This window comes from Oreochromis aureus, linkage group 12 (genome assembly GCF_013358895.1).
Source record: "Oreochromis aureus strain Israel breed Guangdong linkage group 12, ZZ_aureus, whole genome shotgun sequence".
In the NCBI taxonomy this organism is placed as follows: Eukaryota; Metazoa; Chordata; class Actinopteri; order Cichliformes; family Cichlidae; genus Oreochromis; species Oreochromis aureus.
The window spans coordinates 6,868,342-6,940,430 of NC_052953.1; the positions used below are offsets into that span (position 1 = coordinate 6,868,342).

The 72,089-nt window shown below is 39.5% G+C and overlaps 1 protein-coding gene across 1 annotated transcript; it reads right to left on the minus strand.

The window, feature by feature from the left end:
* Nucleotides 1-9,861: 9,861 nt before the first annotated feature.
* ddr2l (discoidin domain receptor family, member 2, like) lies at nucleotides 9,862-47,442 on the minus strand. The gene is made up of 19 exons (XM_031731330.2): nucleotides 47,135-47,442; nucleotides 26,840-26,938; nucleotides 26,559-26,661; nucleotides 26,264-26,333; nucleotides 24,947-25,099; nucleotides 22,528-22,675; nucleotides 22,048-22,153; nucleotides 21,788-21,968; nucleotides 20,511-20,751; nucleotides 20,350-20,427; nucleotides 19,959-20,101; nucleotides 19,069-19,180; nucleotides 18,787-18,903; nucleotides 17,491-17,735; nucleotides 17,279-17,406; nucleotides 16,558-16,755; nucleotides 16,197-16,431; nucleotides 14,373-14,522; nucleotides 9,862-14,105 (listed from the first exon to the last, which is right to left on the minus strand). The coding sequence occupies exons 2-19, from the start codon at nucleotides 26,898-26,900 to the stop codon at nucleotides 13,971-13,973; spliced, it is 2,604 nt and encodes an 867-aa protein (XP_031587190.1). The 5' UTR covers nucleotides 26,901-26,938; nucleotides 47,135-47,442; the 3' UTR covers nucleotides 9,862-13,970.
* Nucleotides 47,443-72,089: the final 24,647 nt, after the last annotated feature.

Here is a 72,089-nt window from a genome sequence, read left to right on the forward strand (position 1 = left end):
CATAGCAGTCCTGTCTCAGTCTAATTATGTCTGTGGCCAGAGCTGCTCAACTTTACTCAGAGATCTTAAGATACTGATTTCTGACTCACTATTGCTTTAGTGTGTCCACCCTTCATTTAAAAAAAAAAAAAAAAGACCTGTCAGGGTAAAAAAGGAGTCCAGTATGCTCCAGTTTTCCAATTATTTGTGGCCCAGTGCTAGAGGCTTATATTTTGTGGGTATTTATGGTATTAAAAATACATATATCATATATATATATATTTTTTTTTTACATATTTTTAATCATAATAAGCTGTGCTCCAGTGACTCGACACCTACAGGTTTTGTTTGGCTTTATTGGAAAATAATAAGCTCCTCTCATGCTGAGCGCTCAGGATGCTTTAAAAAAAAAGCTGAAATTGAAGCACTTACCAACTGAGAAGTTTCCTCCTCTGAGTGCACAGTAAAACACAACCTGCCACCCACAGAGCCACAGCTCCTTCCCTTTAAACCAATCCAGATAAATCACTTCAAATGCTTTAGGTTACTATACATTTTCTGTTTAACATGTCAGTGACTTATGTTTCCAACCGGAGATAGCGGTCTTTCACGGTAACACTAAGGAGAACCTAACCTGTACCCTTACCTTGGTCTTTGTATATTTCCTCTAATGAGATGGTAAAAAATCTGCTTGCTGTCTTGTTTGAGACCTTGAAAATGTTGTTTACAGTTTGTTGTCCTTGATTTCATGTTGCTTAATGTGCAAAGTACTTATTTTGGTATCCGTTCGATAATGAACCTGTTCATTGTTCCCTGGAGGAACAGTGTAGCATCTGCAAACTATCAGCTGCTTCATCTACTGTGATGACAGGAGCCTCACCAGCTCTGCAGTCATTGTTTGGAAGAAGCTCAGAGAAGGAAAACAGATTTTAATTATATTGGTACCCAGAAACTGTCTCAAGACTAATCGGTGCTCAAAATATTAAATATATTTCTTTCTCAGTTCTCTAATTTATTCCCTTTAACTGATTAATTCCTGTTAATACTGATACCTGAAACTGGCCAATCAACATGTTTGTTTGTGAAGAAAACCCTGTTCAGCAATGTTAATTCAGGGGTTCAGATGGTAAAGCTTGGGGATTTGCCATATGCATTTAAATGAATAAGCAATGAAATGATGATCCATTTATAAAGAAATAAATGGGGGGAAGACACAAAGACCGCTGGACTGGAGCTGACAAAAATAAAAACATTGGTTGAAATCATTATGTAATGTGTGACAAAGAGGAGGCTGCATGGTAGAAGAAGTGGAGTAAAGTAAAGAAAGCTCATTATCAAGTACTATGAATTTCACATCGTTGATGGGGTTGATGGGGTCATCTACTTCTACAAAGGTTTGCTCCAAGCCCTGCCCATATTGTAGGGCAGGTACTTTTTGTTCATTACCTCAGGACATGTATAAAGTTGCAGGCAGTACAAATGCAGACTCCAAGCTTGTGCGACTAAAATCAACACATTCAGCTCTTGTGGTTGCCACTTTTTTCTTTCTGGCTTCAAATATCAGACACAGTAGACTAGAAGGTGAAAACATAACTTTATGACTATCTGCTGCCTGTAGGTTTCCATATTGATTTTACAGTTCTTTTACTTCTCAGTAAAATGCTTCATGGCCTTGCAGCAGCCTACTTGTCTGACTTGCTTCCTCCAGGACTTGGAGCAGTCGTAGACTTTGTTTGATTTATCTGTGGTTTGTAACAGAAATATGATGCAATGTAAATACTGCCGTTATATTGTTGTAATTATGTATTTTTGGCTACATGTGATGTGTTCTTGTCTTGTCTGCTGCAGAGTTTATCTGCACAGGAAAAAAAATACTTAGAATATTTCTCTAAGAATTCACCAATCTACACCAGATATGCATGAAGATAATACTGATTCCTTTTGTCTTAAATTCAAAGAACCACACCAGGTTGCCTGTGGGTTTTGTGTTGGAGCAGAAATGCTTTTGCATGGTGTTTTGGTGAGTAGCTGCAGGTAGCCGCTTCAGCCGCAAACACGTGTACAAACTTTAACTGATTCCTTCACTGCTAAAGGAAAAAGTAAACTGCCTGAACAAGAGCCGCTTTTTACAACATTTGTGTGAAGATCAAAGGTAGGCAGATTTTATCGCACCGCACTGCACTTCCCTTTCAGCAATACAAGGCTGTTCCCAATGAGAAGCAGGTGTCGGCCTGATCTGAGCACTTTAAACAGCTTCATAATGAGGGCTGGCTACCTGGAGGGTGCCTACTGCACACGGGACACATAACAAGCCATGGAAACCAGGCACAATAGCAGTACCTTCATCATTAGAAACATCATCATCACCTTTGGTATGTGTAGAAGACAGTGGATGAAACAAGAGATCCATAACAAAGCCACGAAATTGAAGAAAACATATGAGTGAATGTGTTGTTATGTAACAGCTCCTGGTCTTAAACCGTGTTTAAGGTTTGATGTTAGTCACTGGCACACCTGCATTCAACAACTTAGACACATGAGGCACGTGACAGCACTTCATTCTAACCATGTGTTAAACTACAGTAGGGGGTCTCAAATGTATTTTGGCACACACTTCAGAAGTAAGGTCACGCCTAGCACCCCATGGTAGATTTCTTTAAACAATCAATTTAACATGAAGTACAAAAGCATTAGCAATCCCTCGTTTGTGTATTTTTTCTTATAGAAACCATATTCATGAGACTTTGGGTGGCAGTAAACTGCACTGTGCATGGCTGAATGGGTTAAAAGCATTCTTATTTACCAGGTCAGTACAAAGCTGCAGTTACATCCCTCCATCAATTTAGTGTGAAAACACTGATTATATTACACCAGATACATTCACAAGCTTGTGTATCACAGTTTAACATGTGATATTTAAACAACCAAAAGAGACCCTGTTTTCTGAAAAATCTCTCTTAATCATCAGAATAAAATTTTAAAAAATTATTATAATGAATCATTAAAAGAAAAAGTTGTTTTTTTACCCTGAAAGGAAGGCTTGAACTGCTAATGTGTTAGTATGACTTTCTGCGAGTTGAGCTGGTTGAGTCAGTGGCTTTTGGCGCCGTTTAAAAAGTTTGTCATCAAATAATTGGTGACAAATTAAACTTAGATGAATCTTAAAATATAAATGTGATTGTCTAATTGCAGCTTTGTGGGTTTTATTCCCAGCCCCAGCACATGCCATCCATCCATGGGTCAAGAAACCAAACTGCAAGTTTCTCCTGGTGTGTGTGTGTGTGTGTGTGTGTGTGTGTGTGTGTGTGTGTGTGTGTGTGTGTGTGTGTGTGTGTGTGTGTGTGTGTGTGTGTGTGTGTATGTGTGTACTTACTACAGTTAAAAGGCAACAAGTCAATAGGTGAAGCTGTAAATCAGTCAGGCTTTCAGACACTCTTTCACTGTGATCTTTATTGTATTTGTCTGTAGTTGTTTCTATCTTTGTCCTCTAAATTTAATTTAATTTAAACTAATCCATACAAATTTTGAGAGGAAATAATGGAAATTTGAAAAAGCTACCATGCTACCAAAACCAAAAACATGCAAAAAATGTTATATAGAAGGTGAAAAAATTGGAATCAAAATATAGGCAGTTAAGTAGTCTTCCCATCCATCCATCCATCCATCCATCCATCCATCCATCCATCCATCCATCCATCCATCCATCCATCCAGAGCATTGCTTTCACTTCACTGCTGCTGATCTCCTTGTAAAATTGCCGAGAAGCTCATGGAAAACACATCAACCAGCTGGCCCCTTCCTCTAACCCTGAGGTCAAACAGCTGGGGGACAGATGAACGCAGCACCCATAAACAGCAGAGCGTGGGGGTTGTCATTTCTGTGCTGCTACTTTGACGAAAGAACCTGTCAATCAACCTGTATGGGCAGGGCTGCACGTTGTTGGCACTGGTACTTTCATCTGATGGTCTCTGCTCCAGTCATTGGCATGTACAGTTCAGTATCTGCCACCTGCTCGCTTGTAGTAATCTGATTGTTACACTCAAACAGTGACCTCAGGAAAAGCTCCAATTTACATTTGACTGATGTAAAACATTGACAAGTAAAACAAAACAAAACAAAGCAAAAGGCTTTTGTAAAATTCCTCAGAGCAGTTCTAGAGGTGGAAATATCAATTAACACTGCCAAAGTGACAAACATTTAAATTCACTAGCTGGGCCCACGTCCTCACTTTAGGTTTGAAAGCGTTTTAGTATGTAAAGGTGAATGCTTTGACATGAACTGAGCTGCGGTTTGGGGAAGGCCTCGAAGGGGACTGGCAGATCCCCATGCACTAAATAGAAATGAAGAAGTTAGAAAATTGAGAACAAGGAGGCAGGGAGGGTGGGGCACGTAAACAAGAATGATCAGCTTGCAGAACTGGGGGAATATAGATGACAACCGGAAGGAGCGTGTTTGGAGGCGTGGTACCGCTCCTGATATTCCGATACATAATCTCCAAAATATAAATCATTCTAAAATGTAATTTACTTTCACAAAGAGAAAGGAAATAAAATGTTTTGTTCATGGTCATCCATACATTTCAGCACCTAAGGTAATCAATTTTAAATAATATAATTTCATTCTTTGAAATGATGGTAGAGAAAAATAACACCAAGACCTTAATCTTGTGCGTGATTTGGCCCATTTAGGACCAATTTGCTGGTTCCTTCTTTCCATCCTTTTTATTCTGTGGTCTTTCCTATTATAACTCCTGCAGGGACCCAGTTTCCTGACATGGACCATTAAATCTTTAATCGACACAAACTAATGAGGCTTTATTCAGCCAGATGTTTGAACTCAAAAACAATTATTATTTTCCGGATTCTTAGGGTCTCAAGATATATTTTTGGCAAAATAAGAATTAAAACCGAGTTCTTAAAATGGCACATGGGTACTTACCTGCATCAAAATACAACAGTGGCATTATTTAATGAATGACCCAAATCCTTTTTCTGTGCACACAAGGCTTAAAATCCCTTTGTTTAGCATATTTTATTCAGTTACAGATTAAAGATTGTGCCGTTGCTTCAATTCATTCATGACTGGATCATAGCATCCTGCTGTTTGCCCCGTAGGAGCTGTGAAGATTTACACAGACATCCAGATTCTTCCATGAGTGAACATAATGCAAAAACCAGTAGAAGAGTTCTGGTTTTATAACTATTTATGTTTAACTGATGTAGATTACATCAATTTACCTGCAAATTTCAATATAAAGGTTTTTGGATGGGACTGATGGCTGGCATTAAATATGAAAGGATCTATTTATTTAGAAGCAAATCAAAATTTGGGAGCCAGAAAAACGGAAAACTCAGAAACAGAAGGGAGATTAAATGATAACCTAACAAAGGCTGAGGGTTCAGTGGAATAGCTCGAAAATTACTCCCTACAACATTTTCCTTGTTACCTTTTCTTCACCACAGTAGAAAACTTTATGAGGGGAAGAAAAGGTGGGAAGAAGCAAGAGACTCCATAGTGTAGTGGTTTACACATTCACCTTAAAACTGTAAGGTTTGGTTTGGTCTGATTATAGATGGAGACCCAAATCCCATTTGGGGTTTTGTCAGGAAGGATATCTGGTGTAAATCTGTGCCGAGGTGCCTGCTGTGTGAGCTCTTGGGAATAAGGGAGCAGCTGAAAGTAGCAGAGTCATGGAAATGCACAGGTAACGTGAGATCCAGTCATACAGGCGTAGAGACCATCTGGTAACCACAGATCGCTATGGAAAAATGTGGATTTCTCAGCCAGTCTGCAAAACGTTGGTGGCAGTCTCAAGGTGAAATGGGTATACAAAATAGGTACACAGTGCTGCACCTGTCAAGGTGTGTAGTGTGGCAGGATATGGACCCAATCGCAGGACTCGTACATGGAATGAAACTTAAAGCGGCAGCTTTTATTGCTGGGAGGACTTTTCATAGAAATAAACTTCACAAAAAACATATCAAAACCTTGAACATGAAAACTAGACACTAAACTGGACACTAGAAAATAAGAAAAACAAACTAGGAAAACAAAGCAGGGACTGAAAACACAGGGCTTAAATACACCAGGGAGTGACGAGGGAATGGAAAACAGGCGGGAAGCACAGCTGGGGCTAATCTGACATAATGAGACAAGGAAACAAAGCAGAATACACTGATAATAGGACAATGACTGTCAAAGTAAAACAGGAAGCACAAAGCATTCATAAAGACAGAGATGTGGAAACATGACAGACTCTGGAACAGAAGGAACATGAATCAACAAGACGTGGGACACATGGAACACATAGAGACAGAAAAGAATGAACATCCAACATACAGAGAAAAGAATTAAACCTTCACCAAGAACACATATGAGGCACAGAAACAGAACAGAAATTAGAAACCAGGAACTATAAATATAATACAAACAGAAAACCACAATTTAAAGAGTATAACTTAACCAAAAACACAAACACTGGGTCAGAGTGTTCGGTGTTCGGAGCCGTGACAGCACCGAAAATTGTTTTGATTGTTCTGGTCACTGGCAGATTGCTGCGGTTGCCCATAGTTTGTATCAAATACTAGCATGGTTCGCTAACATGGTTTGCCTTTTACACTTAGACAGGTGGAACATATGGAAAAGGTATATACAAGAATGAAGGATGACAACCATAAATCATGAATAAATACAACTACTTCAAACGCTGTTGCGTTTAAATATTTCTTTAAATTCAACCAGGTTAATAATTATGTTTACTGTGCAGAGTCTTGTTGACACGTTTTGTGTTGTGTTTTTTATTTCTATGGTTACGAGAAGACACAACACATGTTCACACAGTGCTTTATTTTACTCCATTTTCTATTCTACCTAATCTATTCATTTTAAAATTTTTATCTACAACTCATATTCATTAACCCATATTTTCTTCACAACTGCAAAAGTGAATCAAATTTGGGTTCAAGTGAGAAAATGTAGCATTTTAAATTTTGGGGCAGCAAAACATCTCAAAAAGTTGGATGTAGGTTGACAAAATGCTGGAAAAGTGAATGATACGTAAGTTTTTCTTTTCAGCAGAATCTAGAATTTAGAACTAAGTTAATAAAAGAAAACTTTGTGGAGAGCCACTAAATTATCTTTACAGCTTAGATAGAGATTATTAATGTTGCACAGTTAGGCTTTACGTCTTGATTGGGCAAAAACAGACATTGTTCATGGATTTGATCGGTTGATTGTTTTTTGTTAATGAAGACAAATTCTTAAGCAGCCTTTAAACTAAGTCAAAACACGGCCATAGTCATTCAGCAGTATCGACTGTGGTTATAATTTTGCTCTAACTTCCTTTGTAAACCTTTTCTGAATGTTCGTGTACTCAATTTGCTGATTGTCAGTCTGTCACTGACGGCCTTTAAAGTGAAAGGAAAGGAAATGTTCAAAAATGAAATGGCTGAAGCTATTCTCAGTCCTTCATGAAGCTTTTGGTGTACGTGACAGCTCTCACACTAAAGAGATAAAAATAGTCCCTACTGTGACCGGACCTACTCGCACATTTGGAAGGACAGCAGGGAGCAGAGCAGCACCAACAATTACAGCCAGGTTGGGTTTGGCTGGATCTACTCTAGCATCATACCACTTTTATAAAAGCTGTTGTCACCTTGCCCAGTGTTGTGTAAACCTTCACACGTGTGGAAAGTTTTTGGTGCTTTCTCAAACTCACAGCACATTTTTAGACTGTCAATTTATCAACCAAGAGACATTTACACTTCATACCTACACAGAGCCTTGGCAACTTTAAACAAGCTTCTATCAAAGTAAAACCTGCGCCTTGCCTTTTGGCCGTGAACCACCGTTATGAAATCTGCCGGCACTGAGCCCACACATGCAGGCAAACCTCTGCCTTTGGCTTCTTTGCCAAATTTAGGACAGTTACAAAATCTGTGATTGTCAGGATTCCTGCAGAGTTCATGAGCAACCTGCAAAGGTTTTATAACACTTCTCTTTCATTATTCAATTCGTGCAGTTACTACAGAAACTAACTGGTGGATTATGATGCATGATAAATGCTAGATACAAAAAAAACCCATCTCAAACTAAAAGAGACCAAAACTCAATTCCAGAAAAGTTGTGATGTTGAGTAAAGTGGAAATAAAAACACAATGAGATGACTTGCAAATCTCATAAACCCACATTTTATTCACAATTGAACATGGAAAACATATAAAATGTTTCAAATGAGAAAACTTTAATTAAAAAAGTTATTTTAGATTTGATGGCAGGAATCCCTTTAAAAAAAAAGTCAAATGGGGCACCAGAAGGCTAGAAAAGGAAAAAAAAGATCATCTTTAGCATCATTTCTCAGAAGTAAAGATAAGCAGAGGTTCACCAATCTGTAAAAGCATCTACAATCAACAGCATCTACTTAGTCTGTGCAACAATTTCAGAATATTGTTCCCAAGTGTAAAATTGATTTTGAATATCTAATATCTACAGTACATAATATCATCAAGAGATTAAGAGAATCTGGAGAAATCTCTGTGCGCTAGAGACAAGGCCAAAAATCGGTATTGGATGTTTGTAATCTTTATAACTGCAGGGGGCAATGTATTGAATACAGGGATGGGTCTGTCATGGAAATCACTGCATGCTCAGGAAAACTTCCACAAATCATCGTCTGTGAACACAATTCCCTGTTCCAGTCCTGAAATCCAGGTTTAAGTGCTATCATGCAAAGAAGAAGCAATATCTGAAAACAGAAATGCTGGTGTCTTCTTTGGGCTAAAGCTCATTAAAATGGACTGAGGCAAAGTGGAAAAGCTGTTCTGTAGTCAGAGAAATCCAAATGGGAAAGCTCTTTGATTTCTGGTGGTATGGGGGTGCATTAGTGCCTATACTGGTGGTTTGCACACCTTAAAAGGCATCATCAATGCTGAAAGGTATATACAAGATTTAGAGCAACATATGTTTCCATCCAGATGACGTCTTATTCCAGGGAAGTCCTTGCATTTTTAAACATGACAATACTAAACCGCACAAAGTAGTAGAAGAATCCAGGTACTGAACTGGCCTGCCTGCAGTCCAAACCATTTGCCAACTGAAAGCCTTTAACACTTTATGAGAGAAGGTGTTTGTCTCCTGCATCCAAACTGAGAGTTAGTGTCACAAATGAGAGGCATGAAAGCTCCCATTCTACTTTTAAATATCCCAGTAAGCAATGTAGTACTTAAAGTCTTTAAGATAAGATGAGGCCTGATTATTCAAGAATGGATTTTAATTCAATTCTAGATTGAACAGGGAGCCAATGATGCAACCATTTTGGCCTAATAATGTAACCCATGTATAAGGCTGTAGCAGCAGCTTTACAGTTTTTCCAGGTGCAACAGCCAGCTGTTTGGTAAACCCACGGTTACTCTAGACATATTTTCCCGAGGAGGCTGAGACCAAAGTAGAGCTTAAAGAGACTGAAATGTGTCATTTTTAGTCATTGGCTGTTACGTTTTATTATCAGAACGCAGAACATTCAAACCTGAAACGAAAGGCATAAAATGTGCAGAAATCAGGCCTTCAGTGTTCCTTCAGAACAACAAAGCTTCTCTAGGACTCATTTCCACATATAGGCTGTCCTGTGTGTATGTGTGTGTGTGTGTGTGTGTGTGCGTGTATGTGTGTTTTAAATCTCTCTGCTGCCCCCTGCTGTACAGAACATCGATGTGGTCTAGACTGAAAACTGTAGCGTCAACTGTTGAAAAAAAACCCTCATGTGCTTTTACCTTCAAATAAGCTGATTATGAAAAAAAAGCTTAGATTTCAATTTGCAGTGTTTTTCTACTCATGAAAAAAACTCAAACAAACAAATAAACAAAGACAAAAGAAAAAAAAAACATCTTTGACACATTTACTGTTTATTATAGGAAAACAAACCAAAGTGAGATAGAGTCCAGAGTGAAAACCAGTTGGGACCAGAGAAGAAGTTTCCTCCTCCCAATATATTAATATAAACAGCTACTAGCCTATGTACAATATGTGTCTGAAACATACTGAAGATGGGACAAAGATTAAACAGTGTGGATGAGAAATTACTGTGAACACAACAGGAAAACAAAACAGAACATTTTGTTCAGAAAAATATCCATAAATGCTGAAATCCTGTGTAAAAAAAGGGGGAAACAAACACAAATAGCTATAAATTCAGATAGACAATTAATTACTAATAAAAATTACCACACCTAATCTGCATTCACACACTGAGATATTATAGACCAATTATACTGTACACTATCAAACTAAAAGATTTCTCTAATGGAACCAAAACAAAATACACAGGCTCACTGTAGCAAAGGACTCTGGGAGATTGAGTTTAGTGGTTTCCTTCTGTCCATCTTTTCCTCTTGCCTTGAAAACAACAACAACAACAAAAAAACCCAACTCCCTCTTTTGCTCAGTTAACATAATTTGGCACAACCGAGCAAATCCAGTTAACCACTTTAACCTCAACTAGCTCCCAGTGCTCAAGGGAATGTTGAAAAGACTCACTCGGTATCTCACTTTCTCTTAAACACTCGCACAAACACACTGAAAGAAATGTAAGATACAGTACAGATAACAAAACACTACTGTAACAACAACAAAACACAGAAAAATGTACTCAAAAATCTACATGTTTGGTCTTTCTCCGTTTGCGCCATTTTTCATTTTATACGATTTGTTCTCAGGGAGGATTTAAAATACTGCAAATGTGTACTGCATACAAATAATACACACTGACATTAACTGAGTGACCTAAACAGTAAAAAAACAGACATTAAATTATGATTTACCACCTTTATACATTAGACAAGAACTCTGAAAAAGACACATCAGAAGTTTATTGAGTCATGTTAAAATGGATGGTGCAGGAAGCATGGGGACAGAGCGGCTCTTGCTACTACTAACATGATAGCCACTATCAGCGTCACTTGAGTTAGTTAGTCAAAAGGCTGCACTGTTCGCTGCCATCCACAGACTGTAGAAAAGACAGAAAGAGTCTCTGTGTCTGAAAAATGAGGCACAGAACACAGAAGTACCTCAAACCTCCCATTTCTCTAATCGCCAGCCAGAGGAAACTCCACTGGTGGCAAAAAGAGTCTGATTGTACAGAAGTCTATGGGAATCTCTCTTCAGCTAACTTCATTTGTGAAGTAAAGACTTTCCTAGGTAGTTTATAGTCTTATTCAATAGTTTCTAGTCTGACCTAATTCAGCACAAATTTTATTTTGTAAACTACGGTTCATTTAGAGTTAACTGGACTTAAAGCAGGGTATGCTTTGCCTATGCAAATGAGCCTTCCTTATGACCATCCCTCAGTTTTATAGTCAAATCCATCCCTCCCTTGTCAGGTTGTGCAAATTACTCACTTTAGGGTGGCTATGGTCACCTATCTCTATGAATCTGTATGGTTTATATCTGTAACTGTTCGCTTAAATCGTTGCACTGTCAACATGAACTTCCTTATCAGTTATAAATTTTTAATCTTGCAAGAAGGAAGGTGAGGACTGATACTTAATTAAAGTTAATGCCAACACTTTGAAGATGAGACAGAGAATCATGAAAATCCAACGCTCGTATCGTTTGTCAGTTTTGGCTGAAGCTGAAATCATCATGAAACATTTGGACATGAAACATTTATTGTTTTGTTTTGGGATTTTTTTGTTGAAAGTTTATTACTCCTAAGACATCCTGACAGAAGAACAATAAATCCAGTCTACAGTCTGCATCGATCCAGCATTAGTTCTGTAAACGAGACTCATCTGAATGCTATGCAAAACAAAGTCAGAATGAATTAACTGCTTTTTAAACATAAAAATCTTTATGGTTGTTTCAGTAAAGGTGCAGCAGTGATTGGATGACTAATGCAGTGACTTCTCTGATGCATTAACCTGTCAAGTGGCCCCCATGTAAAACATACACTGATATCTAACACTGATCTCCCGACCAGCGCTCCTCTGAATATGAACCATGTAACCAGATCCTCTGAGCCGAAACATTAATCTTTACACCTACATTTGATTAAATATAACTTCAGGAACAGGCTCCGCTTACGGACAAACTAAACTAAAATGGTACAATCTGCCACAGGGTTATTCCACTACACAGGGTCAGAAAATGAACTATTATTGCAGGGAACTCTTTGGTTAAATACCTGCTCAGTGTTGGAAGCACTTAAGACATTTTTTAGCTAAAACCAGTGGTGACAGACAAATGGCTTTTTCCCAGTTTCCTGCTTTGCCTAGTTGGAAATCCAGCCTTGGTGTAAGGCCTCCATTTGCCCACAGTCTATCAGCTTTCACTGATCAGTGAACCTTGTTCTAACGCAGTAGTTTGGGAACTCACAGCCCCAAATGTAGATGGTACATTAAGTCAAGACAAAATGCCTTGTCTTGACTTACTCAACTCCTGTCTTGATATGGACTGATAGGCTACTGTACCGGAGTTCAAATCCTAGCAAATTCAGACTACAGAAGACTAGACATATCATATGGTGAGACATCTACATGCGCAGCAATGCAGTAAGTATTACTGTAGTTTATTTCTGTGATTAAAACTGACTAAATGAAGGCAGAGCAGAGCTTAACACCTTCAGCTTTGTGAGTTCAAATAAGGAGATACGCAAGGTGCATTCATAAAGTTCCACAATGCCCATCAAAAATCAAAAAGGATACCTGTTTTAAATCTCAGGTGGTCTGCCTAAGCAGGGCTCCCAACTATCAGATTTGCATTTGTGTGTCACTGACGTGTGTGACCAATGAACCTGAATTCCATTTTGAGAGGACAAACCAAGTGCTGAGTGAAAATCCTGCTTTTTTAATGTTTTGCATGCTGGTGTGCACTAAACTCCGACCACGCTCCTGGTGGTGCCCACGTTTAAATCAGGTATGCTTTTTGATTTTTTTATCCACAAAATGTATATTTTGCAGGTCCCCAAAGACAAACACCGACAGGTTAAGCAACACCTTGGTATTCGATACTTGGTTAATCTCCCTGTGACCAGCATCTGAGGTTCAGGCGTCCCTAACCTTTCCCTCTGGCACCGATTTTGCTACATATGCAAGGCACTTTTAATAAAAGGATCATAAATTTTGACCGTCATGCCCATCTTCACAAAGACGTTCACAATTCTTTTTTTATTTTAAAATTGCATTTCAACACTTTTTTGTCTCTTTGGGAACAAAAGTGGCATGATTCAGTTTTTTCTCATGTGGCTTGAATGTGCTTTAAGTTCTTTTTTTTTCAAAATTTCCCACAGATACCCACCGACTGATTTTCAGTCTGTGAACCACACAGGTTTCTTCAGCTTCTTGGCACCGCGACGTGAACCTCAGCTGACCAACATTCATATCCACAAAAAAAAGACCAACAATTGTGAAACTCCACAAAACAACAAAATTATAAAATAGAATAAAAATCTAAAAAATAAAATCCTACACTAAAATCTGACCCTATAGCCCTAGCTCCAGTGTGGATTAATATATGAACACGAATAACTGAGAGACACAGACACAGTGCTTTACAATAATAATAATAATAATAATAATAATAATAATGATAAAAACCCACAGGGAAAGGAGGAACTACCAGGACTATCCAGTTTTTTGTCATCTCTAAAAGTCAAAGAGAAGGAAACAAATGGTTTAAGGCAACTTTTGGCACAAACAAGTCAAAAGGCTTGGGGTAAAGCAGCTGTAAAAAAACAGAAGAAGCTATGAAACTGCCAATGGTTTGTTCACTATGGACCAAAAGGTCTGAAGCTTGTGATATTTTCTCCTCTGAGCTGACTAGTCATGTCTCCCTCCATCATCACCTGGTCTTTCAGAGAAGGGAGTCGCTAGTGCCGTGAAGCAAACCAATAATCCCTCTGCACTGTAATTCCAGTCCTCTGTGCTCTTGTGTCAGTCTGTCTTCTTATAAGAGTCCCACCGCCACAGAAATCCCAACTGGCAGATCCCAGCGGCCTTGACTCACTGGTTGACGTGGGGCTTCAGGGCTTGGTAAAGTCCCTCGAAGGTGGGTCGGTCAGGGATATCGCGACTCCAGCAACGCATCATCAGCTCAAAGAGAGAAGGTGGGCAGAGTGGAGGAGCATAGAGGAAGATCTAGTGAGGGACACAGGAGAATTAGAATGATGAGAGATTCGAGTGATTTGTTAAAAAAGACAAATGTTGAGTCAGGTTTAGTAGCCCCTCAAATTTATCCTGCAGGCACTTACGAGGGTCCTGATTTCCAGGTTTGTAAAGACTGCTATGAGCTGCCTTGGATCCAGTTGCAATTAAAATAAATGTTTGCAGTTTTAGTCTCAGGTGGGCAAAATGATTTGACCCAGTGACAGAAGGTCAATAATCTCTGACTGTGTTTCGTCTCACCTGTCTGCCCTGGTTCCTGAAGAACTCGCCAGTGTTCTCTATGACCTGTTCATCAGACAGCAGGCTGTAGGGCTGCTCCTTACACAGAGTGAAGATCTCCCACAGGGTGACTCCAAAGGCCCACACGTCACTGGCGGTGGTGAACTTCCCCTGAGGAGAATAATTACATCTGAAAGTTTAATACTCCAACTTTAAAATACTTTTTCTTATTTTCATTAACTCTCTGAAGACAGCTGCTGATGAAATGTTGACTCTGATGCTTTGTGAGACTTACAAAAAAATATGATACGATAAAAACGTATGATAAAAAGCTTCTGCTTTAGACCTGGTTTGGGTCAGCTTGGATCCATTGTTTTTTCGCTTAACTTTACAGCTGCAAAAGACATTAAACTTATGCAACCACATTCATAATGCAGAACAGGAAAGTTATTCAAAGAAAACACTGCAGCAAAAAAGATGTTTCATTGTTTTAGGGTGCAAACCGCTACTGGTGCTTCCCCTGGAGGGCAGGAAGCTTTTGAAGAACTTTGTTCCCTTAGCTAAACTTCCTTTAGTGAAACACTGAGCAGATTTTTTTTCCTGGTTTTTTTGGGGGTGGGGGGGTGTATGCCAGTCACGGGTGCAGCAGGCTAAGCAGAGAAGCCCAGACCTCCCTCTCCCCAGCCACCTCCTCCAGCTTATTCAGGGGAACACCAAGGTTTCCCAGCCCAGCCAAGAGATATAATGTCTCCAGCATGTCCTGGGTCTGCCCCGGGGCCTCCTCCTGGTGGGATGTGCCCGGAACGCCTCACCCAGGAGACATCCTTGTCAGATGCCCGAACCACCTCAACTGGCTCCTTTCGATGTGGAGGAGTAGCGGGTATGTCCATTTTTGAAAAAGGAGACATGTGAGGGGAACCTACATGTTTTTGATAAGTCACTGAACTGATGTAGGCAAATTTCCCAGGGTTTGAATACAATTTTAAGCCTATATACACTTCTGAACATTAACTCTCTGAACTTTTAGTTCTTCTTCTTTTGAATATTAAAGACTCTAACATTTATTGACTACCAGTCATTTGAAAAAAATTATTTATAGGACTGCATAGAGTCTTATTGGGGGTTAAGGGGGCTAGGTAGCATAATCAGCAAATCTGACCACCTATTTACCAGCAGATGTTTTGCCAGTTTGGAAAAGAAAAAACCCCTAGGAAATAGAACAGTGGGCTAAAATTCCTCCACAATTATATTAGACTAATAAAGTCATAAAGCAAAAGATTACCTTCAGTTATTTCTGCTAAAGATGGTTCTTCAAGCTACTGAATCATGATTAGTGCTTCGTTTTTCACAGACAGAATCCTGTGAAAACGTATCAACTTATCTCATATGACAGCAGCTCTCAGTGGCACGTTTGGAGCCAAGTGAAGAATTTGTAAATTTGTTGTTGCAAAAGACAAAAGCTTCAACTTGGAACCACATTCAGGTCATGTATAATCCCCCCAAAATACATTTTTTTAGATTATTTTCACAACATTATTGAAACTACAATATACACCCACACTCATTTTTACAAGACAGAATTAATGTACAAATAAGTTTCAAGTTTAAAGGTACAAAAAGGAACTTTTCAAGGAATATCGGCTCTTATGTCTGCCTGCAGTGGAACTATTGTTTGCACAACGTAATAAAGAGGAAAGTATAATAATAAGCATCTGAAGATTTTTAATGTAGCAGCAGAATAACTGCAGAACTTCCATCAAAAGTAACCATTGACAGAGGTGTACAGTCTAAAAGGAGCAAAATAAAGATCCTATCCTAAATCAGCTCCCTTCCTCCAAACCTTACCAGCAAGATGCTCTCCCAGGCCATCCATCGTATAGGCAGCACCGCCCGGCCCTGGATACGGTAGTAGTCGCTGCTGTACAGGTTTCGGCTCATACCGAAGTCGGCAATCTTGATGGTGAGGCGGCGGTCCAGCAGGCAGTTTCTTGTGGCCAGGTCACGGTGCACAAAGTTCAGAGATGCCAAGTACTTCATCCCTGATGAGATCTGCACCGCCATATGGAGGAGGTCAGACAGGCTGACGTGGAGAAGCAGGAAGAGATTAAAAGTGGTGAGAATCAAAAGTGCACTAACAAGATAGTTTAGAAACCTGACGGTCGATTGTTTTCATGTATGACCTGTGTAAACTGTGTGCATGGTTAACCTGACTGAAGGGATGTTGTTGGCATGTGTTAGAGTGCTCTCGATCTCCCGCTGCGACAGGAACATGTTGAGGTCTCCGTTCTCCATGTACTCAGTAACCATGCACAGTGGGTCGGACGACACACACACACACAGCAGTCGGATGATGTTGGGGTCATTCAGACGAGACATAATCTTTATTTCCTTCAGGAAGTCGTTCCTGATCGACGGACAGATAAAGGAGACAAAGCATTTTCAGATCTGTTCATCAACTCAGAGGAACCAACTACAAGTATCTCTTCCTCAGTGTTACAGTGAAGCCTGATGCACAGATCTTATTTGTTCCTGCACATCCCTTGAAGCTCTTACACCAGTTTATCCTAATACATTCTCATCTACGGAGTCAAGTACTGCTCTCACTTCAAATAACAGTCTTTTAAAGAGAAATGTGGTCTGCATTTGTGTGTAGGAGGGCTTTCTGTGCAAAAATTAGTCAACCAGGAAATGCAGTTTGGAGCTTTCTGTCCTGCACGTTATTCATTTGACTAGTTATGGACTATATTTTAGTTTTTAGTATATAAATAGTGAAAAATTCTCATCATATGAACACATTAAAGTAATGAATACACTGATTTTAACCAATATATGCTCTCCAGGGGATGAACCTTTGACCACCTCAGCTCCAGATTGATATAGTTTGACGTAATCGCTCTCTGTTTCATTTACACACTCATAAAGAGTACCTGGCTTGGCTGGTAGCGTCGGCCCTCAGCTGTTTAACAGCCACAAGCACAGAGTGACCGTCTCGGTCAGGGAGGGGCGAGCCTTCCCCAAGAAATTCTGGGAGTCCCTCCGCCTCACACAGGTGGACCTGCCAAGGAAGAAGATGAAATAGGGATGAAATAAGATTTTTCCAGGATAACTTTGCAGCCCACGAAACCTCCCACAATCTCACCTCGCCAAACTGCCCCTCCCCCAGCTTCTCCCTGAAGATCAGCTGTTGCCGAGGAAACTCGGCAGCGGAGATGTCCTTCCTGGTGAGAGAGTCCACGGTGAGGGCGGGGACGGCATACATGTTGCTGCCAGTGACGCCCTGCAGCCGCACGATGTCCGTCTCAGCGTAGTGTGGCGCATTGCTATGGAAACACTGGTGTGGCGTGCACTGGGTGATGTCTGGCTCAGCGTAGCCACCTCCACATGCTGTTGGAAAGACAAGTGCTTGTTTAATTAATGTCTAATAAAAAAAACTGAAGTGAAGCTTACTGAAAAGTACCAACAGCACAACATTATAGTACAAAAGTTAAATTACTGGCAATTTCTAGTTTTCTATCCAAAGTAAAAGCAGTACTTCTTTATCATTTTACTAGTACCATTATTCTACTTGCTGACTGAAGTTTTACTAGTTTGAAATTGTTTTTTACAGAAGTTTTTTCAATCCAGGATATCCCAACCTCTCAGGGTTAGGTCCCCTCCAGTAGGTCATGAGAGGTCATAAGATGATTCATAGAAGGGAAAAGAATTGAAAAATAAAAATAAAATAAAATGCAGTTTCCAATCTTCACTTGATTTCACTTAAGTATATGTGATCTGATTAACTGCATGAAGTCACACCTTTCAACTCTTACCACGAAGCCATCCTGATGTCATATGACAGGAAGTCAGCAGAAGGAGGTCATAGAGAGGATTACCAAGGAGGAGAGCTGGAAGAAGAGGAAACTTGGAAAAGAGGCGCAGAGAGCCGAGAGAAAAAGGAGAGAAGCACTGCAGAATAAGTATGAATGAGCATGCATGTTCAACTTCATCAGGGAAACTTAAATAGAGAGAAAAAGGAGAAAAACGAGCTTATTTAACATGTTCTGAAGTAAATGGAGAGAAACAGGTTGAGGAGCTGTTAATGAGTGACAGAAGATCAGAACTTTGATGGATGCTTGAAGTTTGTAGAGTTTGTTTGAAACTACAGACATCGCCACCAGGAGGCAGCAGTCTCTCTTATTGAAAGGCTTTCGACCTTTTTCATCTACAGCTGTGATTAATCATGTCATAATGGATAGATCTGGAACATCTCTGAGGCATCAATGATTCTTAACACAAATTCCTACTACAAACCTAAACACACGGTTATGAAGCGGTCACTCAAATACAAACATCATGACGCAGCATTCAAAGGACTTTCTGCTATTTGTCAACTTGTGTCTTTTTCACTAATTCTTAAATGAACGCCTGCATCGACTTCATCGTTGAAGGTGTTTACCAGATGCTTCTGCGCTCTGTGACAACTCTGGAAGCTTGTTTCTCAGCACCGCTGGGTTCTGGTACTGAGGGTCCAACAGGAAAATTCTCTCGTAGTGAGGGTCAGCGTTCACGGGACCTGAGGAAAACAGCAGGAATCAGTCAAGAATAAATAATGCTAAAGGTGTATGTAGAGAGATTTTCTTTAAAATATCTCCCCTACAAATTTCACCTAATCTTTTCTGCATGAATAATAATGGCAATCAAAGGCATGTTTTAAATGATACAAGTAAAAGAAGAGTACCAGTCAGGGCGCGTCCAGAGCGCGGGGGCACAGGTGGAGTCTGTAATATGATGGTGTCACTGCAGGACGACAGCCGGACCGTCACCTCCTCATCAAGAATCCGACGTGGACCCTAGATTAAGATGGAAGAAAGAAAAAAAATAGTTTGAATCAAAGAAACAAAGATACCTGTAAAGAGTCAGTCAGTTCATTCTCATTTGTTCTTTAATCAGATTTAATGCTTAATAGTCCTGATTCAGCCACATACATAAACAATAATCTTATTTCCTAAAAAGAAAAATAAATATCTCCCACTTGAGTTTGTAAACTGCAGCTTTTAACCTCTTTTTGAAAATCAAAATAAATTTGTGAGGTGATGTAAAGACCCTAAAATGGAACCAGGGACCTCCTGCTGGACATCTATTATGGCCTGTATTTGTATAGCACTTTACATAGTCCCTATGGACTAAGTCCTTTACACTATATACAGTCATCCACCCACTGGTGATGGCAAGCCAACATTGTAGCCACAGCTGCCCTGGGGCACATTGACAGAGGCGAGGCTGCCGGACACTGGCGCCACCGGGCTCTCTGACCACCACCAGTAGGCAACGGGTGAAGTGTCTTGCCCAAGGACACAACGACCGAGACTGTCGGAGCCGGGGCTCGAACCGGCAACCTTCCGATTACAAGTCGAACTGCCAACTCTTGAGCCACGATCGCCCCGTAGGAAATGGTTTGCATTGCAGCTGTTTACAGGAACATTTTTTAAAACCTAAAGCGATTACGTGATTACAGCATCTTTAACACCAACGGACATGACAGGAAGATAACAAAATAAAGGCACTTTATTAAGAAACCCTCACTTCCACTCAAAAAAACAAATGTTTATCATTTATTTGTATCCTCACCTTCTCTAATACCTTGCAAACGTACTGACACCATAGGATGAGGAAGATGATGATGACCAACAAAAGGATGATGGTTACCAGGCAGCCGATAAGGATGGGTGTTTTCCCATCATCTGGTGTGACACTAGCTGATGGAGCAGCGGCTGAGAAGAAAGATTAGAATACCATATACCAAAGATGTTATCATTTGTTTCTGCAAATCCATTTGTTAGTGGGCTCCACTAAGTATGACAGAAATGCTAAAAAAGATATATGTCCTCAAAAATTAAGAAGAAGGCAAAAAAATTGACCTGAGCACAAACTGACAAAACAGCGCCCTCTATCTGTCGCAGTTTTGAAGTGGCGACTTTAAAACTGTCTGTCTTTAAAGTGAAACAATTAATTGTCACACCTATCTTCTGTGCAGGTGTTGTGATGGTGTCCTGAGTGGGTAGAGGAGATGTCATCTGAGTCAGGAATATCGTGTCCACTGAAAAACAAAAACCAGGAAGTTACTTATTTTTCCTTTTTTACTGTTCTGCACTTTCGTTTGCACGTGCGTGTGTTTGTTACCTGACTGAAAGGAAATCTCACTGAACATCATCCAGACGTCAGCAAAGTAAAAGCGGCAGCGGAGGGATTTAGCAGTGCGGTGGTTCAGATCCACGGTGACGTAGCGAGCACTCGGATTCCGGTCATCCAGCACCGTCCTGAACTCCACAGGCTCCGCCTCCCATACAAAGTGGGGCTTAAACCAACAGGAGACCGAGGAGAAGATCTTCACATCGCGGGAGAACATGTTGTTACTATGGACCTGGATGGAGAATGAAAATAAGAGTAAGTAGCAGAACATCTGCTATTGTTTGTAAAGCGTGAGGGAGTCCCACAGGGATCTAAAGCTCATTTATAATGGACTCAGACAAAGTGGCAACGATGGCACAGTAGGAGGAGATGCTAGCAGCTGCTGATGCATGACTTAAAAGTAAACACATGACTCCACTGAGCATTGCTGGAGCACTTGCTGGCTGCACTCCATATTACAGGAAAAGCAAATGCTGGATGGAAAGTACGTTTGCAGTTACATCAGTTGCACAGTGATGAAGGAGAGCTGCAAGCAACTGGTTAAAAAGCTTGACCAGATATACAGGTAGGCAGAAAATACTTTTCAGTCTCTTTTATTACATGACAATACTGTGCATGCTCCTTAAGACGTACAAAATTAAGTTACTTTTGTTAGGAAGAAGTTAAAACACGACCTAAGCTCCCACTTGGGTTTGCACTAATAAATGCTGCTGCCTGGAAGCTTCGATCACTTATAACACATTGTTCAATATTTTTACACACACATACACACACACACACACACACTCGTTTTCATGTCTTAGTGAGGACATCTCATTGACATAATGCTTTCCCTAGCCACTTACCCTAAGCCTAACCATCAAAAATGAATGCCTAACCCTAACCCTCAGCCTAAACCTAACCATAACCTAATTGTAATCCTGACACTAAAACCACATTCTGAATCTCAAAAGTGCCTTCAAACTTGTGGGGACGGGCATTTTGTCCCCATAAGTGACTGCTGGCCCCCACAAGTACAGTAGCATGCAATTTTCTGTCCTCACAAAGATGTTTAAACATGTCCATTGCCATCAGCCTAGGCTGACGCTGACATGGTGCCGAGCAAACTAGAGAAACCTGACACTGGATCTGAAAGGCAACTTTTAGACTCTGAGTAAGTCTGGTAATTGCAAAAGCAAATGTAAAAGTGCTGTCAACCACTACTGCTATGACAAAGTTTGTGGTGAGTTCATAGTACTGATGAGGTAGAGGAAGCAAAAATGAAAAACCTTCATCGAGGTGAAGTTTCTCTGCCTGTCGAACATAAACTCCATCTCCACGTGTTCCAGCGAGTCGTTCTTCCAGCCCAGGTAGTCGTAGCCAGGCCACACGCTGTACTCGTGGGTCCGTGTGAAGTCATCTTGGCCAATCACGCCATCCGTCAGCTGACCCAGGCCCCCGAAAAGCTTCCTATCGGATGACAAAGCAGTCAGTAAACAGGAAACGCTGACATGTGATGTGAGTACGAGTGCAGCAAAGAGAGACCCACCCCCTTTCGTGTACTCCATCATATGTGGAGTCATTGAGGTTGGCGATGGGATAACCCGGCGGCTGCATGCGCTGACCCTCTGGAGCGCTGTAGGATATCAGCCCATCTGAAACCAGGAGGAGTGGAAAGTTAAAGGTGCAGTTCATCCCATTTTACTGTTATCTCACCACAATAAGATCCCACAGCTGCACTCAGAACAGCAAACTTTCAACCTTCATGACAACAGTGTGAGGACCGCACTCATATCATTCAAATTCCTGTTTTTGCTCAATATAAGGATCTGATAAACAGCAGTGTTTGTTAAATAAAAGTGTTGCTTGTGGATGAAAAACAGTTGTTTATGGACATTAAAAGCTTTTATGTTGACATGTTGACATGAAGAGGTTTACTTGTCTCTGAGGAAGCGTAAACAGTCTCTAATGGCAGTTGAGCTGAAGAAAACACACATTAACAAGGAAACTGTGTGTTTATGTGTCCTACCGTCCCATGAACAGCCGTATAGCTCCACTCTCATGCAGATGGTGGTGGACAGTCTGGTCACGGGGAGCAGCCGGACGTAGCGAGTGACAATCGGGGGGCGGAGGTCCTTTATGACAGAGTTGTAGGCATCTTTGTTTCCCTCAATAATCTATACACAGATATCAGGGATACAAACAAGACCATCACACCAGGAGTACAGAAAGATTAAACCCCTGGAGCATCTGTTCAATCAATATGTTAATAGCGTTGTTACAAGTTGTCATGTGATATGTTTTGACTTTATAGCCATCTTTATACAGTCCACTGATTTTCAGATAATTCCTTGACAAACAGTGTCCTGGCCAGGTGAGGCCTGTGCCCTCATTATTCCGTGATAAACGAACCAGACAAGAGATCTGGAGTTGATTCCAAGTGTTGAACTTGTATTTGGAAGGTGTGCATTGGAACTCCCAAAGAGACATTGGTGCAAGTGAAGGAGGGAATTTTTAGGCTGAAAAAACAAACAAACAATAAATCTATTAAAGCAACACGTTCCCACTCCCAAAGCGTAACATTTTATACCAGGTGACAAATAGCCAGTATATTACGCTTTCAGCCACCCAACGCTTTATTACGAGTTCGGAAAATGAGAACCGTTGGAATGAATGCACATATATATGTTTATTTTACTTAAATCGCTTTGGAAAACACTATCTAACACGATTAGGGTGTTGGTTAAGATTAGGGATAAGGATAGGGTTAGGGCTGGAATACACGGCTGGAACATCTGTTACCGCGGGAGCGTCATTCTATTCGATTTCATCCACAACCCAGCGCGTAGACTAGGAAAGCAGAAGGTCACCTTTCGCATTCCCATAGAACACCTCGGGATGTGACAAATTGTCGGTATATTACATGTCGGGAGTGAGAATGGGCTGATTAAAGAGCTAGTAGAAACGTTGCTATCTAGCCACTTTTATAGGTTTTGTGCTACTTTTGTTAAATCCCTTGATTTAGACCTGAAGGTCTGCATTTCAGTCACATTTTGATTGCTTGATATAAAATCCACTGTGATGGTGTCTAGAGGAAAGTTTGTGCCTGACAATAGGGAGTTAAATATGCTGCAATATTAGAGAGAGAGCCCCAGTGAGCAAACAACCTGCTATGAGCAGCGCTTGGCAATGGTGGGAGGAAGAACTCCCTTTTAACAGGAAGAGACCACTGACAAAATCAAGATCAGGGAGGGGCAGCGACCAACTATCCGTGCATCTGATATCCCTGTGTTGGTGTTTTTTCTGCATCATAACAATGTGTGTCCAGGATCAACATTGAAAGTGACCAGTCACATTGTTGTGATGTCACAGCTTTGTATTATGGGGTAAAAAAGAAAAAAAAAAAGGCTATGTTTATATGAAACTCTGTGTTTTCTTTATTAATTTATACAATCTAATAAAAATATTATCAAGTTAGCTTTGCTGTTAGCCAATGCTGTTGCTGTTGCTCATGTAGGTTTGCTAGTGATACTTTTAAAATCATTAACTAACTTCTTGGCCAGTGCAAACTGAAAGCTGATTGGTCAGTTGCAACGTAGATCCTGGACCAACATTATTATAATGATGCAGGAAAATTTCTTTAAAAAGACAAGAAAAGCTATGCTAAACAAATACAAAATGACTGCAAACACACCCTAAATGACCAGAATGATCGAACAAAGTGACAAAAACAGGAAAACAATCACAAATAGATGCAAAAGGACGGCGAGGATGATCCCAAATTTATGTTCACAAGAAAATAATGTATATTTTTTGAATATTCACTGCCTCTCACACAGTGCCCCTGCACAACTGCACGTGTAGAAATAAGCAGCCGAACATTCAAAGCAAAGAAGACAAGCTTGAGAGTTTCTGCTCTGCTGAACAACTGACGGCATGAATCAGTTACTCCCCAGCGGATGTTTCCGGGCTTCATTTCCTAAAGTGAAAAAAGCACCCTGAGAAATTTGGAATGTGAATCTCTGTGCTGCTGGGCACAAAATAACCAGAAATCTGCACAGACTCTGGGAAGTTCCCCATGTGAATGTGAGGGAGGAGCCTCAGATCAAAAACATGATTCTGGTGTTTTAAATTGTTCTAACAGTGTTGTGTAGCCGCCGGGGACCTCGAATGCCAACAGGAAGCTGGTGTGTAAATGTAATTTCCTCTGATATGAATATGAATGACCAGAAGCAGCTTAGAGTGAAAAACGAGTGGAAAGAAATCCTGTTCGTTTCTTTTTTTTCTTCCTCTTTCTCCACTCTTCCCTCCATCAGTCCTCACGTATTTTCTCCTATTCTTCCTTTGGCTCAGACCCTTCTCATGTCCCATTTTTCACTCTGTTTCCTCTCTCCTCTCATCAAGTCATGTTTGTTAAACCTCTGCAGTCAGATATTTGGGTCACTCACCTCGTTCCCCTGCCGATTCCTCCAGGACTTCCACAGCTTGCCGTCCCTGCTGTAGTTTACGCGATACTCTCGGGCAAACTCATTCCCAGAGTTCCTGATATATCGTCCCTGAGTACCAATAACCGTCAGAAAGGTGAGTCTGCCCAGATCCACCTAAAAAGAAAATTCCAGCAAAAGGCTTTCGGTCAAATCATGTAACATGCGAGTAACCTAAAAACCAAAGGCTGCATTTAAAGATAATATTGTATCATTAATGTGGGAAAATGGTTCACCCCAAAAGTATAGAGCTGAGCCATCCACACATCTGGTTGTTAATCCTGCAATTTTAATGTCAAGAGGCATGCAGCTTCCAAATACGAAATGCATTCAAGTCAGAGACCTATAACAGGCTTCAAAGTTGGTTTTTATCGTGAGCTGAGTGTTTGCAGTGTCTCAGGATTTTAGTTGCATTTCTACAGAAATCGGCCCATAAAGAAAACTGTAAAAACTAAAGATGCTCTGTGTGCCTTTACAACAGTGTGCACACAAAAAGCTCTGCAAAATCACAAAATTATTTTCAGGTTTTAGATTTTTTTAATTACTTTTCTCATTTTAACATATTAAATGTATGTCAATATACAGATATTAAAGCGACTTAAACAGATGTGAAATGTAAGACTGTCTGAATCACATAAATATGCAGCTCATGTGCCACTGAGGATTATCCACAGTCTTTGTTGTCCACAGATGACTGTGACTCAGATTCTCTCCTTTGATATTTAAATACCTACAGCTTCACATTGCAGCATTCACACGTGGCGCAGTATCGATACCACCAACTTTATTAAAAGATCTCTCACTTCTGAAGCTACGTATTTCTTTGTGTTTCACTCCTCCCACAAGTCAGCTGTTATACACAGATTTAGGTTTATATGCCAGTTTGTAAGAAAACAGCCTTCTCTGGGTAACACATGAGCTTCTAGATTTATCCAAAGAATAACTTTGTAGACCATACACAGACTTCACCTTTAAATCAGAATGTACTGAATTTAGCTGCTTTGCAAAGCACTTAAATATTGTGTTACACTCTGAAACCTCAGATTCTGATCCACTGTGATCTTTTCACACGTTCTCATGTTACACTGACTGCGCAGCGCCACTTTGTCCTGCATGCACGACACCTTCTTACTTAAGGAGTAGAACTTAGCCACATAACACTGGACTTGATGTAGATTTTGAGGATATCTGTCATCTAACTGAAAATACCCAGAGATCACTTTGTAACATTCAAACAAAAGCAGGTACCCGGACATGACTGAGCACGCGTCAGACACAAACCTCGAGGTACTGACTGACTGATGGCTGCGCTGCAGGACACCAGGCGCCGTGTCCCTCCTCACGATTCAACCTGGACACACACACAAACAGATAAAACACACTTGCACAAGTTTAACCAAAAGATAGAGTTCTAAAATCTTCAAATTTTCATTTGTCTTCATTCTAAGGCATATTTAATCAATTTTGTATCCCACAATTCCATTTCAGGTTTTTCTTTTTTTCTTTACTCAAGAGATAAAAACAATAAAAGACACTTTTTTAAAACCTGTCGACTTAATGTTTAAGCCACACTGACCTGGCGTACTGTGGTCCTGTTGTTTCATGCCATTGGCTGGATGCTTTGAGCGCATCATCTTTGATCCGTCCATCCTCCATGCCCAAGGGGTAGCGACAGTGTGCTGGAAAAACACATTCACAATTTTATTTTTATGCGTTTTGCAAGGACGGGTTTTAGACCTTTACAAATGAAACATTTTACTGAGTTGTAACTCTTTAAATTGGCTCGTTGCAGAGGATGGATTTAGATTTAAAATCAAGATGGGGTAAAATGGGGTTTGTGTGTGTTTTCCTGTGTACCGGGATCAATCTGTCCGATGGCTGCTGTAGCTTGAAGGATCAGCAGCAAGAAGAGGTGCATGATGGTCCGCCGATCACACCAACACACACGCTACATCTCTGTGAGACACAGAAAAAACAACATGAACATCTGCAGCTGACAGTGATTGACGGCTCAGACAACAAGGGAATAAAGTGTTACAGTAAACAATTCTCTCTGGAAACCCATCCTTTTATTTTCTTCATTTTATCCAATTCAGGGTTGTAGTTGGGCTGGAGCTTATTCCCTGGACAGCCCACCAATCACATCGAAACAGACAACCATTTACACCTATAGCCAATTACGAATAACCAGCTAACCTAACGAGGATGTCTTTTGACAGTGGGAGGAAGCCAAGAGTGCGTGGAAAGAACTCATTCCGAAACAGGAAAAGCCACTGCAGCACCATGTTGACTTCTTTTGGGAAATATCCTTGCAATTTTTGCACATCTTTAGGAAAATTATGAGGAAAGTTTCTATAAACCAAACCATAAAATAAATCATTGTTTTGTCTTTAAATTGACATGCCAATTTGCACATATGCAAAGACCATTACTGCCATTGTAAAATAAAAAAGGTCCTATAAACACATAACTAGAATAGATGTTTAAGTCTTTGATTTTGCCGCCATCGTGACCCACAGTTAACAATCATAGTACATAAACGAATTTTTAACGTCTCCTGTGTGATGATGAATTTTTAAAGAATTCTACTTTTGTTGTTTTTTGCTGCTCCTATCCTTATTCCCCCCTTAAAATGATTTATTCCCTCTCATCCCATTTTATCCCGCAACATATTTTCATCTGGTTCTAATTTATCTACGTTTAAAGAATCATTCTACGATTTACTATAAAATCTAGAGAGTCTTTCAGCTATCACATCCCTCATTTGAGGCTTGAATAGACGTGAACGCTTCATTCAAGCAGAACTCTGGAGATTTAGGTGTTCCATTGTGCACATTAAGAGTAATTTAACTGATTATCTGACATTAAAACATTCAAAACTGCAATTTCCTCCAAACAAAACAAACAAAATCTTTGTTTTCGCTGTAGGAAGTCGGCTGTCTCCAGCGGTCACTGTTTTACACAACTGCAGCAGGATGGATGGACGAGGAGGAGGCTGAATGACTCCTACCGTCATTTACGAGAGGACTGTGCGTGTGTGTGTGTGTGTGTGTGTGTGTGTGTGTTTGATTTCACAATGTTATTGCTGTTGGAGCGGAGTAGTTTATAAACACTGGACGCAAACAGCATCCCACTCACAGAGGTTACGCAACACTGAAGAACACACACATACATACACACGCACATGGACACACCCCTATTGTTGCACACGAGGCATTTCAAGCATAAATACATAGACACATATAGAAAAACTACAACTGTCTACTCGTATTGTCTTGTTCTCTACATTCACTCTCTGTCAAGTTTGCAAACACCAGCTCTCGGGGTCAGAACAGCTGGGCAGGAGAGAAAGACGGGGTGATAGAGAGACAGGCGGACAGAAAAAGAAAATAGACAGGAAGAAAGACAAAGAGAGGAAGAAAGAACGCAGACAGCGGGGTGAGGCCGAGGGCCGATAAGAAAATGAAGAAAAGGAGAGAAACACAAAGAGAGGAGGAGGAGGGAGGTAAAGGAGAGAGAGCAAGGTGGGGAGGACAACAATGGGTGGAAGGGAGAAGCAAAGAGAGAGAGGAGAGCGTTAAAGTCAAAGACGAACTTCCAGGTTTTTTAAACTCTTTTGGGATCGGAATTTGAGCGGAATTTGAGCGGAATTTGACCCTGATGTTAACTCAGTAAAGGTGACACAGCCCGAGTAGAAATGAGCCTATCAACAGTTCAACAAATCATTTCACGCACTTTAACTTTTCATTTTAATAATATGTCTTTCTTGCAGATTTGAAGCAAAAATAACTGAAATGTATTTTTTTTTTTTTTAAATTTAACCTCCTAGGTCTTGGCGTCCACATATGTGGACATCACATTTTGGGTTGTCTAGACCAGCAGTCCCCAACCTTTTTTGTGCCACAAACCGGTTTATGGCCAACACTATTTTCACGGACTGGCCTTTAAGGTGTCGCGCATAAATACAACAAAATAAAACCTGTACCAGTACCAAAAAAAGAAGATTTATTCATAACACACAGGAAAAGACCCAGGGAAACAGAGTTAACGATAAACAAAAAAACACTAAAAAACGATAAAAACCCTGAAAACCATAAAATAAATTTTACACCCGTGTCTCAACTCTCGTGGGCACGGTACCAAACGACTCACGGACTGGTACTGGTCCGTGGCCCGGGGGTTGGGGACCGCTGGTCTAGAGCAAAATACTAAATTTTGCTCTACAAGGGCCTGATATCCACTTACCAGGACACTACACTGCCACTGTTCTATCGAAATTTAAAGCGAATGTCGTCATATGTTGATCTAATTTTTCTCAGAAACAAAAATCAGGCAATTCTTTGTTTTTACATTCATCAGGTCCCAATCAGCCCAAATAGCAAAGAGAAACTGAAAATGCATGCAATGAAAGAGTTCCAGTCTTAGGAGGTTAAAAGCAAAAAAGAAACTAAAATCCATCTGCAGAACAATCACAGTGGCTCTGTCTGATTTGAGAACAGGGGGAGACACAAACCTCTCTTGATGGGGCCGCAGCACAGTTCTGGTACCAGACCTCACTTATAAAATATAGAAAGTTACTGTAGTTTAGTTTAGGTTCTCCTTTTTTTTGTCAAAGCCACAGGGAGCTTCAGATTCAAGACCTTCTGCTCTACAATGAAATGAAAAACACAATTAAAGAAGAATCACGTCTGATGCATCCAGTTTGTGTCGTGATGACTTCAACAGGCAAAATCTGAAACTGACCATAAATCAAAACCTTTGCTGTCTGTCCTTGTGGCAAACAGCCAGCTCAGCGCTAACAGGAGTTAAAGACGGGAAGCCTTGCCGTCTTGACATGGATGTGAATGTTTCGGTCTGTAGACACAACAGGCTGCAGCAGCTGATTGCAGCCCACTTCAGACAGACTTGCATGTTTTTCTTCACATACTGACTGTTCTTAAATACCAGAGAATCCAGTCTGTTCCTGAAACAATCCTTCTCCCCCTCTCTCTCTTTTTTTCCCTAATGAAAAACTCCCTGCTCTGGCTTCAGGAAGTGAGTTCATTCACTTTAGCCGAGCCGAAGAAGAAGTGGTTCACGTTTGTTTTCTAGCAACGACTGGGGGAGAAGGAGGGAGCTTTATGTAATGCGTTGGCTGAACCTCAGATTCCTGCCCTGTTGCTCATCTCTACAGCAAAATCACATGACTAGAGAGTGAGAGAGAGGGGGGGAGAGAGAAAATAACAGAGAGAAAAAGACAGTAAAAGAGATTAAGAGAAGTCAGAGAGAAACAAAAAAGTAACCCTTGGTAGAATCTAATGAAGAGCAATATTGAACTGTTTTTTAACAAACAAGTGATGAAAGAAATTCAGCTTCATTATAAGCAAATTATAAATAACTTCCTGGAGTATTTCTTGACCTCTCGAGCCACCATGAAAACAGACCATTTACTTTTTTCAGGCTTGCTATAAATAAACCAGATTTCTGGAAATGAAATCGCTGTAAAACAACTTTGGGGCATCGAGCCTTGCAATTACATGCCTTACCAAAGTGTGCACATTATGTAACCAGGTCCTGCTCTCTAAACAACACAAGAGATTGTTTGTCAGTGTCTATGCATCATCCACTTCTTTGTTTAGATCCGAACTACTTTAAGGGTCTCTGTTCGCTTTAGACCACTGTTCTAGATGAGTGTGCAACATGAGAGCGATACAGTAAATGGGTCAATTGTGGACTTGGCAAAGGGCCTTTTTTGTTTTTTCAAACTTCTCTGCTGCTGAGAGCAGCAAAATCAAGCTAAGGTTAGCTCAAGCAGGCTACAAAGTCCAGAAAATCACAGCAGATCAGCTGGGATCAGCCTACATTACCCGATCGCTTTACTGATACCGCTCTATGGATCCAATTGGCAAATCTCATCTAAATCGCTTTAGCCTGTCCACAGTTAATGCAGATTTGCAATCTGCTTTCAATGTCATGATCTGTTTCCTGTCTGTTCAATTCATACCAAACCACTTTCACTACCTATAAAATACTTTTGCCACTTTTAAAGCAGCAACAGGGAGACACAAAAGAGCCACAGCAATTAAAAGGTGACTTAAAATCACAGTCAATATCTCACACTGGGACGAAGGCTAGGGAGCAAAGGTGTATTTTTAAATTAGATTTAAGTCTGCCAGATGTGCAGTGGAAAATCGTGCCACAAATGCAAAAGCAACTGTCATGTCTGAGTTTGTGTTGTCTATTCAGAATGAGTAAAAGTATCTGGTCTGCTGACCTGAGTGAACGAGGCAGGACATGTGGGTCCAGCAATTTACACAGATAAGAGACTTAAAAAGAAATACATTCAGTTTGATTCAGTTCAATTTCAAATAATATTTGACTGGAGAGCCGACAATCGCAACAATCACCTATGTGGATGAACTTCCTTTTAAAGAGGAAGAAACCTCTGGCAGAACAAGGCTCGGGGAGGGGCAGCCATCTGTCTCAACCCGCTGGGGTTTGAGGGGAAAGAGACGGGAAAAAAACAGGAGCATAGAGAGATCACACACAACAAACAAAATGAAAAAAGAAAAACACTGCAGGAAAGAGCAGACAAAAGTTAGTAACATGCAATAGCTGTACAATAAATGCAATGCTAGTGAAAAGAGGTGAGAGGAGAAGAAATGTTCAGTGCATCCTGGGAAAGTCCCCCAGCAGTCTGAGCCGACAGCAGCACAACTAAGTAATGGTTCAAGGTAACCCGATCCAGTCCTAACTATAAGCTTTATCCAAAAAGAACATTTAAACCACTCTTAACAGTAGAGAGGGTGTCCGTCTCTGAGTGCACACTGGGAGCTGGTTCCACAGGAGAGGGACTGGATTCTGCTTCCCATTCTTCTTTTGGAAACTCTAGGAGCCACAAGTTATTGATGCCTGATCTGTTCTGTAGAGGGGTCCTGCTGCTGCTTTTCCAGAGCAGAGCCTTACTGCCAAATATAAATTATTGCAGATGGAAATAACAACCTTCTTTTGACCAAAAACCTCTTAACTGTAAATTTGCAGCACTGACAGAAAGCACAAATGGGTTTAGCAGGTCTGTGTACCCACCTGAATGTAATAGAAAACAGTGTCAGAGATCAAAACTGACACCATCACAAAGCCTAAAAAGAACATGATCGAAACTAGTGAAAGGAAATTTACGCATTTAAAAAACTGGATTCATTAAATAGTTTGATATTTTTTAAAGCATTTCAGTTCCAAATCAATATAGAGATTAATGTGTAATAAATTAATACATAATACAGCTGAAGATAGTTTGCATGAAAAAAGTATGTTATCATAAAAGAAAAGTACAGACAGACTAGTTTTGTTCAGCGCACTTTGGTCTGTGGGACATTTATTCAATAACCTTAAATGCTATTAAAATCAGAGTCACACTGAATGGAACCATACAAAACTGTCTTTGTTTCAATTATGCAGAACTTGCACTTTGAGATTCTTTGCCTAGCCCAGCTATGTGTGCTTTAAACGATTAGATCACTGCTTAGTCACAGTCACTCTGACAAACCATTGTTTGAACATGGGTGTTTCCAGTGTAGAAAACATTGTGCAGGATTGCTCAGGCTCATGTCCAGCTTATAAAATGACAATGTAACTGGATTAACTATAGATATATAGAAGAATAGCTATGTACTCAGACCCTTTGCTGTTAGTACAAAAGTTCAGCATAAAAATATATTTAAAGTACCGCATTTTTCGCACTATGAGGTGCATTTAAAATCCTTTAATTTTCTCAAAAAGGGACAGTGCGCCTTACAATCCGGTGTGCCTTATGTATGAATTCATGTTGTGCTTACTGACCTTGAACCAATTTTATGTGGTACACGGAGCTCAAAAATCTGTCAAAAAACGTTTTAGTACGACTTTGGTAAGCTACGAAGCCGCACTGCTTGATGGATTGTCGGACCATTACGGCTACCGTAGTCAGGAGCCTCGCAAAGTAATCTGGGTCCAAAACTCCGTCCCCTTCAGGTCCCAAAGTCAAACGAACACTGCGGGATCACTGAGAGTTAAAAACTGTCTAAATTCTTTCATCTGTAAAAAAATGATCAGCGCTGCTGCTTTACCAGGTGTAACAATTAAGTTTAACATGCAGGCATCCATGAAAACAGGATTTATTACATTTAATGGGATAAAAGATTTAGCAGGAAGTTAGCTCGCTACTTGCCACCTAAACATGACATAGCATATTCTGACTGAAATTTCTAAAAAAAATTCAAACGTACAGCTTTGCTATCACTTCCAACATAAATGAAGACAGAAAACTAAACAGCAGTGAAGCTGGAGGATGAATGCTAACTTTTTTCCACATAAAAGTTAACAGGAGGGTTCCTGATGTTTAGGGACAAATGCAATGGCATGGCAGGATGCTGTAAACGGACCAAACTTCAGTCAGGAGAACAACTGAGATAATCCATCCATAATACGAGGTTAGTCATTCATATACTGCAACAACACGCGAATAGAGAAGCTGCAAGAGAATTCAACACTAGTGAATCAATGGTACAGAAGTGGAGGAAGCAAGAAGAATAAGTTGAGTAAAGTTTGACTTATCTAACTGTTTTGTTTCGCTTAATGCACCTTATAATCCAGCGCGCCTTATGTATGAAAAGAAACCCGTTCATTGACAGTGCGCCTTATAATCCGAAAAATATGGTAACTAAAGTAAAAATATTATCCTCAGTTCCAGTGGTTTTGGGCATTGGTATTTACAGTTCAGACACTACACCATGATTGCTAAAGCCACAGTTCAGAAAAGTAGAAAACATTTTTAATGCAAATGTTTCCAACAGGTGTTTAAAAAGGTTAAAATGTCAGCCACGTGGGAATGGGATTTTATAAAGTAACTGGAAGCACCCAAAGGAAAAAGAAACGATCATCAGTTTAAACCAGTATGAAAAAGTTGACTGCCGCCAAAAATAGTCACAATACTAACAAACTACAATTATGTTCATAAATGGGCATGGCCATTAGAACGCATTCATACCTTTACTTTTACTTCAAGTACATTTTCCTTATTATACAGAGTAACCCGTCATTGTCCTTCCCTAATTCCCCTTACTTACCTCCTCTCTCCCTATTTTTCTTTTCCTCTCCCTCTGTCCCTCATTTCTCTCTCCTCCCTCCTCCCATCAGAACAAACTGAAGCCAAAAGCCTCAACATTCCAAACATTCAACGCAACCCAGACCTCTCTCTCTCGCTCTCTTTCTGTCGTTCTCTCCTTCTGTGTCTCTCGCTCACACAAACACACAGGAATCCACATGCCTTTCTCCAAGGCTCGCTCTCTCGCTTACAGCTACACACAGGAATCTACATCTCTCTCTCTCCCTCTCTCTCTCTCTCTCTCTGGTTGATGGGGTGAATGAGACAGAGTTCACTGAGAGCAAAACTGAACAGACCCGCCAAGCACACAATAGAAGCCATCAGAACCAAACACTGACCTAAAATTATCTGTTAAGCCTGACTTCACTTTAGGGAAAATGGATCTTTGAGCAAGACTTTATTATAAACCAATCAAAAACACACGCACATATTCCAGGTGATACCACAATCCCACTCTTTTGTCAAGGACTATGGACACAATGTTTTAATTGTCTTTATGATGAGTTTCTGTAGTTTAAAGCATTTAAATGCATAAATGTGTTAATTAAAAATGATTTCTATGAATCCCAGAGTCATGTTAGCTGGTCTGTATTGCTCTCCATTGAATCACCATTCTAATGAACAAAAACATCTTTCTGTGTACTCTCCATGTTCAACTGCTTGCTTATGCACATTTCTAATTTGCCAATTACAAGTCAATGCATTTAGGTGTGTAGGCAAGATCTGCTGAAGCTCAAACCAAATATCAGACCGAGGAAAAAACGTTTGGCAAGACTGAACGCAGCATGATTGTTGGTTGGCGCTGCATATTTCAAAAACTTCTGATCTACTGGGATTTTCCCACACAACCATCTCTAAGGTATGCAGGAAAGTATCTCTGAATGTGCAACACATTGAACCTTAAAGTAGACGGGCTACATCAGCAGAAGACCACCTCGTGTGCCACTTGGCACACACAGGTTCACAAAAATTCAAAAATTCAAAGATTCAAAAATCTGACATGTCATTCAAAACACAAGTTGCCAGCAGGAAAGTTACCTGTGGAACATTAACACTCATTACATGTTTGAAGGGCATTTCTCCTTTAGCTTTTTATTCTCATTTATTGGCCATTAATATTCCAGTACCATGTTGATACAGCAGTCAGGGTCTAAACAGAAGTTTGGAAAAAATGTTGCCTGGTCTGATGTTTCTCAATTTTTGCTGCGACATTCTGACAGGGTCAAAATTTGGTGTAAACAACATGAAAGCATGAATCCATCTTGTCCTGCATCAACAGTATAATGGTTTGAGTGATACTTTCAATTTTTTAGGATCCTTTGGGTCCCTTAGTACCACTTTAGCATGGTATAAACACCACAGCCCGAGTATTCTTCTGATGGCTGCTTCAGCCAGAATAACGTGCCATGTCACAAAGCTTAAATCATCTCAAACTGGTTTCTTGAAATAAGCCAGTGAATTGTAGTAGCTGGTAATCAAATGGCCTGCACAGTCACCAGATCTCCAGCAGAGCACCTTTGGGATGTATTGGAATGGGAGCTTTGCATCATGTATGTGCAACTGACAAATCTGTAGCAGCTGTGCGATGCTATCAAGTCAATATGAATCAAAATCTGCTGTAAAGCCTTTCTGTCACTGAAGCAATGCCTGCCTGATTATGCAACACAATAAATGAGGCTGCGCTCACACAATCATAGAGGCCTGTTGGGTCCAGATTGTAATGGAACACACCATCAAGTTGTTAGACGGTAAAGACTCCCAGCTGCTTATCAACAGAAACAACAGAGCAACTGCACGAGAAATAAAACTTCCATAATTAGACTCATGAAGAGATTCTCTTATCAAAACCGTACCACACGACTGAGAGTAGCCAAATTCAGATGTGTGCTCACCGTCAAAACATTTTGCGCCATCGTTCTTCCCAGTGTTTTCCTTCAAATAGCGCTGTAGACATATCGAAAGCCAAAATAGGGGTTTTTCATCTGTTTGTGGCTTGTGATAAACATAGACTCATGGCCATCCATAAAACCATCGCTTTAGGCAACATTCACAGAAAATCTGCCGCTTTTATTTTCTATTCACAGCAGTGTGAGTTAAGTTTGGTGATACTCAGGTCACAAGATGTCTAGACTTTTAAGTTCAAACTGGGCTAAAAAACACACACACACAAAAGAAGCTACACACAGCTCTCACAGTGCTAACCATGCTGTGTAAATCAACTGTAAAATCTGTGGAGTCCTTTCTTAAGTTCATTTCATACGCAAGCACAGTTATGAGCAGAAACAGTTTCTCTTCAGTCTGAGCAAAACTTTGTGGTCATTTATTGTTGTCTGCTATAGACTGCTGTCTCTGTTCAGTGCTTTGAGGTCCATGTTTATGTTCTTTTATTAACTTTTCTCACGAATTAAAACTGCTCTTGGGAGTCAGAGGAATGTTTAAGATGCAAATGTAATGCTGGAGCAGGTGATGGTTGCGAGGTCTGAACTCGAGCCGAGAAGCAGCTGGTTTAGAAAAAGCTGCTGGCATTTGAAGAATGTGAGGAGCGCTTGATTTAACATGTAAAGCTTTGAACTGACAGGAAAGACAGAAGCCAAGTTAAACACAATTAAATACGCCGATAAGTATGAATGGGGGACATGCTAAGCCTAAAACTGGGAAATTCCTGCTAACTCCAAATTTCAAAGACACATTTTACCTGATCTTAACTGATTTGCCAACATCACCTCTGGAAATGTTTGCATTCAAGAGTCACATAGTTTTAATTAGAGCTAAAAGGTGTGTGAAATGTGCAGCTTATGCCAGGAAATGAAAGCAAAGACCAAAATTGGGTCTTTTTTCTTAACTTTATTCATCTTGTGATATCTGACATTTGCTTTCTAACTTCTGGGTTGAGAACCAAAGGACTAAAAGGACTAAAGTAGTCAACTAGGTAACGAGTCCCAAAAAGAAAGGCGCATGTATGCAGGCCGTGAGATCTCCTTGCCAGACAAAATCCTTGGAACCTGCAATAACAGATAAACGACTACAATTTCTTTTTCATTCGCTAGGTGGCTGATATTTGGAATACATATTTTTCCATAATGACTGTGGTTGCCTGGGGTTTGCCAACCAGTCTTTAAGGCTGTTTTTAACCTTACTGTTGCATGGGCTTTGTGCTGAAGAACTGTGCAATTTTGATCTGAAAAAATTGGAAACAGGCCTGTTTTTTGATAAGATTTTGCCACTAATAGAAAAATTTTGCCACTACTAGAAAACACTGTAAAGTTACTGTTACTGGTATTGGGAATAAGCCCAACTGTATTTTAAACATATGTAGTATCCACCAAGAAATTGAAGATAGATGCAGCCCTGTGACTGGGAAATAGTCAAACCTTCTGCAAGACGACTTCATTTTATTGACAATATTTGTATATTTGTGACAATATCTTCCTTTTTAACTGTTTCGTCCAGCATTGCTGAGTAACTGCTAAAACTTTCTGCAAGTAAGCCATCACAGTTTTCAAACAATTACTCAGAACTGGCCTTGAAACAGTTCTGAGTAAAAGATTACATAAAACTCTTCAATGTTTTGTTTTGCAAGTGTTGCTTCATTCACATCTTATTTTTAATTGATTCAGTGCTGCTCTTCTGGAAATCAGATGGCGAATTAGTAACTGCTCTGATATCAAAATGTCACTCAAGACTCTGTTGCTTAACTCTGAATACAAACCCTGGAGACAGGACCAGTACACACAAAACACATGCAAGCAAGCACACACCTGGAGCCATTTAAAACACACTCAGGACCATACATCCTTAAAGCACTCCAGGTTTATACACATGCATGCACCTACATGCAAGCAGTACACACACAGATATACACACACAGGTATGCAGGGTATCATAATTCTGTCAGGAGTGGTTGGAGGTGGAGGGAGAAGACGACTCATCTCTCTCAGGAGGCTCAGTGAAGTTATCACTGAGCAGACACAAGCTGACGCTGAAGAACTGTAAACTAAAATCTGTTTCTGACATCAAACAGCATTATTCACGACTCCTGTCACTTTAAAAACGGCCACTGTTTGGTTTTTGATACCCAACAGTTTACTGTTTGCACAAATTTCTACAGCACAGAGTACATTAACTTTAACGTGACGGTCCAGGCAGATGGCAAAACTAGGTCTCGTTTAGCACACGTGGACTACAGACATCCCAGGATGCACTTGGTGAGATGCAGAGTAAATCCAGTCTGTCACCAGATGATTACACAGACCACAGAGTTGCATGAGCTAAAGATCAAGTGGCATATTCAAGAGCTGAAGTAAATCTGGCATTCATTTGCTTTATTTCATCCATTACTGGTGATAAAAACTCACCAGGGGCCTGTGCTAACAAGCAAATTCAACATACCCAGTACAGCCCTTCCTCGGTTGCTTTTACTGACCCTAACACTAGAAACCAGGTTCAGCAGTCACATGAAAGTGGTTAGCAACTCAGATAAATACAGATAAACCATTCAAGTCAACCTTAACCCTTCAAAAGAAAGAGGCCATGTTGTTAGCAAATAACCAGTCACAAACTTGTACAGATCCACGTATAGCGGCACGGCATTTAAAGCCAAGAAAGTAAGGTGTCACAAGAAAGAAAAATGCAGCCTATCTAAGATCTGACTTCAGTTTAACTGACACATTGCTTATATTAAGGTAGCTATTCTCATGGTGTGCAAGACAATGTTCCCTTGTGTACTTCAAGCTCCAGTCCCTGTGGTGTTAAACCAGCTGTGAACAAGTAAAAAAAAAAACATTTTGAAAAAGTCTGTAGGTTGACTTACTCATTTTAACTGTTCAGTCAACAGCGTAAAACTGCAGTGAGTCAAACTGTTCCTGAGAATCTATACTCCTTATGGATGATTATCACGGAACATAAGAGACTTCAGACATTCTTTAAAAACTACGTAATCTCTCACTACACAGGACGGGGATTTTTCAGGAATGGTTGATGCTCTTTTCTGGAGAAGTGATGGGTCAGCAGGTGGTGGTTATTATGGGGATAAACTCTAGTAAGACTTGAATAAAAACTCATGAGAACTCATGAAAACTGAAAAAAGTGACTGAACAGTTGAATATACCTATCTGCATATTTACCAGCTTGACTTGCATGCATGGGCAGACTCATAAATGTGCAGTTCAACTCATCTTACAGACTTTTAGCAAAAGTACAACAAGTGCTGATGCTCAGAGTATAGCTGAGCTTCTTAAACACAGCGGGATTGATTTAGTACATGGTGACAAATGCACAAAAACAAGTTATTTTTTTACACATAAGTATAGGTATTGATTCTTTAATTTGATTACCAGACGTTAAGTTAATACACCAAAATGGAGTGTACTAACAAACTACTAATTTACCTGTCTGATACTAAGGAGCAATACAAGAACCTATGGCATTGTAATCAATTGGACTAATCGATTAGATCAACCAATTAACAACCCACTTGTCACGAACTGGGCTGCACAGCCATGAAAAAACAGGAGATGCACACAGAAAACGCCAATTAAAAAGACTTTTTTTTAAAATGAAAGAAACAAGGAGAGAACTTAAACTAACCATGGTGTGTGAGGTCGGTATAATCAGTGGTGTAGGTGAGTGCATGAGTGGAACAGCTGAGTACATGAAGTTGTTTGGAGCAAGAATCCAAACCAAAATCCAAAAAGATGTCTTTTTGTGGGTCGTCAACAATTGGTCTAATTGATTAGTGCTGGTCAAAATAAAGGAGATTCAATGTTACATCATTTTTTAAAACTTTTATGTTACGTTTTTTAGGGATGTGCTGTGTCTTCAGTTCGGCAAAGTCACTATACTACTGTAGCTTCGGACTGACTAAAAATGATGCGATCCCTGCAAAACATTATCAGCAATGGTAGCAATTCCAGTTTTGTTTCATATCGACTTCAGAAAGAATTCTCATCAAGTTTGTGGCAACAATCAGACAGATGCAACTACAAAAAACAAGATGCTACAAATAATTAAAATCAGTGTCCTCGACAAAAAACAAAATGCAAGGGACACTTACCTCATATTATCTGGATTTAGTTAACAAAGCTACACAGGAAGGTTTAAAAGATCACTGAAGAGGGGAAGTCAGGAAAGCGCTGTCCTGATCGTAATCAGTCTCATAGTCACCATAAGGAGGGTGTGATACGTCATTGAGGATTGTTCACCCTGTCCTCACCCCGCAGGACTAACAAAGGTGTCAGTGATCTTACTGGAAGTAAATGGGTGGGAATATGACCGCTACATTAACCACAGCTGAAGCAAAACACATTCAGTAACTAGTGACTTCACATGATTCTCCAGGAAACTTTTCAGCGGCAAGTCGTTCATTTGGAAATTGAAGCTTGTAAAATAACAATGTTTTTATGTGTGTACTTTGCAGCAACAGTTGAACCAGCCATTAAGGACTGTTAAGAGAGAGTTACTTGGAAATGATTGAGCAAGAAATGGGTCCGACACTGCAAGAAATATGAACAAAAGCTGTGAATGGGAGTGTCGGCGGTTGAAAAGTCCTTCTATAACACTTCTATTAATGCAGAGTAGCTACACAAAGTATTTGACAGTGCAGTGACACGTTGTTTTTCTTATTTTAATACCAGATAAGACTCAGTCTCAGAGCAGACAGTACACAAACCATCAGAGCGTCCCTTTGGTAATTTACAGAAATGTAATTTTAATAAAGTTCTGCCTGATAGGCACGGACGATTTCAGTCTGTATCATCTTCTCTCAGCAGCTGCCATGTTCGGCGTTCTTCTTTTGCTCCTCATGTGCCTCGCACAGATCCACTCTAACAGATCCTCCTTGTGGTTTCTTAAGGGTTTAATGAGCTGCTGGCTGCAGCCTGGCTGGTGGAAACTCAATACACTTAAACATGGGCTCCTTTAAACTTATCTGTAATCTGTTCCTTCGGCTCCAACCGCAGCTACTATCTGCACACGTTTCTCCAAAAACCATTGTGGAAGTTTCCTGTAAGTGTTTGTGTTTTTCAGTGCGTCTGTGGTGGGATTTCTATAAAAAGGCTTTACGTGAATGTCGTAATAATACCTGACGAGAAGGTCGAAGAATTTATGTGGTAACTTAATGACCTGAAGTTAAATTACTTTGGATTACTTTTTCTAAACTTGTGAAAGATTAAGTTGGGCGAAGGATGATATATCATATCATATATTATAGCATGATATAATATATAACACGCGAGATACAATCTGATAAAAAGTTCCATTTTTTCCTAGATTCCCACAGATAGATGGCTTTATTGGCTCCAGATTGAGCTGGATAGATTTTAGAAGAGATGCGACTCCAATGCCGTGCATATTGTAAGTCTGGTGATCCTTTATTGGAAAGCCAGAGCGTTCATCGAGATTCTTGAAGATGGTTTGACGTCATCTTGTTAATGTTCAGCCCTCAAAGCCAGGCTAAGAGTGCAGAGAGGCCAAAGCATTAAAACAAAGACTATTTGGCTGTAAAGTGACTATCCCCTGCTTTCTATCAACACATCGACGGTGTAGGTTACCGCGCCAAGGTTTACAGACATCAGTGCATATGCAGATAAAAGAAAGTCTGAGCAGCATCTCTCTGCTTTGTCTTTAGCACTTTCCGCCAGTGGCTTGTTGCCACTCAGGGTCCAACTACACACTTCACATCTGGGGACTCAGACAGTATCAATTCTTTCTCTGCAGCAAAACTGTAAAAGCAAACATGCTACATCTTTTAGCGTGAATGTGAATCGCTTTGGCTCAGTAACAATATCTTCTTAAAAAAAAAGGGAAATAAAAATTGAAAAGAGAGGGAAATGGTCATTACCAACAGACAGACCAAAATAGATACCCAGACTTGCTATTTAAATGTTTTTAACACCTTAACACCTTCTCACGTTTGACCATCTACTACTACACCGTCTGAAAACACAAGGTTTCATCACTCAAACAATGCAAACGGATTTAAAATCCTTATTTTGTAACAAGTCTCTGTACATAGGAAATACCTGCATTTTTTTACTTTTTTCCTCATTTTCTTTGGTGCCCTTTGTTGACTCACGATGCAGCAAAGAATAATAAAGGTCAGTTTACTATTGCGCTCGTAAGATGAGCTTGTCTTTGGTGTTTTTTTGACACCAAAGAAACAGTTTTTCCTGAAAACAATTAGATTTGACTTTTGTCACAGTTTTACACAGAGGTAAGGTACAGACTTCTGCATCAATGCTCCCTCAGTGTTTTTCAGTGTTTTCCCACACTTCACTATATTAACAGCCACCCGAGTATACTTGGCAACTAATTTAAGCGGTTTCTTTGTATCCAAAGGGAGAACAAATAAGTTTGAAAGTTCAGCTGCTGGTAAACAACTAGCCACGGTCTCACTGCACAGACATGCCTCTATGCCAAGCTTACCAAGATTGCAGAGCAAAACCGAGACTGTCGCCAGCTGTAGTACAAGACGGAGGAGTTGGAGAGACTTACTGGAGAGGCACCAGGTTACACTGCTATCTGTTACTTCATTGTCACAAAGAACGTGGCCAGTGGAACATTTGCAGAGTCCTTTCTACTAGAAAAGAAATCTAAATTGGTGGAGAACGCCAGCACCTCAATATTTCTTAAGAAATTTGTCTCTCGCCAAATATTTTTCCAGTTAACAGAGTTGATAAAGTTTTACATCTGGAGACTACAAAACTTTTGCAGTTGACTTTTTTTCCACCTCCCCAAGAATGCGAATCACCTCAGTATCATGTGATTTAAGGTGAAGGTCTAGGCATCATGAGCTTATGATGACAGCAGTAGCAGTGCAAGAGTCGTGGATCTGGAAACAGTGGATCCTGCTTGTTATTCGCTCGGCTGCCGCTACACTCAAACATGACCTACACTTCTTTAATAACAGTAACATTATGCACAGTTGGTATAAGAATCATCAAGTTGAGCAGAGTGAAGATTGCTTTTCTTTGTGAGTGAGCTGAGGTGTCAGCTCTCACAGTCGGAGCCAAACACTGATCTCCTGCTGTTGTGCAATCACTCTCTCTCTCTGTAGCTCCAGGCTGCTCTCAGAGTCTCTTCAAGAAACAACAAATCAACTTTTTATCGTCTCGTGTCATAAACATGAAGCCATTTAAATACCTGCAGGGGTCGGACAGTCACTGACTCAACTCCAGGCTGACAGAAATAACCTTGTTCTTTGTTTGGGGGTGGGGTACTTCTCACCGTTAATTACTTTTTAGAGAAATCGCTTTATCTACAACATGTCAGAAAACAGTGTCTCCATTCGTGTCTAAATGTCCTAAAATATCAGTTCACTGTAATCTAAACAGCACGTTCTCTCATTAGAGAAGCTGGAAGCAGAGACTGCGTCACATTGTTGGCCGATAAGTATTTCCCAAATAAACTACTTGTATTATTTACTGTTAGGCACAGATATTCACAGACTGGCAGTATTTAAATCCCTTTCTCACAGTGGGTTCAACTTAAGTCTGTATAATTTATAACATTTGCTGTAAGTCAGGCTGATGAAGTGAGTTTTGCTTTAAGTACCTTAACTATCAACACTTGTGTTAATACTAACCAAGATGAGTATCAAACGTTAGTGTCAAACGTTTGTGGCCACCTTCTTTGCAGTTTGCTGGTTATTTGTTGGTTTGCTGATCATTACAGTGATTTGGGGACTTTTAAAGGAAGTCCGATTGTATGACTTTGCTCCCTTTCAAGAGTTTTTCAGCAGAATGTTTCAGAGAAATGTACACAAGTTTAGTTAACATCACTAAATTAAGGCATCGATAAATAGTCTGTATTTTAGGCATTTAGCATCAGTGTACCTAAAAATGCAAAAAAAAAGTTGCTTCATTAATATTTTGACACTAATTTTGGAAACTTATGCAAAGTGTCTGTGAGCGGAACAGCCATATTTTTCCACTACAAACAAGGTTGGTGCTATAGGTTTTTACTTGCCTGTTTGTTAGAAGGATTACTCAAAAAGTTATGGATGGATTTCTTTCTTCTTCTTCAGAGGTGGGGTTTGGCCCAGCTTAGGGCAGATTAACTTTTGGATTTGTTCCAGATCTACAAATTTTTGGAAGGTTTCTTTACTACTGAGAGATAAAGCAAATTTAATAACGGGACAAATCAAACTGAAAAAAAAAAAAGAAAAACTGGGACACATCATCTTGATGAGCTCAAGAAAATCTCATAAACTACCTCCAGATCCTTCTGGACTCGGTTCATGCATGGTGTGGAGGGGATTTTCAGCCTTGCACCGCTCTCCTCTTTCTTGTATTCTGTACTCTCTTATTATTCCAAACTTTGGCTGTTGGGGAAATGCATCTAAAGCTCACGCTTATCGAATTTCTAAATCTACATCAAACTAAACTGTCAACAGATGTTCTTCTGCTAAACCCTCAAATGTCTCTTTCTTAAGTTTAGATACTTACACATCCCCGGCAATAACACAGCTTAGATATTAGGAAAGCTTGGAATTATTTACTGGCAGGGAACATATAAAATATGTGTCAGATGAGTAAAAGAGAGCTGTTAACACCTTAAAAGTTTAGAAGTAAAAAAGTTACAGCCATAACTGATGTGAAAACCATGTTTTCTTTCCATTACAACTGTGTCAATATTGCTCAAGAAGACTTTCGACCACTGTGCTGAGCCTGGCACCACTGGCTCAGTGTTTAAGACTGTTGCCTGACAGCAAGAGGGTCCTGGGTTCAAACCAACCTGGGCAGGGCCCTTGAGTGGGCAGTATGTATGTTCTTCCTGTGGTTTTCTCTGGAAGCTCCAGTTTTTCCTGCCCTTCTGCCATTGAAAAACATGTTAGGTTAATGCTGCCTGTGTGAGCCAGTAACACCCACAAAACATGATTCTTAATATTAAGACCTCTTCCTGGTTAAAAGGACAAGAAAAAAATGCAGTAAAAAAGAACACCATGACCTTGATTTATTAATTTTCAACATTAAGTGGCAAAAATATTTAGTAAATGTAGTATCGTCATAATTTTGTCCACAACCTGCACATTTTTGGTCATATATGTCCATTTATATTTACTTTTGAGCCACAGACCGAAATAAGGTTTGATGACGGTCATAGCGATATGGAAAAGAAATGTACTGGGGTTTGCACTTCAAGGTTTAAACTGCTGCTGTGAGCCATAAGTTCATCCTTGTAACATGAGCTGACTCAGTGCTGAACATGAAAATAAACCAAACATGATCCCACTGCAGGTGAAGAGGTCAGCAGCAGCACGCACACATGGACCTGCACACAAACACACTGTACATGCAAAGCTTATAATAACACCGCAGACTAAAAACTTTTACACCAAAGTTCTGTAGACGCACCTCAGCACGCAGGACTCTCACAATGCAACCGGAAGTCCTGCTCTCTGATTGGCATTAAATCCTAAGCGTGCTCACTTGAAGCAGTTAACAAGCTGCTCTAAATTAACAGCAACGGTACCTGCTTCAGTCTGCTGTCTGACTGGTGACATTAACTTACTGTAAACTGCAAACACATGCAACATCTTTGCACACAAACATGATAATGAGCTCTCTCTTTACACGATAACAACATAACCACAGCAGTTCACAGTAAAATATACAGAAGACCTCATTTACTGCTGTATTTAAGCACTGCGATTGATGCTCACTTTGGTGTAAATGCCTGGCTTTGATTAACTTTTCACTTTGGTGCTAAACCTGTTACACATTGTTCCTTTAAAAGGCTTCACAGCTTCTTCCATTAAAGGACTTTTCTAGCTCAGTAATGCATGTGCATATATAGTATCAACAGAAATACAAACACAAAGTAATGCACAGCGAGCTGTTCTGCACTTGTCTGCATCCTGGAACACTTTATTTCAGTTGACACAAATTGTGCATCCCCATCAACGGCCTTGAGCACTTTACCATTTACTTCACTGAAGGGTTAGGAGTCGTTAGCTGGTGCTGCAGGGAGGCTGGTGCCAGAAGGTTTTTGGTATTTTTTTCACTATCATCAAGTCGTTTGCACCACTGGTTGGTATTTCGCATTAGACCAGTAACATATTTTAGTCCTGGGGTCCCCTCACCCCTATAGGGTGTGCTAGTACAATTTATAAACATCTAGAACCAGATGAGGTCCAAACACGAATCTACAAGTGAGCCATGAAGTAGGTCAGTCAGTTAAAAAAAGCTATCACTAAAGAAGTGATCAGTCATCATCCAGGTTAAAACTCCTCCAGTCTGTGTGAAGCACCTATTGTCAAATCACTGTGAATATTTGAAAACGCAACAACATAAAAAGATGTAATTAATAAGTATCCAAGCAAATCAGAAGACAACAATCAAGCACCCCTACAGTGCATAGTGTTAAACATAATCTGGAAAAGGGATGATTGTGAAACGGGAATAGGTTATGGACATGGATTACAGAAAACAGTTCAGTTTGCAGAATGTGAACCCAATAATGTTCCACATGTGACAGAACTATACTTCTTTCGCCTCCTCTTTTAGGGAAAAGAACCATTTCTATACCTTGAAACTTGAAACACATCATGACCAACTGAACGAAAACATCTAACCTTGTGGGCTTTTTCAATATCTTACAGTTCATCTTCAAGTTATACGTTAAAGAGTTTAGTTTTGCCTTTATGTCCCAAAAGATTAATAGTAACTCACTGACTATTTTATTTCCTACACATTTTTCTACAGTATTCCCAGAATATTCAAACCGTGGCTCCTCTCTGTAAACCTTATCACACCTTCCTTTTCTGACATGTCTGTTGTTTGGATGGTAGGATTAGTAGGTAAATAAGTAAATATCTATTTGGAGCTGGTTGCATCATGTCTTGATTATTTTTCCTGCATCTTCCTCAATACAACAAAGAAGAGATATGATGTCCCATCTTCTCTAGGCCTCAATGTAAAGCATATGATTTCTGCCTGTTACCATCATGCACTTTCATCATCACGAGTTTTTCCGCAGCGTGGATCCTCCGCTCTCAGTCCTTTCAAACCCACAGAAAGTGTCAGCTGTTTTACCTGTCCGCAGTTTCCCTCCGGGTCCACACCAGCAGCGAGCCTCTCTCCGCTTCGATTCGTTTTTCTCGGAGTGCAGTCCGGCTCCTCTTGAGTTTGTTGTCGGACACAGACGGAGGAGCTCACAGGATCATGGTGGAGAAAACTAACGGTGGCTTTACCTCCCGGATGCTTCACCTACGCGACTTTTTACTTCACTTCTTTTGCTCTTATTCTAGTTTTAACGCAGCAGTTTGTTGAAAGAAGAACACACACACCAAAGAGAGAGAGGGACAGAAAAAAAAGTTTCTGTGTATTTACATCACATCCCGTTTCCGAAGAGGCGGAGGAGAAGGAGGAGGAGGAGGAGGAAGGCAATGAGCCCCCTGAGTGTCTGACATCTGAGCCTGGAGGACATGCGCACAAGAGCCCTATGAAGGGGACTACGGAGGGAAGATCGGGCTTTTACATCAACGTGATGTAAAGTCCAACGTGTTATTATCATAGTACTTAAAGAGAGCTGCGAGCACTTGAAGGTAGTTGCTGTTGAATTGCGCCATAATTTGCGGCACAATGGCTACTGAATGCCGCTAGATATCCGAATAACGCTTAGTTCACTGTTCAGTCACACATTAAAGAACCTTACAGATCCATTCATTTGATTTATTCATTTTTAAACGCTTGAAAACAAATGAAGTTCAAGAACCAGTTAAAAAACCGCCTTAAAATACCACATGACAGCATTAGATTATAAGGACTTCATGGTTTTCCCCCCTAGTTACATTTATTTGAACATTGCTGGACTTACTGTTTGGGGAAAACATTTTAGTTTACACTAAATAAAGGATAATTAATAATTTAACAATTTTCACCTTAAAAATCTTTACTTTTCTGTTCATTTTGATTTAATATTCAGACTGGCAGTTGCAAGACTTTTGCTGATAAACACCCCAATTTTAAACTTTCCAAAATTTCAGATATGCTCGAATATTCTTGGAAGTCGTTCTTAATCAGGAGCATTTTACTAATGCACCTGGATTTTTGAAGGTTATATAAACTATTAGCCCGATATTGAACGGTTTGGTGAAAGGGGGCATAAAATGTTTCACTTATTATATCCAGTTATTGTTTTATAATTTTATTTATAATTGCACCAACAGTGGAATGTGTGCTTTTTTTCAGTCTGACTGTTTTGGCTTGTATGGTCTTGTACCGCCTCCATGAGGGTAACAGCTGAAACAGATGATGTGCTGCGTGGGATGTTCCCTTCAGGATACTGTGGGCTTTGCTGTTACAGAGCTCCTCTAAGGACAGGAGTGCACAGCCGAGGACCTTCTGTGCTGTGCTGATGTGTGATGACACGGCCCTGAAGACCATCGGCTCATTAAACTGTTCCCAGTTTAACGTTACTCTCAACTCAAATGCTGCGTCTTCGTCTCCTGTGTGGTTTGAAACCATTGGAATGTCTGAAAAGAAATATCTAGACTGTCTTGTACAGCAAAGATCATTGCTGCCACCCTCTTTCCCATGCTGGAGATCTTTAACAGCCACTACATCTGCAGGGCTTCCATCATCATCCGGGACCCCTCGCACCATAGCCTGCTTTCCTTCCTTCCTTCCTTCCTTCAGGGAGAAGATATAGAAGGCGAACCGAAACCAAAACCTTGCGGTTCCTCAACAGCTTCATACCTCAAGCTGTGAAGCTGTGAGAATCTTGACCGTTCTTGACCCCCATCGCCGTTCACAGAAGCATTTTATATCTGAGTGGACTCTGTGACCCACCTGCACCTTTGTGCCCTTTGTAGCACTTAAAAAACAAAGTTGAATCTTTTACATGTTAAACATGCATAGTAAGTTGTAATTCTACATAAGGACTGTATTTTACTAAACATATGTAGCAATGTTCCCTCTAATTTTTCATGTGTCTGAGCGAACACACAAACTCCCTGAGCGATCCCTTGGACCACTGTGAGCGACATCAGACGTGTGCACTGTGGTCGCGCCAGCATCTAATCCATCCAAGTTACATGGTTTATTAATATAATCAAATTACAGCATTTACATTTATGGTGGACTACTTTTAAACTGCTTTAGCTCATTTACAATGAAAATGTAAAAAAAAAAAATCTAGCCATTGACCTGTGTAGTATGTTAACACTATTGGAAGTAAAAATAACTTGAACTCCAATTTCGAAAACACAACTTTCTTTCTTTTCTTTTCTTTTTTTTTTTTTTTATAAAGCTCTGACTTGTATTATGAGTATGAGTCTGTGGTCTGGGAGAGAGTAATGTAACTCTGTCTGCAAAATACAATATATAATGACCAATGCTGGGCAATTAATTATATACTTACTCAGTGGCGGTCCTAGCCTATTTGCCCCCCCACACGTATGAAGACGGAGAAAATATAGTATGCAAACGGCTACTAAACAGACATCATAATTAGACATACAATGAAAACAGGACAAATCAACAATTGACACTGACTAATTACTATTATATTAATATTATATTATTGTATATATTGTTTGGAGTTTAGTCTGTTACTTTAGCTATTTTTACCATTTCTTCTTGGAGGAGCTGTAACCCACGTAATTAAGAAAGTATTCTGAAAGTTTTAGGATACATGACCTGCCATTATCCAATGACACATCTGCTTACCTGTATCTTTTGCTCGTTTCTCCTTGTAGGAGGCATAATTAAATGTATTGAATTTTAATGATCACTGGGTTTTTATTTGTTTGGTTGCTATGGTGATGTGTAACTGGAGTCACGTGGGTGCTAGCGGTAACATTAAGAGTCAGTCTGTCTTTCACTGGTTTGATTTTGACAGAGATGAGGACTGGGAAGCTGTATTTTTGTTGACCGCAGCACAACGAGTTTCCCTTGTTGCATTAGAGCCTGTGATGTTTTAAGAGTTTGAATCATGAGCCGATCACATTGCTCTGTAAACTTTTCAAGCACTTTAATAAACAAGCAAGCAATTCCACCTCTCGCATTATTGCGTAAAGTTGACAGCGCGTCAGGCAAATAGGCAGGCTCAGTCCCGGCCTCTAGCGACTGTGGAAGTCGCTACACTCCTCTTCTTTTCTTTTTAAACTTTAAAAACGGGTTGTGTGTGAGACTTTAAATCAACAAAATATAAAATATACATTTTAAATTGTTATTGATCCCTTTACTCCTGGTCCTAAAGTGTACATTAACGTTTTTACTCTTAACTATTTATTGTTTGTTTACTTGCACTGCTGTAACTGGAGCCTCGTCGTCTCGTCTCTCTATATACTGCACTGTATGTAGCAGAGATGACAATAAAGTTTACTTTGACTTCAGCAGCGAGCAGGCGCACCGAGGGCTCTCGCTCACTTTTCGTGTATTGATTGATTGATTGATTGATTATGCTTTATTCATCCCGAGGAAATATAGAAAACATCGGTGCAAATTATAAGTCTGTATCATAATGTCTGGTGTTTTCGTGGTTGTTGTTTTGTTTTTATTTTGTTTCATTTTTGCGAGTTGGTTATTAGATGCTGCTCCAGCCAGCCAGTGAATCCCCGCCGCCCGCCCTCTCCTCCCTGTGCCGCAAGCAGCAGGCGCACCGCAAACGGAGGGCGCCCTTACTCCCAGCAAATGGGCGATAGAAAACCGATCGGTGCCTATGTCATCCCCAATATGCGCTGGCATGATGTCGGGGCAGCACTAGCAATTTTTTATTTTTTTTGCCGATGCCCGTGATGCCGCCCCCACCACGATGCCGCCCCGGGCAACCGCCCGTGTCGCCCGTATCTAAAACCGCTACTGCTCATAGTGGACAGAAATTATTGTTTGGAGTGGCACAAATAATTTGTGTGGCATCAGATTTGATGCAGAACAGCTGAATGTTCTGTAAATAGTTTGAAATGTTTATTTAAAAAAACGCCTTGGCTGCATTAAAAAAAAAAAAATAGCTGCAAAAAACTTTGTTGTTTGCCAAACTGAGTTACTTTTTTGAAGAAGTAAGTACAGTAGCGGGGGGGCGCCAGAGGGAGTGTTCGCCCAGGGCGCCAAATAGGCTAGGACCGCCACTGACTATGAGATAAAGGAGAACAACAGCCTGATACCTGCAGGCCTGACAACAGGAGATGTATCACTCCTGTAACATCTGTAACATTCAGCAGCCGCCTCATTGTTCTGACACACACAACAAAACTACACTACACACTAACTACACAAGATTTGCGCTAAACGTCTCAAATCTCTCACATCTCAAAACACCGCCGTGGCTCCTAAAACTTCCCCCCGTTTCTTAACAACTAGATGCCACGTTTCCATACCATTTTTTGATTGGTCGACATGGTACTTTTTTGGACGAATAGGAAAGGGGCAGCGGGTGAGGTTGGGAGGGAGGGGGTGTTTTTACTCACATGCGGAGAGTGCTTTCGAGCGTTTTCCTTATAAAACGCCGTTTTTACCGTTTCTTCCTGCAGTAAATATAAACAACGATAGTATTCAGGAAGAAAACCAAACATTGCAGATATTTTTATCATAACTCTGGTTTTACGTGGCCTATCAACACAATTTAAAAACTGGTATAAAGTCCACACTTTTTCCGTCAATTGTTCCGTCTGTCCTGCTCACATCTCCAATGGTTGTACACGTTGTCATTAACGTGGCTTCACTCCACATCAGCCACGCCGCTTTGCCAGCTAAAACACCGGTGTCGGCGCATAAGGACGCTGTCATAGCCTGTCAACAACGCTGATTAGCTGCGTATATACGAATGTGAATCACATCATTGGCTGGACTATGGGATAAGGTGGCATCGTTGTAATCCCATATGGGAACAGCCAGTCACTTACTGACTAACACTGCAAAACAGAATTGTTAACGTATTTATTTTAATTTCAATTCAGGTTAGATTTTTTTCTGTGCGCAACGCAGATCTTTTGTGCGCAGAGACCGTGCCAGCAGTGCGCAATTGCGCACGTGCGCAGCTTAGAGGGAACATTGATATGTAGGTATTCTAAAACCACCGTGTGTGTGTGTTTGTGTCTTTTAGCCAGCAGGTGGAAGCAGAGGCCTGCTTATCAGCATCAGCAAATGTGCTGCACTTTTAAAATTCTCTGTTAAAAGTGGAAGCGTCTCACTGGGATGTCATTTTTGTGACAAATATTCTGTTCAGTCTTGAACAGTACACACAGAAAAGGTCTAATGTACGCACATATCATAAAGCAGGAAAGAGAAACACACAAGGAAAAAAATTAGTTAAAAATACAATTAGAAAGATTTACAATATTTCTTAAAGAAAATAAATATATAATTGGTCAAATCTGTGTAATATGTGCTCACAAGTGTATATCTTTGCATAATTAACCGTTTATATAAACAGTTAATTGTCTGCAAACAGTTTAAGGTTATTCTGAGCTTTTTTGTTGAGTAATTTATTAAAGAGTTATTAAAGAAAACTTTTTTTTCCTCTTTATAAGTTATGGATACAAAAATGGTTATATTTTATTCTCTCCATTGCTTGTCTTTTTTAAGCAGGACATCCAGCTGGGGGAGCTGCTGCTTGTTTTTCATTATTTTCCTTAAACTCGTGTTTTGCATTACACACATCACTTCCTCCCTGTGGGTCACCCGGTGTTGACAAGAGTCCCCTCAGTGTGGCGTGACGTAAGAGCTGTGTACACTACAACAAAGATGGCAATTAGAGGGGAATCCGCTACACACACACACACACACACACACACACACAACCCTGTTTCCGTCACTTCAGAGGACGTTCGCTTACATTTAGGTGAATTCTTCTAACCTTATACCTAAACCTTACAGTCATGCTAACATTTATAATATAATATATTAAATATTGAATGTACTGTCTACGTAACAAAGGTTTGTTATGTAGACACGTTTTTGTCTCTGTAAATATGTCACAATGTGTGACAATGGCTGTGAACTTTTTGACCCCAGTGACGGGAGTAGCCTGTGGAGTTTCTGTAACGTCACAGTTAGTGTAAAGTTGCTGGAAAATTCCTGTGAACAATTTTCCTGAATATACTCCTCTGAGATCCAAGAAGAGTATATTCAGAACTATATCCTCTATATTATATTCAATTAAATATGATGAACACAAATGTAATATATTTATGGAGCTTGTTTAGCAGAACCACCTACACTGTGAAGTTGCATCAAATAAATAAATCTGCAAATACAATATGAAGCATATAAAATTAGTAAAGATTACTTAATTATTTTAATTTAAACTTACTAATTTACTTTTACAGATATACAGACACAGCATTTTTTTTATAGTTTGACAACATTATTTTTTTTCTGATCAATTTCTTAATAATTTAGAAATTCTCCCCTCTTTTCGTCTTTAGCAGTGGATTGATTATATTTCCACCCAGTTCATATTAACAAGGTAAAACATATTTAAATGCTTAAAACCCAAAACAAACTATGTTCATAATGTAAATTCTTACTCAGAGGAAGTATTCACTGTTATGAGTGACAAAAAACCCCACATTATTCACTGAGGGATGTTTCCTCATAGTGAAGCTCATCCTGATGACACGCAGAGGAAGGAGGGCAGATTATTATCTGTTGACCTCTTAGTCTCACATTCATGAGCTTCCTGGTCTGTGTGAATTACAGTTAAGTTCCAACATGAATCTGCTTGTTCTTATTTATAATGAGTAAAAATAATTAAATCCAACATATCACTAAAAATCACTGGACGGATTTTGTGACTTGGGTGCAGCAACTGATCGCATGTAAATGACCCAGCTTACATGAAAACGCTTTAATGCTGCGTTTTTTCTAAGCCCTGCGTGACTCTTCTGGCTGTACAAGATAGAAGTCTATGAGAAAATGGCCTTACTGCTCACTTGATCTAACCCCAGCAAACACTTTCCTGATGATGTGAAGGAGGATAAAGCAGGGTGTGATTTATGGAGGGTCCTTCTGTGACTTCTTGTCTCAATGCAAACCGATATAGAATGAATGGGCCTCTCAGGGGCTAGTCCACTATTTTGATTTGACGCATGAGGCAACAGCTTCCTGATTTTCAATGCTTCTGCAGCTTCTTTTATGGAAGTTTATGTTTAACTACAATTGTGGTCAGAGGGCCCGGTGACGCCAGTGTCTGGCAGCCTCGCCTCTGTCAGTGCGCCCCAGGGTGGCTGTGGCTACAATGTAGCTTGCCATCACCAGTGTGTGATTGTGTGTGTGAATGACTGGTTGTGTAAAGCGCTTTGGGGTCCTTAGGGATTGGTAAAGCGCTATACAAATACAGGCCATTTACTCAAAGCGCTGTACACAACATACCTCATTTACACCCACTTGAAAACTCAAGTGCAATCTAACCAACACGAACACATCAGAGAGCAACTCGGGGTTAGTATCTTGCCCAAGGATACTTGGCATGCAGACTGGGGAAGCCAAGGATCGAACCACCAACCTTCCAATCAGTAGCTGATCTGTGCTACCACCTGAGCCACAGCCACCCAAAGAAGCGACAATAACTCTACTATTATAGTTATGGTTGCTGATACTACAGTACACTCCAGGATAGTAAGCAATTGTCTCAAGGTTATTGAATTTCCCACTTTCATCCTGTCTGTTTAAAGGAGTGTCCTTGTGGCCTAGTATTTAAAACAGTTACGAAATAACAGCTTCCTCATATTTTCTTGCACCTATAGGCCAGAGACAGACTGAAACCGGAGTCCAGGTGATGACAGAAACTCCTGCAAGTCATCCACAGCGAGCAGGAAAAGCCAAACAGCTGTTAATAACCACAACTTAGCAGAGCCGCCTTCATCTTACTGTCTAAACATTTACTTGCTCTGACTCATGCATGTAAACTTTCCCAAATCTGGCTGTAGGAGCAACTCGGTCCTCCATGCAGTAAAACATTATCGTCATTACTTGTTTGTTTCATCATGAGTTTACTCCTCCCCCTCAAATTTAAGAGTCCATCCAGTGTAAGTCATGGTAATAGCCTCAGCTCAGTCTCACAGCTGCAGACAGGAAACACTCACATTTTCCACAGATAAGACTGATGGGCATGTTTTTTTTGCTCCTGTACTTTCTAAAGCAACTTAATATTTGCTGCATTTTGGCTCTTTGGCTTGTTGTGTATTCTTATCTTATCACCATCTTGTTAGCCCAAAAATAATTCCTTAACAGCTATTTTTAATGTATGAGTCCCTTTATAATTGCGACAGCTTGGGAAAATTAAGTCTATACAGGCATTTTCAAATCACTTCATTAAAGGTCAGAATCAGAATTAAAACAATTATGAATTAAATTAATTAAAACAAAAAGTTTTATTTAGAAGGTAATTTTTCGTAGAACAAAATCAGTTTTTATGCTTTTTAAATGTTCTTTTGCTCATATATGAACTATAAAAAATAAAAAAAACATTACAAAAAAGAAAAGGAAAGAAAGTTAGTTGAGCTCTGTTTAACAACAACATTAGAAACTTGTTAAGTATGACCACATGCTGGTTGGAATGAAATGTCTGGTGTCATGCTCGGAGGCAATCTCATCAGGTTATCTAACAGATGGTCACAGTCCAGCTCGCTGTCGACTGACACAGTTCTTGTCCTTGTTTCGGTCCTTGCACAAAGGCAGAATTCATGCTGGAGAGGAACAAATGTTCTCGCTAAATGTACAGTAAAAAAAAGTTTTGTTTAAGCATCCAGTTTCTCAGTAAAACGGTGCATGAACCTAAAAGTGTTTCAATAAATAGACACCATCAGAGGAGGAATACAAGATGTTTTCCACTCATTTAAAGTTATTCTTTAACCCACGTGATTGTCAAACTGGAGGATTGGTCCCCATCACAGCAAAACTGAAATATCCTAATACAATCAATATTGATGCTAACTTTGCTAACTATGTAATTTGGAGACAGATTAAAGCTTAAAGGTTTTGGCACTATGATTTCACCTCAGCACAATTCATATCCTGCAAGAACAGTAAAGATGAACAGTCTTACTGTTGACTTTGGATTGCAGAATGTGAATAACCATTTTTGCATTTTTTAAAAACTTTTTTAGCTACAACAAAACAATTATTTTCACCCCCAAAAACAAAACTTTTATACAACGGCCTCCAGACTGTGTAAAATGAAATGCACCAAGACAATGAAACTAGATGGGCAGGCCAACATGGTGTTATTTAGTGCTATTTTGTCTAATTCTGCTTGCATGTTACTTTTATGCACAAGCTGTCCTTTCAGTTTGGTGCCTTCCTTCAGCAGATTGGCAATGGTGGTCCAGCAGAATATTGGTCATATCTTCTTTGGACATTTATTTTTTGCACCTGGTTTTGAGTTTTGTTTTTTTTTAGTGCAGTGATATGTTTTGTTTTCACTCTTTGTACTCTTTCTACATAAAAAACACCACTTGGGAATCAAAGCTGCTTGAAATACAAATCTATGCCAAATGTTATGTGTCTGTAAGTCCTGGAACAAGTTTGTTGTGTATGTGGATATGTTCACTCTAACGATAAAATTAAATTTATTTGGACTCAAGTGGACCCTACTCTTTTAATTCACTCACATTGGCACAAACACAGCTATTAAATTGGTCATCTATATCATTAAAACACTGAATGGGAGTTATATTGATGTTACTCATGTGTACTTTTTATTATTATAGGGTCGCTGCCTTACAATATAAAGCGCCTTGAAGTGACTGCTGTGCTATATAAATACATTTGAATTGAACTTTAACATGCACCAACCACATAAACTTTCCCAGAAAACAGACACATCCTGATGGCAGCAGCATCCCCAGTTGTGAAATTTGCATCATCTAATGCCTTAAGAGGCCAATGCACTGACTTAGTCTTTAGGTTCCCAAGATGCCAGTCTAACTAAGCATGCAGTAAATGTATCAGGAAAAACCCAATTCTCACAGATCACCCAACAGCTGATTCAAAAGAAGTCTTCGATTTCAGCGAGATAAAAGTCAGTTTTTTTATGTTATCCTTCAAGGCGCTTTATATTGTGAGTTAAGACTATATAATGTTAACAAAAACCTCAGGAATCAGATAAGCCAAAGACATCAGGATACTCCCTATATGTTTAAGCTATTTCAGTGTTAGAAGAGGAAAACACATGACAAAGTGTCACACTGAAACCAGTGTTTTATTTGCCTTAATGGAGATGTAAGTGGAAATTAAATACTGATTCATTCACGGTGACCTGAGTAATTTACTCTACTGCTTACTTTCAGTTAAAATCAGTTTGACTCCAAATAACTGAAGATAACTGCATTTTTTTAAACATTGTTGAGTATCTTTCAATAAAACAAATTCCAACTTTAAAAGTGAGACATAAAAAACATGATTACATTCACCTTTGGGTTTTCCAGGATATAGCCACCCACATTCTAAAGTGTCTATTTAAAAAAAAATCTGTTTAGTCATCCCCATATCTCCAGATAAAACCAAGGAGGAGGACAGAGTGCTTATTTTTGGGTTATCAGCCAAGAGACTCCGAGCAGTCGTCACTAATGGATGCACGAGAGCTTCCTGTGGTTTCATTCACAGAGTTACCACACACTCTTATCCTCGTGAAAACAAACTTTTTGTGATTCATTCAGACAAACAGAAGCAGAGTGGAGGACGAGTAGGAGGTCAGGCAAAAGCTATCTGGACACATTCCAGTTGGCTGCTGTCACACTTGAAGCATGCGGCTGAATAACATCAGATAACATCAAAAGCAAAAGATGATCCATAAAACAATGTGATGAAGTAGAAGGCAACAAAAAAATAAAATAATGATAAGTTCAAAACATTTCCATAATTTTGAGTGGGTTTTATCTGTTTTGTAAAACTGATGTAATTCACTTTTTATACCTTTACAGCTTTTCCCCCGAATAACAGTTACGTTCACATAGTTAAAAAACCCCAGTGATGTCACCTTTATGACAGCTAAGCATTCTTATACTATTCTGGGTTTCAGAGTTAGTTTTTTTGTTTAATTATGTGACTTTTCTTTATGACCAAAGAACTCAAAGCAGTGACTGTCACAGACTGCGATAGCAGGATTCTTTTGATGAACAGTGAATTTATTGACAGTTAGGCGATGAAGAAAAACTATATACAATCCCAGCACTGTGGACCTGTGGCACTTCTCCCAGAATCCCACACAGTGCGAGTGTCCAAGAAAAAGGTGAAAACATCAACTCCAAAAACTCAAATTTCCAACCCGTGGCTCTGCTCCCGTGAAACACACTCCGCTCGTGTCAAAAAAGGCATCATTAAAAATAAAAATACATACATTTAAAAAATCCCCAAATTGGAGGATGTTCGCCTGAGTGCTGGACTAAAGATGTCCGTCTCAACAAAGTGATCTGGTTTTATCTGTGTTTATGCAAGTGCAATCTAAAAAAATCAATGAGACCAAAACATTCCTCAGACACGAAAGGCCAGCTTTGTTATTCTTGCACTATAATAAGATCCACATGTACGAAGAGAGATAAAATGATAAAGAACACAGTTAGAAAATGTGTGTCATTATGTGATCCTGCAGTGGTAAAACAAATGGAAAATAAAATACTGCCTTTGCAGGGGGATGATAAAATTAAACATCATAAGAATGAATTATTAAAGTTTGTACAAAGTGCGGTTCGGATTGGCCCACTTGAATAAGGAGATACATGCAGACGCATGTATAATACATAATAATACACTCTTAGAAAGGACGTTTTAAAAATGGCCGAAAGCACATGTAATTAATTCAAAACACAGTTTGAGTTAATTTAAAATATCATATGCCAAAAAAACTGTGTAAATACTATAATTAATATAATAAATATAATAAAATAAACACACTTGATGTGTTACACAGTTCGACACATTTTATGTGTTATTTTCAAAATCCACCAACAGCAGGACCTAAGAAGCAGTTCAGTATTTATGTGTTGGCCTGTTTTTAGTCAACTAAATTATACAGTAACTATTATATTCTAACTATTTAAACTGAATGAATGAAATATCCAGTTATTGGTCGCTTTCACAATCTAACACTCAAAATTGTCATCGTTTTTAATTTTAGTATAAAATGAAATAAGTTTAAATACACGTGGTGATAATGAATCACATTCTGTCCAGCAACATGAAATACTAGTGGCTGGAAGGCGGTGGGCTTTCTTCGTGGCGCCATGATGGAGGGTGCGTTGCCTGGAATACTCTCAGACCCTACAGTAAGTATCCATTACTTGCTTAGCTTAATGTAATGAAAATATGTCAGCTTTGTGGAAACATTTGAAACTTGGATTTTTTAGAAAAATTATTGTTATTTGAGAAGTTCTGAGTTTGAGCACAGTTAAGCTAAATAGCTAGCTAACCTTAAAATAGCAGTCCATGCTAACACATACAGTATCCTCCTTTTAACTTTTACTTAACTTTTAGCATTTTTGTGCATATGTTACTTTAAGTGTTTGTTTGAAATGCTTTGTAAAGCCTCAGGCGCAAATTTAATATTCAAATAGGTGAACTTTGGAGTGGTTATATGTTAATTGCTGACTGGCTGGCTAGTCTATATTTATCTCTAAAAAGGTCATGGCAAAACCGAGTAACCCATATTCCTGGAGTTTCAATGTTTTTGTTCACATTTCACTTCAGAGCTCAGTCTCTGTCTGTCTCTCTTTGTTGGCCCTGTAGCAGACTGGCAACCTGTTCAGGGTGTGGCCCCTGCATCTCGTCCTGTGAAACTGGGATAGGCTCCAGCTCCACCGCAACCCTGAATTAAATAAGACGGTAGAAAGTGGATGAACAGATGGATCTTAGTCTGATCTGAACTGTAGTTTCATTTTGAAAGAAAACTGCCTGCTGATGAAACCCATCCCACATTTGCTTCCAAGAACTGAACCAAAGAGTTTTTCTGTTTTATTGAGTTCTTTGAATTGAACATCAGATATGTCTGCGCTTGTTTTTATTCTCCTGTCTCCTGAATTTCCGAACCTCCCCATCACTTCTGATGTTATGTCTCTGATCTGATTCCCGTAAGATCCAAATTTTTCTTCGGTGTGTCACCTTGCTGACTCCAGCAAACATGCAATATTAATGTCAGTTTAAGCGAGTTACTTGTCTTCCTTGGAACCCTTGAAATCCCCTAAGAGGTCACTTATGTTAAAAATAAATCTGACAAAATTTAAGCCGAGCTTTAAATCTTAACTGGAAATACAGAAGATAACATAATAAAGTTATTACAAATTGTTACTTACAGATTTACATTTCAACATTTCAACTTCTGCATGTGTATTTTACTGTGATTCTTCCTTCTTAGTTTAAATAATTTCAAAGCACTATGAAAGTAATCCCTGCCTTGACTTTTACACTGTCAGTTATTTTAATTTTAAAATACACAAGATAGGAAAATAATCAAGGACAGTTATATAAAAAAAAAAAATCCAAAAACAAAACAAAACAAAACATATAAGTAGGTTAGGATCTCAAAAACTCATATATCAAATATGACACCCTTGTCAATAGGAAAACCTGGTCATTTCTATTATGATAACAGAGTCCCCCCCCCCAGTATATTCACTAATATCCTGGGGGAATTATCTCTGACACAAGATTAAATGACATCCTCCTGATTTCCAAATGCTGTGGTTTTAAACCTTTGAACTTCCTTCCTGTAGTTTTCCATTCAGCTGTCTGCTGTAGCTGGTCAATGAAATCATCTCCAGCTTCACATTTTACAGTGAATCCAAAGCTGAATGTGTGACCCTTCAGTCAGTGAGTTTATTGTGCTCTACATGTCTGATCCGTTCTTTGAGTCACTGCCAACATTCCTCTGAGTGATGCTTTTTCAGAGGAGCGAGGTTCTTGAAACTTCACAAGTCTACCAGGAAGGATAGAAATCTTCATTGTGTTCACAGAAAGTCGTTTGAGCTCATGACAGTTACAGTATGTCTAAAAATAGTTCACTGACGAGATCCATGATGGTGGCAAAACATACACGTAGGACTCTCAGTAGTAAAATTAATCATTTATTTGGATTATTTTATAAATCAGATCAATACAGTGGCAAATTTATAATGACTGGTAAAGAATACATCTGTAATAGAGGTTTATAATACTACTACTACTACTACTACTAATAATAATAATAATAAGAAGAAGAAGAATATGTTCTGAAATTGCAATGAACCCAAATGATGTCTGATACAAATACACATTTACTGGTTTTATTGCATAGTCATATTTTTGATTCAAATCCAAATTCTACTATCATCAGAAGTTTGGAGAAAATATGAGAGTTCAAAACATAAATAAACAGAAACAAATAAATGAAATAATACAGTGATTCACAAATAGACACTTGTTCAAAGGATGTTATTTTATTCCTGTTTTCATTTGTGCTTTCCTTTGTTCACGCTCACTAAAGGTGCGCTGGAGGTCAAAAAAAAAGAAGGAAGAGTTGCAGCCATCTTTATTTCGAAATGTCCTTCCATTGCAGAGGGAAGCTCCTCTCTTACCTTGCAAGATTACAGATTGCAGTGTGGAACCACCCATTGCAATGAATACCTTAAATAGTATAAACATATTTTACATAACAATGAGCTGAATAATGTTATCATAGCCATAGCAAGATCAGTGAGTCACATTTCAGCACTTTTCTCCTTACATTAGGTGCTGCCATATGAAAGAAACACTGTAGTGCTCCCCACTGCGTCACTGTTGGCGTTTAAACCACTGCTTTTTTGGAGTTGCCAGTGACCATATTTAGATGAAAAGCTCGATGGCTAAGCTAGCCGCTAATACTCGCAAACTTGTTTGGCAAGACACGTATCTGCTAATTAGTGCTAAGAAACAAATTAAGTGCGCACAGTTTGTTCCTCCTGTGCAGAGAGGGTTAGTCTCTGAGCACTGCAGCTTCCTGCCACAGTTTAAAGAGGTTAAATGGTGATGTGAGGCATGGATAGACCGGCGACCTGTTCAGGGTGTATCGTGTCCTTTGACCTATGACATTTGTGAGAGGCTTTAGCTCCCTGGATTGGATTGAGTGATAATAAAAAAAAAAATGGCAGGATTCATCATATTGCCTTCTCTTCACTGGCTCCCTGTTAAACCCAGAATCACATTTAAAATTATTCTCCTCACATAAAAGGTCTTAAATAAACTCATCCTATGACTTTTGTTATTTTAAAGACCTTAGAGCTCTTCGCTCTAAGACTGTTCGCTTCGTTGGGGTTCCTAGGGTGTTTAAGAGTAGAATGGGAGGCAGAGCCTTCAGATTTCAGGCCCTTCTTCTGTGGACCCAGCTCCCAGTTTGGATTTGGGAGACAAACGCCCTCCCTACATTTAAGATTAGGCTTAAAGTTTCCTTTTTGATAAAGAATATAGTTAGGGCTGGATCAAGTGACACTGAATCCTCCGTTAGTTATGCTTCAACAGGCCTGGGCTGCTAAGGACTATTTATTCACCTTTTGTCAATCACTATGCATTTATACACTATCTGGCTTTTCTTTTTTCCTATCTTCCTCCCCTCATATGGCACTTTAAAAAAAAGGACTTATCACAATTTTAAAAAATGGAGTTGTATTATGGGAAACAAATGTTTATTAGTTAATTAACTTATTTATTCATTAATTTTTGGCATTGCTTTATTATACAAATGCTGCTTATGCTTAGCACAGCTTGTCCAAAACAAATTTCCCATGTGGGATAATAAAGTTTGTTCTTAATCTTTTTTAAATAAAATTTCATTGAATTAAATTGAACTGAACTGGTCGGATGGATGGACCAAAGTCATTTTTTGTTCTACGTGTTAAACACATTCATTTTAACATGAGGTTTTAAAGAAGACGTGACCATTTTTGGTACTATACCCTACTGCAGTAGACTGTGCATTAGCATGGACATTTTACAGCTAACATTATCAAATGATTTGTAGGAATAGTATGAATATTATGATGTCAGGGATGTGTAATGATTCAATTGATAACAGTGTGTTTTTTGATTTTGTATTTAATGCATGTTATATTCTTTGTACCTTTTTTTTTTTTTTTTTTTTTTTTTATTATCAAATTCTGGTCACTTCTCTGTGGAAGAAAAGAAAGTCTGTACAGGTTTTTGCTATCTCTGAACACAGACATGAAAAACTTTATGGCTGAAAACCGGAAAGAAACGGAGCAGATAAAAGGCTTGGATGTGACTCAGTGTGTGAAAAGATGGATCAGTCTGACGTCATGCTTTTGGAACTGCAACGCCACAAGAAAGATATGGCAGGACAAAGGAATTGAACCACCTGGGAATGCATGATTCACCTGAGCAATTTAGAAAAGCTTTCAACTGGTACAGTTGTCAGTTCCCATCCCTAACTCTTATGATTCTGACCTCAGTAAAAATATACAATAACAAAAAATATACAGAGGAAATTTATAAAGATACAATGTTACTTCAAAGCAACATGCAGTATATTTTGTAACAACTTTAAATTAAATACGATTAACAATGAAACATTCCTCTTTTCTAAATGCGGATACATTTCTGACAAGTTTTCCTGGAGGAAGATCACAGAGCTGAACTGTGTGAGGAAGACAAAAAAAGAGTCATGTGCCATGAATCACATGACTGATATTTTTATACAGCACATTTCTACTCTTTTATGAGAATTTAAGGCCCAAAGCCTGGGGCTTTGTTTCAATATTACATTATTATTGATCATATAGGACTCAAAAATGATATTTAAAATGTGGGAAACACCGTTAGAGGGATCTGTCTTTAAGGTGATGTAATGTCCTTTTTTTAAATTCCAAGAAGTGTGACTATCTTGTGCAACACAGAAATGCAAGGGAGTTGGTCGCATGGGATATTCAGATGCACAAAGCTCAAGTTTCAGGATTCATAACCATGTTGCTAGGTATACCCTACTGTTGTGGTTACTCAGTTTTCAGTACCTAACAATGTATAATTGTGCATCCTGGTCAATACCATGATGCTCTGGCAGATATCAAGACCAAGCCTGTTTGAAAGGGTGATAAAGCCTGCATAAAGAAGTGGGAGAGGTGGAATAGGTATTCCAAGCTCATTCTAATTCCTGCTGCATCGAATGCTGCGCTTATGTCATAGCTGCTAGAATCTCGCATACACACCCAAGCTGTCCTTTGATGTCAGCGCAGTGACGCAATACTGACACAATTCTGTCCCTCATGTTGTTAAAGGATGGCATCACACATTTTTTTCAACCACGTAAATTGGAGCCACATTAACTGAAGCATTTTAAATACTAAAGCACAACACACACATGAACTGGTCCTACAGAACAAAAAACAAACCAAAAAAAGCTGCTGTAATCCTGTGAAACCAGTCGCTGTTGCGTTCAGGTGTGCTGCACTGAATGACATCAGGCTGCACCCTCTTTTGTTGTTTCATAAATGCTGCCGCACCGTCATGGTGGCACAGAATGTGCAGCATTGGTACACTCATGACTGAGGTACGACGGTGACATTTCAGAATGAATGGGGCGCAGATTAAATCTCTTCCCTGACTGGTCAGTTACACTGTCAAATGATATTGGTGAGAAAGTGGGAGGTGTGGGAAAAATATCAAATTAGCAACATCACAAAGTCCACAGTACAGGTGTCCGATGTATGACTCTGCACTCTGCAGCCCCACCTCAACCAGGTGGAGCTGCATTTAAGTGCAGAGTCATACATCCAGAGGCCTTTCAGATGGACTGTGGGTGTTCCCCACCTCCGAAATACCTCAAATCGTTTTCTAATCTTGGATTTATGCAGCTCTGAGGCTAAATTAGTTATGAGCTTTAAAAATAACCAAAGGATTTAAAGGAGCGGTTACTCAACATGAAGGATTGCTGCTTAAGAATACAAAATCAACATGCAGAAAACAGTAAAAGTTTTAACTAACAATGACAGAAATTTCCACCAGAAAGAAGAAAAGAAAAATACTTTTTGGATTTAATTTTTCTTCCTGAAATTTTAGAGTAAGCTCTATCATTGTGAGTTTGCCTGGTATTAGTTAGTTGGTCTCTGTACATACGCTCTGTACATAAACAAGCTGTCATCCCTGTCGGACAGCATCTCCCACCCCATGCAGGAGACTGACAGCACTGAGCAGCTCTTGATGGGCGACAGAGAGACTCCGCAGGTCTTTCCTTCCATCTGCTGTCAGACTCCTCAACAAAGTTGACCACACACATTCTGTTGTACATAGTATTTTATTCTACTTTATATAGTATGTTATTGTTTTTATCTTATTCTATTCCATTGTTTTTCCTTATTTTTGCTGCTGTAACATTGCATTGTCCACTTTCTGCTGTCACACAACAAATTTCCCACGTGTGGGACTAATAAAGGTTTATCTTATTCTTAATACAGCAGGGTCAAATGTACTTGTGAAGCATAATAATTATCACCTAGTAAAACATACATTATCCTTATAATATAATTAAGAATACAGTTTATTTTTTAGAGGTGTTTTCTGTTTCTTCTACCTGCAGCTAAATATAACTAGGAATAATTATGGATGCCTTACTTGCATCACTAACTATTTATAGCTAAGTGCTTCAGGTACATGTGACATTTACAGTTGAATGCTTTGAATGCCTTTGAGTCACTCTGGACAATAAACTGAGCTTTGATCACGACAAAGGTTGTGCAGTGACATAAACCCTGACAAAAAACCTGCTAACAAAGACTCTCTGTGAAAACTCAAAAGCACTTTGTGTTGCTCCACACCTTCTCTGCTGTGCAAGTAATTTGCAGCCCACTCTCCTCTATTGTCCCCCTTCATAGTACGTTAACTCCCTCCAATGGCAAATTATCTGTGACACGCAAGTGAATGAAATTACAGACCTTGCCACCCCTAACCCCCCAGACATCATGCAAGCAATCATGCAGAAAGCACTTATGCACCAAGGGGCATGCCAGGGCCGCTGCCACCCCACCCCCTACACCCCTACAGCCAACCCCCATCATAACATCATTAAACAAAACACTCCTGTAATGAAAGTACATGTACTTTAGCACATTCCTAGAAAGGGAAAAGGTAAATAATAATAAAACAAAACGTGTCCTGATGTATTTGTATCATTTTACAAGTAGTATACTTTGAAAGAATTATTAATCTCTTTGGTTTCTGGTCCCTGTTTTGCCCTTTTAAGTTTACTTGATGATATAACTCTCCTAAGCTCTCCACATAGAGAACTACTTTTGTTTTACACTGGTGGTGTTGAAGAAACCTTTTGCAATAAAATAAGTATTAAGGACTTTCCCTTTCATGACGCTTCTTTACCCTAACTCTGACCCATAGCGTGATACTGAAATCTACTTAGGAAGATTTTTCTTTCCGGTTGAAACGTCACTGTTGACCAAAATTTGTTGAGAAATCCTGACTTGGTCTTCTGCTTCTGCTTCCGCTCTGATACAGCCAAGGAATCTCCCACTGAATACTTGCCTTCCCCTTTTTTCTTCTTCACCCTACCCTGTCCTTTCCTCCACTCTTCTCTCTCTCTGTAAGATCTCAGTGCTCATCCTGCCCCTCCTTTCTGCTCCACTCCAGTTCGAACCGGTAGGTTTCTCGATACTTCCTACCACTGTGACTCAATGTGTTGGTATGGATGGAAAAAAAAGGGAAGTGTAGAAGGACAGCCTCCTTTTCTTTAACCCTTGTAACAGTGCTCAGCTCCTTCCTTAAAGTAAACAGTAACTCATTTAGAGGGTGAAATTATGACACAAGTCAAGGAAAAATGGCAAAATGAACAAAAGCAAAACAAAAATAATATATTAGAGTTGCAGCAACTGATGCACAAGTTTACATTTATGTATATTAGGGTGATTTCTTTGGGAATATTTCTGTAATTGCTAAGTGGTTTCCAACAGGAAGAAATTCTTCTTGGTGGAATCCATTGGATATTACAGGATATTACATAAATTTGGTGGGAAATGTTCCAAATAATGTGAACTCTTGAGTGAATGGATACAGTTTCAGCAGTATCATGAACCATCATCAGACTGTGTGAAAGCTGTTGTTTTTATGGGGGTATAGGCCTATTTCTTTCAACAGATTACATCTCACGAGTGCCACGAGACTGTGTTAAACAGCTCAAAACTCTCAAAACTTTAAACATGCTTTTTCCTGCAAATAAAGATTTCCTGTAAAGAATCCTGTTAAAAAAAAAAGTTTTCAAGCACGAGATGAAACGGTCTCACTGACTGCCGCTGAAATAAGATGGATAAAGTGTGTTTGGTTGTTTATGGAGCGATCACGCGATGAAGCTGAGCGCAGAGTTTCCACTGAGGTTAATGCTTCATCCACGTGTGTCATTGTATGTATTTGTATGTGCGTGTGTCTCTGTGCTGCTGTTTATTGCACATTTATTGCACGTGGGCTGTTGGCAAACGTGTGTGCGTGTTAGCGTCTGCTGAGATGTAAACAGTAGATTTTGTGGAGACATGCGATGCTATTGAGTTGTTATCTTATGTGGGTGAACCTCAGCAGATACGACCCATTAGTCAGACAGTCCCCAGTCAAAAGAACTGCAATAAGAACCACAGCAGGAGTAACAATACATCACAATGACTCAGCTGAAAATAACAAAACAGCTCTCAGTAGATCCGTTTACATGCAGTTCTTCCATATGCGCTCATTCAGCCGGTCATAGGGATGTCATATGTCATTTGCAAGCATCTCATGGAAAGTTTTAATCTTATTTTTGATATTTACTTTCAGGAATCTTTTAGTTTTCGTAATTTCTTTCTTGCATCATTGCCTAAAGTAAACTTTTTTTTTTTTAGTTTTGAGACTTTGTTAGTTTTTAGATATTGCAGTACTAATTTTATTGCAATCTAACATTCCATCGGATATTAAAAAAACTTTTTAATATCTGATGGCTTTTCAGTTGTAGTTGAATGCTGTACTGGGCTGTTGTGGTAGACAGGTGAAAAGGTGTGAATGTCAGCTGATGGTTTACCTGTCAACTACACTTCTGTCTACATCTATGACACAAGCAGCTCTTGGAAACATGGTGAGGAGTTTGGTCATTCACGAAAGGATCAGACGATGGATGACAAGACAAAACTGTCTCACAAAACAACATTTAAGTAATCAACAATGGTTTATATAATGTTGATATTACAGTGCTTCTCACTGAAATGAAGTGCAACCAGCTCCCAGCAGTTTTTCCTTAGCTTTGTCTCCTGATGTTATCATTAAGGAAACTTTCTTTTTTAGCATTTACTGTCTGAAGCACCAGCTGGTAGTCACTCTTTTTCCTCATATTACATTTTTAGTGACAGTTATTGTAGCTTGTGTTTATGCCCTGTATCGAACTGAAGAATGTCATCTGGCCAAGAGCAGAGTGCTACTGCAGCTTCAGAACTGCTTAAATGTCAACTGTCACAAATCTACAATTGTTTAATCCAGATGATCCTGAGCAGCTTGCATCACGATGTCAGAGATGTAGCGCAACTACCCACTACTTCAGGAAAATAAGTCACGCACTCAGACTCATTTATAAATGAGCCTCGGCACTGATTCCAGAGTGCACCTCGTTCAAGGCTATTATTTAGTTTTGTCAGATTTAAACAAATATAGAGTACAGAGAATTTAGTTTTATTTAATGCTTAATAAATAACACTTAAAGTTGGACCATCCATCATCCTTCATCGTCAATGAATTTAACGGTTTACCAACAGTTAAACAGGGAAATGAGCTGCAACCAGTAAATGGCAAAACTTGATATGAAACTATGTTATAAGTCAGTGTCTTATCAGGCTGCAAGTTCAGACATAAAGTCATACTTTGGTGGGTAAACAGAACTGTTATGACCTTGGCTGCACTTTTCCACAACTATTTTTAGAGCTCAGGTCAAAATTCTTCACTGTACTTGAAAATACAGATGAAACCACACACATTAGCACTACAGTAAAAAATCTGTTTTCATCAATGTCAGCAGAGAGTTATAGATGATGGCACGGTTCTGTTATGGGAATCTTGTTTTCCTTGAAGGACTTTTAATGGAAAGACAGTGAAGCCAAAGAATCAGAGCAGGCATTAATGGCAATAGATATACTGAGACACAACACTAAGGAGCGGTGGCTTATAGATACACAGCAGCTGTAGGCAGGCTAAAGCAGTTTATGTAGTACCTTATATGCCAGTAGGGTGTAAAGAAATATACCAGCTGGTGCTGAGATAAGCTAATCTGCTGGAATTTCAGTTAGAACTGATTTAGAAATGTTTACTAAATGCTGACCTCAGACGTCGAGCCTGCTTTGGAAGCAAATAACTTGAAAAACTAGGCCAACAGAGTGTAGACAACAAGCCAGAGGAAGCTTGATTTAGATGATTACTGACACATGACATAATAATGAGTAAACCGTTTGTCTTTTCATCTACAGCACTGTGTAAACGTCACGAGCCACACCTCAAGTCCTTATATTTTGAATTAGGTGAAGTGATTTAGTGAAATGTGCTAACATATCTGGACATACGGTATACAGGTCAAAAACAGAGTTTTTACAATTCTGACCAGATGGAAAGTGAATGTTTGGTATGATCACATGTATTCTTCAGCACAACCTGAACTCTCTTTCTTTGTTTGCTTGTAAATTCTTGATGTAATCTTCAAGAATTGTTCCCCAGGCTTCCTAATGATATTCCAAAGTTCTTCTTTAACTGTTGGCTCCCTTTTGTTTTGTTCTCTGTCAAGAAGATCCCACACTGCTACAATAATGCTGATTTTCAGGCTTTGGGAGTATTCCACTGTGAGGGAGAAATGGGGAGGGGGTGACTCAAGACAGTATTGTATGTTGACCTGGTGTTTGTCAGTTACCCACTGACAAACACCACATATGTATATATATATATAAAAAGAGAGAGAAATAACCCCTAAGCCAAAAGAAAAAAAAGCTAAACAAAACTTGTTTTTTCAACAAGAAAAACTAAACTGATCTGAACAAATCCAATCAGGAAAGTAACTGAGACCAAAGTAAGACTAAAACCTTTTTTAAAAAAATGAAACCTATATACTGGAACAAACCAAACAAATTCTGGATTAATATCCTGCTCATTTGTAAAATCTTTCCTGTGACGTAACTTTTGCTTTGTAAAAGGTGAATTATGAAGCATAAGACTGACGACTGAAAAAGAAAACTAAGCCATTTGTGGTAACTTTCCACAGCAGCTCTGACTGACTAAAACCAGATGAGGCAGTGAGATGTGGGCATGTTCACACTGGTCTGGTCTCCAAGCATCTTTTTATTATGGATTATGCAACATTTGAACACAGAGCCGCACGTGAAAAAATCTGGAGGAGAGGAGCCTTTGTTGCTTCTATAGGGTTACTTAGGAAGTCATATATAGCAAGTTGATTAAAAAATGCAAACATCAGCAATTATTTCAGTTACATTAGAGAGATTTTGGTTTAATTTAGGATCAAAGCATTTGATAAAATGTGGGGATGTGGTTGTGAATATTTGGTACAGTCAGTGCAAAAGAAGAGCTTTATAACAATTTGGACACACTGGATGTTGGCCTGTATGTATGTGGGAGGAGCTTTTTTGGGGAGGAAAATCTTAGCTGGGGAACCTCACTGGTCGAGACACTGGGAGATTATATTTCACTCTGGTTTGGTTCCACTGAGCAACTTCCAGGAAAGCTGACTGACCTCAGCTTTTACTGCTCTGAAACATTACATCAGAGGGTTTTTTTTTTTTCAAATAATCTGACCATCCCATTAGAGGCTCAGTGAGTAAATCAAAGTTTTTTTTCATGTGCAAAACTAAAGAGTCTGAGTTATTGTAAAATTGGCTTTATTTCATCCATACATCTTCTTAACAGCTTATCTAGTCGAAGGTCACTTGAGTCCATCCCAGCTGTCATACGGTGAGGGAGGGTGCACCCTGGAGAGATCACCAGTTCATCCCAGGCCAAGCTTTGTTGCAAATAGCCAACATTTTTCTGAGCACAAGAGCCTTTGTTGCATTAAAGTTGTAACTTACATGAACTGTAGAATAATGATGTTTAATTAAGTTGATAAAGGAGAATCTCAGCATGGCAAATACACATAGAAAGGCCATATGGGAGGCTAAACTTTAAAACTGAAATTATAATCTCAAACATATTTGTCAAAAACGTGAATTAACTGCATCATTTCTAAACCAGGTCAGCCACAGTCTGGAAAACCATTGGCTGATCTGCTAGCCCATGGATTCTGGTCAATCAGAATTATGGATACTGAATATCTGAATCTTCTTGAGCTGTCCACTAGTTATTGTTTCTAAATGCAAACAAACTAAAAAAGACTAATTATCCCTCCATCCATTTCATCCACTTATACAGATTCCAGCAGTAGCAACAGCAGTCTAGGCAGATCTCCTCACTGTGTTGACACAGACGGATTCTCGGCCCAGCCAAGAGACGGTATTTCTCTAAGATGTCCCAGAGGTCTCCTAACATGACCTAATAGTGAAACATCCAGGAAACATTGTCGTCAGATCACCTCAGCTATCTCCTTCTGATGTAGAGGACCAGTGACTCTGAATGGCTAACTTCCCCACCCATCCCTTAAGGAGAGCCAAGAGAGCCTTCTGAGAAAACTCAGTTACACTCTTCTTTTTCTTTCGGTTAACGCCCACAGCTTGAGTGGGAAGTAGGAATATATACTGACCAGAAAATCAACAGCTTCGTGTTTGTACTCAACTCTCTCTATATACCATGACACAGTGGCAGAATGTCTCCATAATGTTTTTCAATCTCCTACAGTCTCCTGTCTGTAACAAGACCTCTAGATATGTGACACGTTACACTTGGAGGCAGGCAAAGGCATGAACATCCACCTGAGCTCAGTGGTTAAAATAAGATATTTACTGTTTGAAGCTCAACTTCATTGGATTCACTTGGTTCATGGACCATTATACCGAAGTTATGCCATTGTACTATGCAAACCTAACTTACTGATCAAAATCCCTTGGAACATAAAAACTCACTTTTCCTGAAATATCCACTTTGA

Bases quoted from the DNA above. Each gene is read 5' to 3' on its own strand.
- ddr2l (XM_031731330.2), bottom strand. From the start codon at position 26,900: ATGCACCTCTTCTTGCTGCTGATCCTTCAAGCTACAGCAGCCATCGGA. The intron at 25,100-26,263 runs GTTTGTGTCTGA...TTTTCTTTTTAG, and splicing joins CAGTCAGTCAGTACCTCGAG to GTGGATCTGGGCAGACTCAC. The intron at 16,756-17,278 runs GTACTCTTTATG...TCCGTCGATCAG, and splicing joins GACGCTACCAGCCAAGCCAG to GAACGACTTCCTGAAGGAAA.